Here is a 72089-nt window from a genome sequence, read left to right on the forward strand (position 1 = left end):
AATGAGATGGACGAGGGCGAGAAATGGCCGAGAACCACACCATGGAAGGAGGGGGGGAGGAAGGTGCAATGTGGGTTGTGTGACCAAGAGGGGCATAACCGAAGAACATGCCCTAAGCGGAACGAGGTACCGTCGAGTGGTGGTCTCGTGGACTAGGTATGCTAAGTTTGAACCATGGCATCCTTTTAAATGTAAAATTTTTCCCTTTTTTTTAATATTGATCATAGAAGTTCTGACTTCTGACTTGTTCTAAACATTGCTATAATATGATTGGTTTTTAAATCTTAATTTATTGTTGTTTGTATGGAAGGAAACTTATGCATTAATTGTTAAAAAAAGTGTTCTAAGCTTTTGAGTGTGGTTGCTTATAAGTGATTATGGTATTTTCTTTATAGACTCTTAACAATCTCCTTTCAATTCTTTATTTTTCTTTCACAATTCATCATCGAAGTTGCGGTAGATATGCTAAATCTGCCACATATTTACTTTTCATTCATACATGCAGTAGGTGTAATGCAGAAATGCGTAGGGGTTTCTTTTGTTGTGTATTAGTTGTATAGCAATAGTACGTTTCCTGGTAATTCTTGATAGAGTTACTGTGTAGCTGTACAATACGTAAGCTAGTCTTGATGGCATATGCTACTTTAAGTTAAGTTAAGCATTCAAAATATCAACTGTCCATTATTTTAATATCAATTGTCATCGTTTTATCTTTGTAAGTAGAGGAATTCGCTGAAGTTTTATCCAAGCCTATTAGATCTCTTCCATATGATACACCTGGACAGACCTTCGTGGTGTTTGAGAAGCCAGAGGGAGTCCTAACTGTGGGCAAATTTTCAAATATGTTAAAATTCATTGTTAAAGAGGAATAAGTACTCCGATTGCTCATGAAGATGCTTGGCGTCTCTCTCTCCTCTCTTGGTGCTTTAAAAAATATTATTGCTGCCTCTAAAATTAAGTTTGATATTTATTATCTAGTCATATTAGGTGTTTTTTTTTTTTAAAAAAAAAAGATTCAAGATTAATCTTTGTTTATTATTGTTAGTGAATATTTATTATTATTATTATTATTTAGTAATATGATAATGTGGTTTTATTCGTTAATTTTTAGGGTCTGATTTTGGCATTTCAAGCTCTGATCTCAGAAAAATGTTCAGTTTTTCTCGTAGAAATTGAAGCATACAAGTTCAGCTTATCTTTATTTACCTCTTTATTTATGAATTTGTTGTCCATTTACTTTTTATTTTATTATATAGAAATGTTGTTTAATTTTTGTTTTAGTTAGTGGAGAAATTTGAGTTTGAAGCATATCGATTATTCATATATATAAAAAAGGAAAATAAAATAAAAGACTATTGAAGTTTTTGAAACATAAATGCATTAGCATTATCAATATCAAATCTCCAAAGTTAGTGCCATTTAGCTCATTATATAATTTTTTTGATAAACACCAACATTGTAGTTAATTCATATAATGTTATTCTATTGATTGACAAAAACAAATGTTCTAAAGTTTAGAATCATGTTGAAAAAACAGAAAGATGGTATAATATGCATTTGTTGATACTAATTTTGAAATGTGGGGAGGTGCATCAGATTGAAACTCCATCTACCAGACACTGCTCAGAGAACTCGAAGTCCCATAAGACACACAAAGAAGACTAGTGGATAAAAAGTATGGATTTTGATTTTAATTCTGAATTTTTTTTTTCAAGTGGGTTTGCATTAATGAGTATTTGTGTGAAGTAGTGTTGTCTGTGACTGTGTAAATGTAGTGGTGAGAATGCTGGATCATTTGCCACCACATTGCACAATAGCTGAGTAGTTGTGGACTTATGTTTTTGTGTTGGTTGGAGTTAAATGGGTGATGATGACTACTGGGTTCAGAAGTTGCTTCAACATTGGAGGAGGAGACCTAAGTCTTTTAGACAGAGTATGGAATGTAGTATTAGAGTCTCATGTAGACGTGTGGAGAATATGGAAGGAAAGGATTAGGAGGACTTCTGAGGGGGAAGGAACTTAGTTGAGAGAATGCATCTTTAGATGAGTGTGGACCTTCTAGTCTTGTAGTTTCTTTGTGCTTTTTATATGCATGAGTTACTTAGAGGAGAGAGTTGAGCACATAACTTGTATACATGAAGTTTTTCCTATATTATTAAAATGAAGTAAGCTAGTCAATAATGTAACCCATTGAATCCTTCATTACCTTGACTAACTATAGATTAATTGAATCTCAACTCTAAGATTGAAAGGCAGGGTACTGACACCTAAAGCACTGAGTCAGATATCACCGAAGGATGAGTTGCTTCAAGATTTGTAAACAATTAGAGTTGCTTATTCTGGCATATTTGTAAACATTCAAAATATCAACTGTCCATTATTTTAATATCAACTGTCATCGTTTTATCTTCGGAACCAGAGGAATTCGCTAAAGTTTTATCCACACCTATTAGATCTCTTCCATATGATACACTTGGATAGACCTTCATGGCGTTTGAGAAGCTAGAGGGAGTCCCAGCTGTGGGCAAATTTTCAAATATGTTAAAATTCATTGTTAAAGAGGTATAAGTACTCCGATTGCTCATGAAGATTCTTGGCGTCTCTCTCTCCTCTCTTGGTGCTTTAAAAAATATTATTGTTGCCTCAAAAATTAAGTCTGATATTTATTATCTAGTCATATTGGTTTTAATTTTTTTCCTTGTAGAATTTATGGGCTTTATGTGCTAATTTCATTTACGCAAAAACATAGAAAATGATCTCATAAGTTTTGCTTTGTGAAGACTCAAGAATCTTATTTTCTAGTGGTTGTTGATAGCTGTAGATCTTTTAGTCTCCATATCCTACTTTGTTTGGTTAAAACAAAAACTTGTGCAGTATCTGAGGTTGTTTCCATGCATAGATTCTTTACATTATCATGATCAAAATGAAGGATGGGATATGGAAAATTTATGTCAATCATGAACATATCATAGTTGTTTTATTAACTAATGCATTTGGCGATACTATTAGGCTGATCCAACCACTGGTGAGACAGAGGATCATGGTGTTGAAGATGAATACCAGCTAAGGACCTAGAGGTTGTAGCAGCTGATTACATGTTGAAAGTGGGGGTCTCCAATTTCAGAAAGGCATGGGAAAGCATGGGTGATGACTGCTTCCCATGCATTATACTATTACTAGCAGGGGAGATTTTCTCTCTTTTTATTTATTTATTTTTTTTTTGGGGATGGGGGTGAATCTTAGTATGTAACGTACCAAATCTTAACTTCTTTCCCTACCAAACTAATGTACTTAGAACATGTCAACAGAGCAACAACTTGCAAATTGCAATGAACTATGCATTACTGGACAGTTTAACAAGTTCATAAAATTTTCTATTTGGCTTGGAGGGATGTTAAGATCTAAAACAAATAGAACTGTTTTGAAAAAAATAATTATACAGATTAACACTAGGATTAAGTGAAAATGCCCAAATAATACCACCTCTGAGTTCTCAAGGTTACCATATAAGTTGTGCTGAATGAGTTATGATGCTAGTGATTTTATAAACAGCCTTTCCATATACCACCCATTTGATCACATGTAAGTACTAAAAAACCTCAGGCATGTCATAATATAATATAATATAATGCAGGGATGGGGGTGTGGGGGGAAGAAAATCAACCAATTGGGACAATATATATATATATATTCAATATTGTGAATTTCTTTAAAAAGCAAAAGAAGAAGATGAAATCAACTGATTAAAGAAACCATTGGGGCCATTGTATTCTGTTTCTAATGATTTGAGTTAGATGGCTAACCAAAACCAAAGAAAAAAAACATATTGGGGACTTTTCTTTCTTTTTTTTCTTTTTTTTTTTTTGAGAGAGAGAGAGAAAGAGAGCTAGCCAAGTGGACCTTCCAGTGAATTTAGTTAGATGGGCAGCCACAACCCCAGAACTAGATGGACATAAAGGTTTGTGTATTCTCCAGAAATTGGAATACAGATTGATACTCGAGTTCCCTGGACTCGAGTATCTATGGGCATGTACAATGGCTCGCCCAATACAGATTGATACTCGAGATTGGTGGACTCGGGTACTGAACAAAGTACTTGAGTTTCATGTGCTCGAGTACCAATCTGTATTGGCTGACTTGCATGATTGCTGAAGCAATTTGGGCCTATAGATTGATACCCGAGTTTACCAAACTCGAGTATCACACTAATACAGTACTCGGGCTCAGGAAGCTTGAGTACTGTGTGGCATTTTTAAATCCCAAATGCCATGTCATCGTGCCATGGTGGAAGCATAAAATAGGGTACTCGAGTTCACCAAACTCGAGTACTTGAAAAAGTGGTAGATTCCTGTTTATTTCCAAAACAGTGTTTTTTTGCCAAATATTTCGAAAATTAATGGTAAAAGGCCATTTTGACTGTGTTTTTGGTTAGGGATAAAAAATGAGGAGGGGCAAATGTGGGAGGATTTTTAGTGAGGGGGTTGTTTGTTTAGGAAGTGAAAAAGGGAGAGAAAATGGTGATTCCTATATGTTTTCTTCTCAAACCCACCATTTTCTTCTCTCTTCAAATTGGGGATAAAATGGGGGAGGGAGAGGGGTTAGATGAGAATTTACCAATTTGTCCCTCTCCTCCCTCTAGGCATTATGTGGGTTTTTTTTTTTTTTTTCCTTCAAAACATTAGTTTTTTTCTCTTATAAAATATTAATTTATTTTTATGTAATAGGAGCATCAAAATAAATTTGTACAAATTATATTTTCTCATTTTTCTTCTCACTTAAACAAAAGAGTTTTCAAACTCTTCACTTTGTCATAACTAAATCCTTTCTATCCCCCCTACTTTTCCATCCCCAACCAAACCCTAAATCTGTCCCATGCCTCCTTTATTCAGTCATTTTTTGTTTTTTTTTTTTTTTTTAAAACTCAAACTTCACTTAACAAAATTAAAGGCCCTCATCTTTTTTTCCTCTTTAGCTTTGGTCGAACCAGCCCTCCCTCATTCTTGTTTTCATATTTTCTTTTTCCATTATCATTTATTTTATTTGTCATTAAATCATCCTTTCAATAACTCTTTCATCATTTATTAAAAACATCTTTTTCATACACATGTCCTCATGAAAATTCTCTCATCCATCCACTCAAAAATTCTCCATTCACAATCATCCCATCTTTCCCACCATCTCACAAAGATAAAACTTTTTTGGGATAATTGTTAGCCACCTATGGTTAGGCCCATTTTAATAGTGTCACTTAACCCACCTAAAGTGGCCTTCATTAGACAACTGTAACCAACTTCATCACTTTCACCATTAAAAAATAAATAAATGCGAAAATTGTATTTTCAATAATTTTTTATGTCTTGCTCCTCCATACCTTACTTTGGATCCAGAACTCCAAGAAAACCCAACTATCCTAAAAACCCCCAAGATCAAAATTCACAAATCTCATAGCACATCCCCAATGAAAGAAATAGAGAAACATGTCAACAATGATAGATTACTAATGTTAGGTTCTAAAGATTTAGGATTAAATGTTTAGAATTTTAACATGAATGTGTTGGCAAACCGAGAACAAAAATATGTCTAGGATAGATGTTAGACATTGGTCTAAGCTGTACAGGTCAAAACTCAAGAATGTACAAGCTGTAGGAAAAATGATTAATTTTCTGTGAAGCTCGACCGATTGAAGGATGAGGCTTAACTGATCAAGAATCGCAAAAAAATAATTTCTGCAAAATTTTTGAACAAGCCCAAGGCCGCGAAAACGTTTAGGGTTTTAGTCCAACACTCCTACGTATAAAAGGAAAACTCTAGCCATGTTTTGAAGACTTTTGGAAGACTTGTGAGTTACTTCTGTGAGATCTGAGAGGTTCTGTACCTTCTAACTCTATAAACATCTACAAGAATAAGATATACAATCAAGTGTTGGTGGAATCTAGTTGCTGCATAGATTAACAAGTCGTGATCTGAAACCTTTGAGTGGGATCTCAAAGTCACAAGCGTGGGTGCTTGTGTGCTGCAAATCCAAGAGAGAAGGAGTCTGGATTTGGAGCTTGTACATGGTCGTGTCAGTAAGTTACTACTGGAGGTAGCAATTGATTTAGGATTAAATCTAGATTTGTGGGTTCGAATTTTCTAGATTGGTTAGAATTTCCCTTTGGCTTGATGGTTTTTAGATTTTCCTTGATAAGGTTGGGATTTGCTTTGATGTGGTCGAAATCTTGTAATTGATGGGGAAGTTGCTAAAGCCGCTACTAAACTAGAAATAGAACAAGCTTAACCTAAAAAATTTGAGTCAACCCAGAAATTGGTTCTTATTTCTCTCTTTCTACCATTGGGTTATTCAAACATGAATGCACCTGTTAGATATGAGATTGGCCACCCAAAGTATATCTTCTTGCTTGCATTCAGTAGAGGGAACTGATTCTTATGTTGATCGAACAATATTCTAGTCACAATATGTGATTTAGGTTTAAAGATTTGATTTCTAAGTTAGTGAGAGAAGGAATTTGATAATATGTTACTTAGATTAGGTATTTATTGTGTCATATATACTAAAGTTTTATTTTTTTTTCCTAATTGCAAAGGGAGAGGTGGGTTATTGTTGTCTAACGGAACCAACCTCAAGTGAGTTAAGTGATATTTTTCAAATTATGGGCAAACATTATTAAAATGGGCCTAATCAAAAGTAGGTAAACTGCAATTAGCCCAGCTTTGTTTTACTACTTCCTTTACATTTTTTTTCATGTCGAGTGTGTGCATATGTGTTTATTTTGATTTTTTGTGGTTGATTTCCTCTTGAGTTTGTTGTTGGTTGGGTTAGGGTTTAGATGTTTGCCTCATGGCTATGTGTGAACCCATTTCCAAGACCAAAAATTGATGTCATCTTTGATCTGTGGTTTGGGTCTCGTGTGGGGTTAGGCCCATTTTGTCACACAAACCTGAGGATCTACCAAATGGTATGTAGGGATATTTTGAATTTTGTTATTTTTATCTCATCAATGTACACATTTATATAAAAACAAACAAACAAACAAACACACACAAGTATTTTTGATTTCATCAACGAACACGTTTATGTGTCTCAATTCCGTTGATCTATAAATTTATATATCGTGGGTCCCAGCTAACTCAACTGGTAAAATCTTTGATGGTTGAATAAAAGATCTGGGGTTCAATCCCCGCCTACACCAAAAATTGATTGGTGTCTTGGTCTGATGATAAAGAGCTATCATCAGAAGCGGATGTCATAGGTTGAAACTCTCTCTCAAAAATAAATTTATATATCTTTGCTTGCATTAAAATACTTATACCTATGTGTTTACAGATTTTTGTTGGATGTTTATGTTTCCATCAATATGTATGTTGTTGAGTGTTTATATATGGATATGTATATTTATGTGTTTATATTCTAGCCAATATAATTGTTTGTATGTTCATGTTTCTTCGATATTTGTTTATGTACTTATTTACTTGTTGTCATTTCTTTATGCAAAAATGGATATGCAAACACACGCACTCAAATATAGATATATCACATATGTATATGCAATATAAATGTTGTTGGGTGTTTATATTTCCATCTATATGTATGTTGTTGAGTGTTTATATATGGATATGAATGTTTATGTGTATGTATGTGTATATATATGAATAGGTGTAAATGCACTTTTAGTTCCTACATTTTGCATCTTTTCCATTTTGGTTCCTACATTTTCATTTCACCACTTTTAGTCCCTGAATCAATTAACGCATTCCATTTTGGTCCTTACCATTACTCACTTAACAGAAATTGCTGATGTGGCAAACGGAGTGCACTGTTGGCACATTAAATGCTAACATGGCCAATAAAATAATATTAAAAAAATTATTTGGCATTTCAAAATGCCACATCATCATTTAAAAAAAAATTGAGAGCATCATTTTAATTTTTTTTAAAAAGTCATCTCACATAATGTTTGAACAAAAATAAATAAATAAATAAACTAAAAACAAACATTAAAATCTAATAATTAAATAAATAAAAAAATCATTAGCTTTCATTATTTTTCGGGAAGAACACTTCTATTCTTTCTTCCCCAAATCCAGAACATGAAAAGTCAAAGGTACCTCTCTCTCATTTTCAAAGAGAGCGATTGGAGATCTGAATGGACAGGGGAGATAAAGTGAGATTGGGTCACTATTGTGAATTCTCTTGGGTTTTGGCCTTGAGGGTTCGAACCATTGAGAACATCAGCTTGGGGTTTCAATCTAAGAGGATGGGTTAGAGAGAAAAAGGTGTGGAGAGATGGCGAAAGACCAGGTCGGTTCAAAGAGAAGTCATCGCCGAGTGGTGGTTGTGAGCAGCAGAGTGCTAGTTTTCTTCTCCAAAGACACAGATCTGGGAATAGAGGTGGAGTGTAGGTTCAATCTCTTTCTTTCACTCAACTCGAAATGACCGAGACCCATGAACCCAACCATCAACAACAGGGTGGCACACACCAACACCACCACCAATGGTGGCTGTCGTTATCACTCTCCCTTTCTCTTTTGTTTTCTTTTCTATTTCTCTATTTATTTTAATTTCATTTGTCTTTTTTGTTTTGGGTATGGCCAAGGCTCTTTTTTTTTTTTTTTTTTTTGGTTTGTTTGTTAATTAGGTTTGGTTGCAAGAAGCTGATGAATGTGTGAAATTCGAATTGCTTTCAAAATGGGTGAAAATTCGAATGAATGTGTGTACTGTGGAAGTGTTTGTGTTTTGAATTTTGAATTGTAAATATATAGGCTTTGATGTGTGTGGATATGCATGTTTGGGTTTACATGTTCTATGTGTTTCCTTGCTGGATTTATAGATTTGATTTGCCAAGGTTTCAGGTTTGCGTGTGTTCTTATGTTATGGAGATTATTGTATTTGTGATCTTGTATTCTAGTTGTGTTAAAATTTTCTGGGTTGTTTCATGTTTAAGATGTAATTAGATTTGAATTCATGTTGGGGTCATCCCCGACGGGATCAGTCCAACGAGAGCATTGCTAGAGAAATCTAGGGAAATGAGATAAGGCAACCAATTACAGATTTGAGATGGGAAATTTATGTTTTTGTCAGTAAATTTATTTTTTCTGGGTTTGTGTTATGTGATTGAATATTTTGGTTTTGTGTTCTTTCTTGTTCATGTTAAGATGAGACCAGATCTGAATTCATGTGTATTTTAGGTTCTAATTTTTTTTTTTTTTGGTTAAAATATATAAATTAATTTTCAAAATCAAAAGTTGATGTGAATGCTTATGTGTCTTTTTTAATCATTATTTTATGCTGACGTTGCATTTTTAATATTATTTTATTGGCCATGTCAGCATTTAATGTACCAACAGTGCACTCTATTTGCCATATCAGCAATTTCTGTTAAATGAGTAATGGTAAGGACCAAAATCAAATGCGTTAATTGATTTAAGGACTAAAAGTGGTGAAATGAAAATGTAAAGACCAAAATGAAAAAGATGCAAAATGTAGGGACTAAAAGTGCATTTACTATGTTTATGTGTTTATATTCTAGCCAATATAATTGTTTGTATATTCGACTCATTTCGTCGATATGGATCCAAAGGTCCACCCTATGCTACATCAGTGTCATTTCTTTATGCAAAAATAGACATGCACACACATGCACTCACATACAGATATATGTATATGCATGATGTAATAGATTTATATATTTTACATATGAAAACGGAAAACCTAAGAAGATAAATGAACCTCATTTAGACTTATTTCGGGTTGTTGTCGGGTTTCGACTCATTTTGTCATATGGATCCAAGGGTCCACCCTATGCTTCATCAGTTTTGTTATTTTATCATATGTCCATATGACTCATGGGTTAAAATGTGTTAAATAATTTCCTAGATTTAACTCAACTCTTTATATATTTTTTGCACATTTGCTGAGAAATAATCTGCGTGAATATTCATCACTAATGATTCCACCGGAATTCTGGTATAAGTTAGCCTCATTAACCCTTTTAAATTCATGTCTTTAAATTATGTATGTCAACTATATGTTTTTTATTCGAGTAAATGTGTATGTTATGTTTTCCTATGTATGCGCTATTTTGAGTTGATGGCAATTATGCATTAGAATGATGGATATCACTATTCAGTACAAGGTAGATCCTATGTTGGATATGGATACTGAATCACTAGGGTTTGAGCATAGGACCAAGGCAGAAAATCTGTAAGTCCATGTACATCTCCTAGGTGTATATTTAGCATAATTAACTCATGTGTTTAAATTCGAGTATATGCAGGTTTTGATATCTCCTATTAATGTTATAAGCTGAGTCAATGTTAAGCATGCTTTAGAATAATGGATGTCACTATTCAGTATGAAGTAGATCCTACATTGGTTGGGGATACCAGATCTCTAAGGTCTGTGCAGAGTCCCAAGGTAGAAAAGTTGTCAGTAAATGTGTGTGTACATACTTAGCACAATTGACCTCATGTGTGAGTGCCTTGATCTATGTTAACCTCAATGCAAAATGCTGTAGGGTTTCTGCCTTGTAAATAGTACGTCAAAGCTCAACTGAATTTTCACCTTGGGAATGGGATAGAAATTCCTATTTATCGAAGAAACACGAATAGAGGCCACACATGTCCTCTTTTCAAACAAAATCACCTAAAGTCCATTCTTATCACCAATGGACGGGCCACATTACTTCGGTTTTATTGTGGGGTAATGTGGTCTCGATGATGTCTTAGGGCATAGGATCCATGTTAATTATGTTAGGATTCTTAGTAAATCTTGAAAATAACCAACATGAATCTCATCATTTTCAAAAATCTGTTGTCAAAAGCTTGCACACAAAGCAATAAAACCATCATGGCCATCTACTTACATCACCCTTGATGCGGGCAGGCAAGATGGAACATTTTACCCCAAATATCCAATGTTAGTTGAACCACATTCTTTTAAATAAAGCACCATTAGTAAGTTGACCAAAAACACTATCGGTGAAAATCAAGGAAGTCAATTCCGTACCGTATAGGCCGGTACGGCCGGTATATATCGTACTGGTTAGTGCACCGGTACCGATAACCCTCTTGTTTCGTACCAGAAAAAATACCGGCCGCATACCGGCTGTACCGGCGAAATCCGGTTGTTTCGGCCGGTAAATGGATACTGGGCCGAAACACGAAAAGTCTCATTTGTAAGGAAAGAAAACAGAGAAGAAGGAGAAAAGGAAGAAGACAACAACGAAGCAGGGGTGGCACCGTGAAGCAACTGCTTCTTCTTCTTCTTCTTCTTCTTTCCTTTTTTTTTTTCTTCTTCTTCTCTGTCTGTCTGTTTGTCTCCCTCTCTCTTTTTTTTTTGCTGAACCTTTTTTTCTTCTTCTTCTCTATCGGTCTGTCTGTCTCCCTCTCTTTTTTTTTTTTTTTTTTGCTGAACTTTGGTATGTATGTGGTCTGGTTTCTCACTTTCTCTTTCTTTGTTTTGTATTTGTTTTTTAAGTTCCCTAAGCTCTCCATGTGACTACAGTACACTGCCAAGCATTGGAAATATTGAAAGCTTTTAATTTTTGGATAAAAGATGAGCTCTCTACGTGAAAGGCTGAAAGCTCTCCATCACTTCTTTTCAGCTTTGGCCTTTGAGCCCAAATGATGTGACATAATGTACATGTATTGCCCTATTGTCACGGTATTGCAACAAATTTATATTTAGAACAATGTTAATATTACAACATTTTAAACAATTTTTGTCATAATTTGTCGTATGAGGAGTTGTAAGTGATAAAAATGTGAACCCACATACACTCACAATTTTTTTCACCCCTCACAACTTATCATATAAGGAGTTGTGGTAAAAGTTAATAACTCCATAAAAAATATATATATATAAAAAGTTGCCAATGTGATATATTGAGTTATTAGAAATATAATTTTGTATATTGTATAAAATAGTAAAAAATAGTGGTAAATCCAAAACGGTACACCGGTATTGACCGGTATCCGAAATATATCGTACTGCTGGCCAAACCGGTACAACCTCCAGTACGGTATTGATTTCCTTGGCAAAAATGGGAGTCATGGGTGCCTAACACCTTCCCCATGCATAACCAAACAACCAAACTTGCAATTCTGTTTCAAGGCCTAGTTTTAATCCTTAATCTAAATAGATAAATCTATATATATCTTAATCAATTTAGAATTAAAATCAACATAGGCATAGGTGACTAATTACACCTCATAATCCCAATGGTTAGTAGTGACTCCATTTTTCTACATAAAATCCCCATTTTACCAAACCCACTTCCTCAAACATGTGCAATACATGTGAAAGGATCACACTTGTACTTTTTCACTAAAGTACCCATTTTCACTTTACATATCCATAATAAACTTATTTTTTTTCATGTCATCATTACTGGTGGTATGAATGCACGCGCACATCAACGCCTTTCTCTCTCGAGGGACCGAACAAGGTATGTCAACAATAGGTAACCTAAAGGAATTACCACTATGATAACTCAAAGGAATCATGATGAAGGGTTGCTCTATGTTTTTTATTTTGTTGCGAGGAACCTAGAAGAATTTTAACTCAAATAATCTAAAGAATCATGATGAAGGAATTTTATGCCTTTTTGTAAATTAATTAAGTTATGACTCTATGTAAGTCCATAGATTAAGGGGTACAATATCAACAATTGAATCTCCACCTTGAGATTCGCTACTAGAGGATTCCTTTTCGTTACCCATTAAATATAATAATCTAAAATCTCCTTGGGTTGTGGTAAAAAAGAGAAGAAAAGAGAAATGTCCAAAAAATTAGGATTCAAGTTGTGATGTCCTAGATTTTATTAAATGTGTGTTGTGTGGGTGTGTGATGGGTCCTAGATCTGGAATATACTGAGCTAATCTAGGCTTTATAAATAATCACAAGGAGTATTTTGGGGTATGAGCGTAGATGTGACTAGTACTTTTTCTTAGGTCATAACAAATGATATCAGAGTCGGCCTGGTTTTAACTCCTTATTATTATTATTATTATTATTATTATTATTATTATTATTATTATTGTTAGGTTCTAAAGATTTAGAAATTTATGTATTTAGAACTCTAATGTGTAATGTTGGCAAACCATAATCAAAACAGGTTGTTTAGTCTTGTTTAGACTTGCTCAAAGTTGTGTCTTTTATGTAAAGTTGGAATCGAGATGATGCAGAAGTTACTGTGCATCTCGGCTTGGCTCAATCGACCGAAGCTTAGGCTTGATCAATCGAATCTCAGACAGAATATTTTTTTTGTAGAATTTCCAACTCAGCCCAATCCCATTAAGGATTATGGTTTTGGATCTAATTCTCCTAGTATTATTAAAAATAAATAAATAAATAAAAACCCTAGCCACGTTTTTGAGAGTAGCTCTAGTTGCTCATATTGCTGTTTGTGTGAATCTTTCGTGAGATCTGTGAGGAGTTTTCCTTCACACAAGCTTAGGATTATCAAGAAGGAGATTCGTTCAATAACTTAATGATCATTCAGTTGCTGCCATAAGAGCTTAAAGATACGCAAGTAGGAGTGCTTGTACTTGCTGGAGAATCCAAGAAAGAAGAAGTCTGTGGTCTCGGAGCTTGCACGTGGTCATGTCAGTAAGTTCTACTAGTGGGTAGCAATAAGAAGTCGAGCGTGTGGGCTTATAAGTCTTATTGTATGAACTTCGATTCTTTCAAGATAGTGGATTCAAGTTTACCTTAAGGATAGCTAGGTTAAATCATCCCCTAGTTTTTTACCGGTTTGGTTTTCCTATGTGATCATATCTTTGTGTTTTTTAAATTTCTGCTGCTATTTACTTGACATGATTGTTTGATTGTGATAACCTAGATTTGCATAATTTGACTAAGTTAATCGCTTGGCTAATTAACTAGGTTAATTCGATTATGTTAATGGGTCTAAAAACTGTTCAAGTGGTATCAGAGCGGGTAGTTCTTTTGTTTTAGATCTTTTGATCTAAAAGCTGATCCTTAACCCCTGTTATCATGGATAATTTGAAGTGTCTTTCTGCTCATGTTTGTGAAGATTTGAATAAAAAGGACACTGTTGTTTCTGTTGATTTTATTGATGTCTGCGAAACTCTTCATAAGGAATTATCTAAATCTTTGAAAATTTCTAAGAAATTTAAAGAAGAGTTAAAATTGGATAATCTTGAAAAAGAGGAATTGATTGTTAGATTAGATGAATCTAATAAAAATAATGAATTTTTTAGAAATCAACTTTCCTCTTAAGATGAAAAGATGAAAAGCTTGGAACAAGAGTTAGTTGAATCTAAAGCTAAAATTGAAAATTTGACTAGTACCAAGCCTGCTGTTGATAGCAGAAGTGTTTCTGTTCTCTTAAGCCTAAAACTGAGAAAGTTTATATCCCTCCTTTCAAAAGGAATAATAAAGAAAATGCTTATTTTGCTAAGTTAGACAAAGGTAAAAGTTCTGATGCTGACGCTGAAATTTCTAAACCTAAGTCTAAACCTACTGTTGGAGAGCATAATAAATTTGTTTTTGTGCCTACTTGTCACCTTTGTGATGTTGTTGGTCATATTAGACCAAATTGTTCTTTGTTGAGGTAAAAACTAAAATCTGATACTAGATTTGCTGTTAGGAATGCTGATGTTCCTAAATTTGTTCATATTTGTCACTTTTGTGGTGTCTCCGGTCACATTCGTCCTAATTTTCATAATTTGAAATTTAAGCATTCTATGTTTCAATCTAGCATATGTGATGATATTTCTTCTGCCATAAGTTCAAATAAATTGTTTCATATGTTTTTGAAAAATTTAAGCTTGTTGGCTTGTGAAAGGAATTTGCAGGATTTTAGTCTTTCTCAGAAGATTCGTGTAAACCCTGAAATACACTCTGTTTCTCATAGATTTTCATCTACAAAGCCGAAGACTTGTGCTATATAGGTGAGAAAAGATTCTCTAAGGTGAGTATTGCTGACTTGTCCTTGATTTAATTCTTTCAATTGTTTGTGGACATGTTTTGTTTTTGTTTTTGGTTGTTTTATTTTTTAGGTTGTTTTTTATTTTTTTTTTTTAAAAACCCCCAAAAACTTTGAAAATTTTTCAAAAAGACAAAAATATTTTATTTTGTGTCTTGTTTTATTTGTTTTGAGGATTACATGAGTTATAATATCTCTCTCTTGATTTAGATCATGCTTGACATTGTAGAGAAACTTGAATAGCATGTGTTATATAACTGCTAAGCTTTTTCTGATTTTGTGTGAGTATGTACTAGTTTGTACATTTACTCATGGGTTAATTAAGAAATTGATATTTCTTATTTGTGTACTCTCTATAGCTTGTTAAGCATTGTTATGCACTGCATTGGTATTATTCTTTTAGCATAATGTGTGCTTTTTGTTCTTGGTCATACATTTTTTTAAACCAAAAAGATTTTTGTACTATAGATCTTGGATTTGAAATCAAGGTTGGCCACATTATCTTTACATAACAGGTTTATGTACCTTGTTTATCTTGGATGAGCTTATTTTATTGCACTCTACTAGTTTGAACTTTGTAGTGTATGTTGTGTAGAAAAATGTTTATAGTTTTTAATCACTTTGTCTGGATCCTGAAATCACATGCCTTTGATTGTCGGACTTGATCCTTTTGAGAAATGTATGAATAACTATCTCACTACTGTTCACTAGCCAATTATGAACACCTTAGTGCATATCGTAAAATTATGTGCTCGAGAAAGTGTAGCACATGCACAAAAAGAATATAAGTTGTAGCCTTGGTTTAAATGCTTAAAACTAGTGTGTACATTATTGGACTTAAAGCTAAATCAAATAATTAAAATTGGTGTGTACAATATGAGTCAAAATCAAGAAACTTACATAATTGCAAACTTATGATCTAAGAGATGTGGGAGTTATATGATGTAACTCTTTAGGTGATAGTCTCTTTCAAATTCTATGTGATGAATTTTGTAGATTTTGTGTTTGATTTCTATTCACATATGCTATTTGGTAGAAACTGTATGTGTGTTGTGTGATGATCAATTGGTCAATTTGTTTTACAAACAAACAAGTGGTTTTTTCAAATTTTGGGATTTTTGATAGAAACTCTTTGCTCAAGCCAAATTTTGTGAATTTGAACTTATATTGAACTTAGTTTCACTACATTAGAGCATGCATCATGACATATTTTTTCATGCATCATGTATGTTTAGGATTTACATGCATTGCAATGTTTTATGTATCTATCTTGCAATTTTGCAGTCATATCTCTCATTGTTTTCACACATGCATACACTTTACTAAATTGGGTACTCAACTTGATTTAAAAATTGATTAATTAATTTTTGAGTCCTTTGTACATTTTAGCATATGCTATTTTTATATGTGAACTGCAAAAAATATTTTTCTTAAGAGATATGATGGATAATCAATGTGCAAATATTTTCTCTACTCATGCAACTGTTTATGGGTCACATAGTGTCAAGTTTGCATTTATTAAAAAAGAGAATATTTTTCTTCATGTATATCCTCACCTTAGTTTTATCTTTGGTTTGTGGTCCCCCTCCCCCACCCCCCCCCCCCCCCCTTTTTCTCTTTAGTTTGAGTTCTCTTTGTCAATTTGTGACAAAAAGGAGAAGATTTAGATGAAGTGTGGAATATACAAGAATGTTCTGTTTAGAGGGAGTTAAACTTTCTTTTTTATGTATCTAACTTAGGGGGAGAGTTAGTTTGCATATTTGTTGATTTACTGTTTTTCTATCACACATGCGTTTATGCGTTTTATTTAGTGTTTCAAGAAATATACAGGTTGATTCAATTTTGCTGCTGTCTACACTTGCAACTGATAGATAGTAGTTAGGATTGGATTTGTTATAATGAGCATTTTTTTTAAAGGACTTTTATTTGTAAACTTTGAGTTTTTAAGTTGTGTTTTGTCACGGATTGCCAAAGGGAGAGTTTGTTAGGTTCTAAAGATTTAGGAATTTATGTATTTAGAATTCTAATGTGTAATGCTGGCAAACCATGATCAAAACAGGTTGTTTAGTCTTGTTTAGGCTTGCTCAAAGTTGTGTCTTTTATGTAAAGTTAGAATCGAGCTAATGCAGAAGTTATTGTGCATCTCGGCCTGGCTCAATCAATCGAATCTCGAGCAAAATGTTTTTTCTGCAGAATTTCCAACTCAGCCCAATCCCATTAAGGATTAGGGTTTCAAATCTAATTCTACTAGTAAAAAAAAAAAAAAAAAAATCTAGCCACGTTTTTTAAAGTAGCTCTAGTTACTCATATTCCTATTTGTGTGAATCTCTTGTGAGATCTGTAAGGAGCTTTCCTTTACACAAGTTTAGGATTATCAAAAAGGAGATTCGTTCAAGAACTTGATGATCATTCAGTTGCTGCCATAAGAGCTTAAAGATATGCAAGCGAGAGTGCTTGTACTTACTGGAGAATCTACGAAAAAAGGAGTCTGTGGTCTCGGAGCTTGCCCGTAGTCGTGTCAGTAAGTTCTACTAATGAGTAGCAATAAGAAGTCGAGCGTGGGGGCTTGTAAGTCTTATTGTATGAATTTCGATTCTTTCAAGATAGTGGATTCAAATTTACCTTGAGGATAGCTAGGTTAAATCCTCCCCAGGTATTTTACCAGTTTGGTTTTCCTAGGTGATCATATCTTTGTATTATTTAAATTTCTGCTACTATATACATGATATGACTATTTGATTGTTTTAACCTAGATTTGCATAATTTGACTAAGTTAATCACTTGGCTAATTAACTAGGTTAATCCGGTTGTGTTAAGAGGTCTAAAAACTATTCAATTATTATTATTATTATTATTATTATTATTATTATTATTATTGAAAAGTTAATATGAATTCTTATTGAAAATAATGTCCTAATTTTTACTAGAAGTTGCAAACAATTCTTTTTTGAAAAGCTAGAAAATGCCCTAATATCTTTTGGAGATTGAACAAAAAAAAAGTGCCTTAGATTTTAAAAAAAAAAAATTTTAACTTTTTCAATTGTTTGATTGAAAAGTGGGTTGATAGAAAACTGATGAAGTAAAAGTTGCTGAAAGATAACATTTTCCTATGTTGGCCACATTGTTATTCTGGTGATATAAAATGAATAAATAAAGAAAGAAGTTAAAATTTATAATAATCGTGAATTGTCATTTTTTTTAATGTGCCAATTTAACTAATTAAGCTAATGACTACATTTATATATATATATATATATAAAATAGATGGGTAAATAAAAATAAATAATATAATAAGTGTAATGTATTCACTTTTTATAAGATGTCATCTTTCTCAATTTAATTGATCATATTATTTTTCGTATAATAATGAAAAAATTACTTCTTATATACTACTAAAATACTAATCCTATATAGTAAAGGCATAATATGTGTCAAAATTTATTGGAAAATTGGAAGATCAATCCAATTTCTTTTAAGATGCATGCTATTAATTTTCTAAAAAATTTGTGCCATAAGAAAACTCTTGAAAATGGTTTTATTTATTTTTTTATAAAAAAATTGAAAACGATAAATTTTACCTCCAAATCAATTTGGATTAAAATTCTTTTAACCTACACTGTGGTAAATCAAATGATCATACACTTACTTTGGTCACTTGATCTATTTAATAAATCATGTACCTTATTTAAATAATTTAATGAGTCATTTGATTTAATACACATGGATTGTTTTTTAATCATCATATAATGAATTTGTGGAGATTCATCTAAATCGGTTTGGAGGGGACTTTATTAATTTGAAAATATCTAGGATTTAGATCTCAGATAGTATGGTCAATATCAAGGCCGATTTGATATAATTTGACACCTTAGGTCACAAGTTTGGATATAAGTTTTCTTTTATATATATATATATATATATTGTAAGGACACAAAAATCAAATAGCCCAAGCCCACTTAGAATAGTGAGGTTCGTGCAGCTCAACTAGGCTGAAATCAATAGATATTTGTAAGAGACTGGGTTAAACAAAAAAAGGGGGGGGGGGGGGGGCTTAGCCCGAGGACAAAAATAGGTGAAGAGTGACTACGAATCAAGAATATATAGAAGGCTTATTACAAGCTTGCCCGAGGAGGCAGTTCTTACAAAGAATGATCCACTATTCACTTTCTCCTCTCAAGGCTCTTGTTCTAATTTCTATATTTCCACTGTTTTTGTCTGGATCCCTTTTACCTGGAAGTTCCCTCCATCTCCACCTACCCAGGCCCTCACCATGACACTTGTCTCCTTAAACTTCTGTTGAAGGTGGTAAAAGGAGTTACTTAGCTATAAATTCCACTGTTTAGGTCACTTCCTTATCAATGCTGCCAATAAAACTGTTGCCAGTCATTTAATGCAAAGGCAGTAGGATAATTCTCACTTAAGACTTCCCCCACCTTCCATGATTCTCTCTCTACACCTCATCCTTCTCGTCCGAACTTCCCAGAAGTCCCTTGTCTCTTCTCCTCCCATCATCGGGTGGATCCCCTCTTTGGGCTTATGATACTTTAACAATGATAACAACAGCTAATCAAACCCTTCCTCGATTCTCGGGCCCCATATATATATATATATATATTAATGTATGTATGTATGTATGTATGTCTGTGTGTGTATCTATATTATATTTTTTTTTTTTTAAATATTTTTATCACTATTAGAGGTCGAGTTACAAAATGCCACTATAAGTCATGAAAACGTCACTATAGGTTCCTTAAAAACGCTGCTATAGGGCCTAACTCGATTTATCACAAATCGAGATTCAAAAGAGGGGGATTTCCCTAATTAGTTTGGAAAATATGGCAAAAAACTACTACTTTTGCCCGAAAAGGGCATTTGACAATTTTTTCCATGTTAAGAGTGTAATGAAGAAGGAGAAGCAAAACCCTTCTCGAGTTTTAAACCTAATGGACTTGTTTAATATAGGATAAACTTGTTGAGATGAAATTTTTTTATTGACGTAATATTATTTTTACAAAATTGTTGACTTTGTTTTTATTATTAACCAGTCCTAACCTATCACATCAACTGCGGTGAGAAAAAGCATGTAATTTATTGAGTCATTCAACCCATTGTGTGTGAATGCAGTTTTATTTATTATTTATTTATTTATTTCATTTCTAAAGATTTGGATTTATGAATGTTTGCCACTCATTGTGCCCTTGTCTCCTCTCACATGCAAAATTATTCTTAAATAGACAAAATTACTAGGTACTCTTAGAATATAGTGACATGGTACTCCCTTCGCTTACATAAATAGTGAATTTCACCATAAATTCAATTAATGTAACTTATTATTATATGAAATGAAAGAGTACCAAGTCATTATACTCCAAAAATAATGAGATAATAAAGTCACATGCACTAATATATGTTAGTTTTGTATTTGATGAAAGATAGGATCTGCTATGGTATTCATTGCTGTGTGTGTATATATATATTTCATTTTAAACTCTTTTTTTTTTTTTTTTTTTTTGGGGTAGAATGTCATAAAGAATTATAGTAACTCTAGTCACAGCACATAACTACTTGATTGGATTTTTAAAATTCATAAAGGCAATAAAAACTGAAATATTCAAGAAAATTGATGCCCCTCGAGGGAAAAAAAAAAAAGGAAATGCAGGTGGTCAGATTTTGATATAATGCTGTATTTGGGGTTGGTTAAATGGGCATCAAATACCAAAATCATGATCATTTAAACGATGAGGACTTCCAAAACTGTAAACTACACCAAAAATAAACTTTTGAGTACTTTTTATAAGGGGAAAAAGTGTTGTAAATTGCAATTGGTAAGACATTGGATTTCCTTTTGATAAAAAAATTTTTAAAAAAATATCCAAAAAAAAAAAAAAAAAGAGAGCTTAACAAGACAAAGCCGAAGCGTGGGGTTGGGTGTATTTCAATATTTTTGACCAAGATAAGAAAAATTCAAACGTGTGAAAGCCCAGCTTGTTTGGTAAGTGTTTTCAAAATGTTTTTTGAGCAGTTAAACGTTAAAGCATATGAGACCCCAAAAGACGTTGTGCTATTCATAGTTCTCTACACGCTGCTATTGTTGGTAAACCTTCTGTGTGAACGGTGATATAGGCTCTCTTGCGATGGTGGCACGAGACAATCCCTTGAGGAAGATGTCAGATTCAATTCAGGCGCTTGCAGATACTGTAAACTCGGCAAATCCACACATCAAGGTCAGTGATGTGGTTCAGCTTTGCCGTCTCAATTATACTTCCCTTTCCTACCTTGGCATCGCTATTAAGTTTACGGACCTGGAGCTCCAATCAAAGGTGTGAACCATAGAATAAAATATCTACTTCAACAATGTTTCTTGGTCTGTATTCCTTTTATCTTCATTATTTTTCTTTTACGCACTACTGTAAGTTTGCTCACTGTCTACCTATAATCAAAGGTGGATAATCTTGTGGAAACCTCAAAGAAATACGACACAATAAAGACTTTAGTGGAGACTGAAATTAAAAATGGTTTTGCGAAGGATAACAGTAGTCATTGCAGAAACCTGGTACGATTAAAGCGAGTAATCAACTTGGTGAGGGAAGCGATGGAGCGACTTCTTGAGCATGGCTGGTACGTCAAACCATGGACGAAGTTTATATATATATATATATAATAAAAAAAATATTTTTTTTTTTTTACACGCTCTTTTATTTTATTTTTATATGGGAAAAAACCTTTGTTTTTAATTTAACTAGTTTGCATTGTTGGGTAATCAATTACCCAAGTTGATTAATTAGTCCAGTTACATGCAAGATTCAATTAAAACCACCAAATCACTAATCTAGAGTTAAGCGCAATGAAAGATAAATTTGACACATCAATGTCGTTACGATAAGAAAAACTCTAACAAGTGATTATGTAGGTTACCACTCCTGAATAATCCACTATAAAAGATTGAGGTTACACGTACAAGATATCTTACCATATCTTGAAGTACCGACACACGATAAAACCTACTGATCTATATAACAGCTTAGATCTGATCCCAATTGGACTACTCTTTCTAGCTAGTAGACTTCTTTATTACACGAATCTCCTATCCATAACTGACTCCTACCACAATACTTGATTGATGCAGATTAGTGTAAAGTCCTTCACAACAACACACTTCAAGGAATTGGTAGTAGCTAGGTACAAAACTCTAGTCACACAGATGTTGTAGCGGTTTCACAGTAGCATGTCTCTTTGAAGTTATGATCATAACTGAAAAATATTGCTTTTATATATACATTTGAGAATCCTAGCGCACAAATCCTAAGATGGGTCAAGTCATCATAGGTTGGAACAGATAAAACTGTTTTGAAATCCCGTAACTTTATAGATTAATAGGTATTGAGTTAGGTATCGAGTTTAATAAATCTCGATAAATTGATAGGGATCAAAGGACCTGTTACATTAGCTGATTTTCTTGTAGTTTCTTAAGTAGTTTTTTGTGTCTTCATTTATACCACTTGAATACAAACAGACACACTTAAACAGAGACTCAAATACATAAACAGTGACTCAGATATGCCAACACATAAAAATATGACCCTAACAATCTCCCCATTCGGTAATTTGTAACAAAACCCAAAAGTACATTAATGTCCTAGAATACATTTTACTCAAGTTACATAAAAAATAGCCTAATCTAAAAACTTTAAATCTGGAGGAACTTTGTAGGAACGGAGATCTAGTCCTGATCTGGCTTACAATCTTGTCTTTCATTGAAATGCACTAAACAATACACATCAAGGCAGCATGTGGAAAATAAGACAAAGTAAAAACAATAAATAATGCTCAAAGTAAATCAACACCTGCACGATATAGTAATCAGTTAAGACCAAGCATGTGGATAGCCAATACACAATATCAATATATATTAATAAAACGTAAGTGTATCACGGTAAATGTATCAAACACCATTGTGGTGTTACCAGTCATAAAAACCAGAAGTACATCTCCCTTTCACTACAAAAAGATAAACACTTCATGCTCATACTTTCTAAACTCTCCTAATAAGTAGCCTAACTACTCCCTCTTTTTGTCACGATGGACAAAAAACACAACCAATCACCGTCAGAACCAGAAGCAACAGGCTTGTCATCAACAGAGAAGTCATCTCCAGCATCCTCATCATCATTAGCCTCATTTACAATAGGCTCAGGAGAGGAAGAAAGGTACTCACGAGAACGAATCTACCAGTTGGCAATGCAACAACACAAGTGTCCTGTTGGTACATATCCTCCGTGAATGTAACCAACCTCTGCTCATGTGCAGTCTATAGATCCATAACCTGACAAATGTCACCTCGCATGAGACGTATCTCATCCAAAATAGTAGTTGGTGTCACCTAAACGTCGGAAACGGAAGCTAGAGCCTAAGAAGATGGATGACCAACATAGGTGGCATCCTTAGCGGTATGGATGACATCATCCTCCTCATATTCATCTAAGTGAAGGGAGCACCAAAGGACCGTTAGCGGTTGGTCCTAGAAGCAGACAATTGTGCAGAACTCCTGGAGATAGTATCCTTCCCAAGGGCACCATGAGGAATGAAATAAGGATTGTGAGGAAATGCAACATGGTGGTGTAGAAGAACATGAACGATGGCAGAAGGAAAGATCAAATTTTCTCGATGAATTGGATCTTTGAAGTTCTCGATGAATGAGAGGACCATGTGACGAAAATTCAATGGAGTGACCCTATCATGCCCCAACTCTTCATTTGCAAGATATTGTCCTCTTTTGGAGTGACACAACCTCTCCCTCAAGCCTTTAAAAAGGCCCTCCATATAAGGCTTAGGACCTCCCCCTACTTAGGCAATGTGATATTGGATTTATAAAGCCTTGACTTAAAATTTAGCAAAGTACTCACAAGAAAGAGAGGAATGAAAATTTTATTAGATTACTTCAAAACTCACAAACAATAAGATTAGGCTACTGCCTTGAGAGCTCACTACAACTTTTTCTCTCACACACTTTCACATCATACATCTATCCCCTTTTATAGGATGAAGTTACAAGAGCTGTCATTATTGCCATGACTCTTTGTTTCATAACAAAAAATTCTAAAATGTGGAAGACTCGAAGACACAAACGTTATGGAATGACAATACACAAACAATTATGGAAAAACAAAAGACACAAATAGTTATGGAAAAACAAAAGACACAAACTGTTATGAAATATCAAGAGGCAACTTTTGGTTTACCACTTCCAACACTCCCCCTTAAACCAAAAGCATCTCCACACCAAGCATTGTCCTCAATCTTCTGAATCTATCAACGGGTAAGGCTTTGGTAATAATGTCTGCTACTTGCTCTTCTGTATTGCAATACTGGAGCTTCACAACTTTCTATTTCACATAATCTCTCAAAAAATGATACTTCATGTCAATATGTTTGCTCCTTCCATGTTGAACTGGATTTTTAGAAAGTTCTATGGCAGACTTGTTATCCACATAAATAATTATGGATTCTTCTTGTGGATGATCAAATTGTTCTAATAAATTCTTCAACCATATTGCTTCACAAACAGAAGAGGATGTTGCCACATATTCAACTTCACATGTTGACAAGGCTACAATACTTTGCTTTTTGGACATCCAAGTGAAAGTTGTTGATCCAAGATTATGTCCAAATGAAAGTTGTTGATCCAAGATTGAAAACATATCCAGTAGTACTTTTCCTTTCATCTTGATCACCTCCCCAATCATTATCTGAATATTCATATAATGTGGCATCATTATTATATGAATTTAAAAGACCAAAATCCATGGTACTTTTTATATATTTTAGGATTCTCTTTGCTGCAAGCCAGTTAGATTCCTTTGGTTTCTCCATATATTTGCTCAAAAGACCAACTCCATAAACAATGTCTGGCCTTGTGATTGAGAGGTACCTTAAACTTCCAATCAAACTCCAAAATAGAATTGGATCTATAATTTTCCCTTTTCCTTCTCGTCAATTTTAGATCCATTGCAACAGGTGTATTGACAGCATTGCAATTTTTCATATTAAATTTGTCAAGCAATTCCTTTGCATATTTTTTCTGACATATGAAAATGCCATCTGGTTGCTGTCGTACCTCAATCCGAAGGAAAAATGACATAAGTCCAGAGTCGGTCATCTCGAACTCCTTAAACATAGCTTGTTTAAACTCATGGAACATTTGCTGACTGTTTCTTGTAAATAACAAATCATCAATATAAAGGCAAGCCATAAGAATTTCACCATGGGTATTCCTCTTGATGTAGACTGCATGCTTATAAGGATACTTGACAAAACCACTTCCTTGAAAATAGCTGTCAATACGAGAATTCCAAGCTCAAGGAGCTTGCTTTAGCCCATATAAAGCTTTCTTCAAACATACACCTTGTCTTCTTCTCCTTCAACCACAAAACCTTCAGGCTGCTCTACAGACACCTCTTCCTCAAGTATGCCATTTAAGAATGCCGATTTGACATCTAGTTGGTATATTTTCCAACTATGATGTGCTACAAGAGAAATCAACATCCTCACCGTGTCAATTCTTGCTACTGGAGCAAAGACTTCTTCATAATCTACCTCATACTTTTGCTTGTAACCTTTAGCTACAAGTCTCGCCTTATAGCTCTCAATTATCCCATCAACTGTGTGCTTAATCTTATACACCCATTTCACACCAATGGTTCTTTGACTTGGAGGAAGTGTAGTCAATTCCCATGTGTTGTTTTTCTTAATGGCATAAATTTCTTCTTGCATGGCATTCCTCCAACAATTCTCTTTCACAACTTCTTTAGAAGTAAAAGGCTCACGGTCCACATACAAAAAAAAAGAGATTTGTCTCTTCAGTTTGTGCATAGATATCTTCTAGGCCTCTTATTTTGATTGGTATTGGAGATGGAGAAATGCTACCTAGGCTTCGGATTAATGAAGTGCCTGTTGATAATGCATAGTGGTGGGGTGTTGAGGAAGGTCTCTCTGAAGCTTCATAATTCACATCTTCTTCTTGCCTTTCTAACTCAAGTGGCTTCTCTTTACTTATGATGTCATCATTCCATCCCCATGACTCTTCTTCATTGAAAATGACATCTCTACTCACCACTACTTTGTTGGTAAGTGGATTGTAGAGTTTGTAAGCTTTCGACTCCTCACTATACCCAATGAAGATGCACTTCTCCCCACGATCATCCAACTTCTTTCTCTTAGTCTCAGGCACTTGAGCATATGCAATAAACCTAAAAATTCTTAAGTGTGACACACTTGGTTTTGTTGTCATATTCTCGACACTTTTCGAAGGGCATCGAGTGAGTAAATAGGTTGTACATGCCACTGCTTCTACCCAGAAATTCTTTGGCAAACATTTTTCTTTAAGCATGGTCCTTGTCATATCAAGGATCGTTCGATTTTTCCTCTTTGCAATGCCATTTTGCTGTGGTGTATATGCAGTTGTAAACTGTTGCTTGATGCCATTTTTCCTGCAATAATCTCAAAATTCATTTGAGATGTACTTAGCACCTTTGTCAAATCTAAGTATTTTGATCTTACAACCACTTTCCACTTCAACATGTGCCTTGAAACTTTTGAATATAGTGAAAGCTGCAGATTTTTCTTTGATAAGATAAACCCATAATTTTCTACTAAAATCATCAATAAAGGAGATGAAATATTTATTACCTCCAACAGAAATTGGATCAAATGGACTGCAAATATCCGTGTGCACCAACTCTAATGGGTTAGGTGCTCTCCATGATCTCCCACTTAGAAAAGGACTTCTTTGTTGCTTGCCAAGAGTGCATATCTCACATACATATTTTGGCTTTTCAATACTAGGCAATCCATGCACCATGCTTGATGTGGATAATAGTTTAAGCCCACTGAAATTGAGATGCCCAATGCGAAGATGCCACACAATCTTCCCCTCTAAGGGCCACACATCCCTATGTGGAACCTACCCACCACTCTGTCTTGTAGGATCCACTCTAATACCATTTTGTTACTTATCAACTCTTCATTGGCAAGATATCATTTTCTTTAGGAGTAACATACAGCGTCTTCCTTAAAGTTTTAAGAAGTCTCTTACCAATTAGTGTGCAAGGCCTTCCATATAAGGCTTAGGACCTCACCTTATTTAGGCAATGTGGGACTTGGTCAAGATTCACTTCTCCCTCATCCCACCCCACTTAAAAGGTCTTTTAGTATTTTGGGTCTCCACAATCTACCCCTTTTAAGGGCCACACGTTCCTGGGTAGGATCTACCCATCATTCCGTTGTATAAGGGTCCTGTCTGATACCACTTCAACTCTTCTCTAGCAAGATATTGTTATCTTTGGGAGTGATACAAAGCCTCTCCCTTAAGGTTTTAAAATACCGCTCACTAATTAGAGTTCAAGGATCTCCATATAAGGTTTTTGATCTACCCCTACTTTGGCATGTGAGACATAGTCAAGATTTGGTTATCCCTCACTTTACCACACTTAAATTTTTTTTTTTTTTTTTTTTTTCTTTTGGGTCTCCACAATTTACCCCCCTTAAAGGACATATGTCCCCTTATGGGACCTACCCACCATCCCGTCATGTAAGGGTTGGCACTAATACCATTTTGTCACGCCCCAATTCTTTGGCAAGATATTTTCCTCTTTGGGAGTGACAATAAGTCTTTCCCACAAGGTTTTAAAAGGCCTTTTACCAATTAGAGTTCAGGGCCCTTCATATAAGGCTTTAGACCTTACTCTACTTAGGAAATGTGAGACTTAATCAAGATTGGATTCTCCCTAAACTTGCTTCACTTAAAAGGTCTTTTGGCCTTTTAGGTCTCCATAATCTACCCCCCTCGAAGGGCCACGCTTCCCCGTGTGGAACATGCCCACCATTCCTTCTTATAAGGTCTAACTTTTCATTGGCGAGATATTGTTTTCTTTGGGAGTTACATAAAACCTCTCTTAAGGTTTTAAAAGGCCTCTTACCAATTAGAGTCCAAGGCCTTCGATATAAGTATTAGGACCTCCCCATACTTAGGCAATGTGGGACTTAGTTAAGATTTGATTTTCCCTCACCACACCCCACTTAAGAGGTCTTTTGGCCTTTTGGGTCTCCATAATCTACCCCCTTAAAGTGCCACATGTCCCCGTGTGAGACCTACCCACCATTCCGTTGTATAGGGATCCACTCTGATACCAACTTATCATGCCAGAACTCTTCATTGGCAAGATATCATCCTCTTTGGGGGTGACACAAACCCTCTTTCTAAAGGTTTTAAAAGGCCTCTTACCAATTAGAGTTCAACGCCCTCCATATAAGACTTAGGACCTCCCCCTACTTAGGCAATGTGGGGCCTAGTTAGGATGTGGTTCTCCCTCCCCTCACCTCACTTTAGAGGTCTTTGTGTTTTTTGGGTCTCCATAGACACCTCCCCCCACCCCAGAAAAGAATACTAAATAGAAAATGAGTACGAGTGTCAATGATGGTGTTATAATAAGTCACCGGAGTCAGAACACAAGTCATGATCATGTTAAGAAAACGAGGATTCCTAAAAATATTTTGTGTAATTATGTCATTTAGAATACCACAAAGGTAATACAGCCTCAAAACTATGTACCAAGATCATCACAAGGTGGACCAATGTCGTCTAATTAAGAAGGATAGTCATGTTGTCTAATTAAGAAGGATAGTCAAGGTTCTCAACCTTAGGAGCATGAAACAACTCATGGAAGAAGTTTGGTGTCATAGAGATCCTAATGCCTCTAACACGAGTGTTAAACATAGGAACATAAGTATCCATTGTGGAGATGTTAGAGTAAAACTCATGAACAAGAAAAGTGGGGCAAATGATGGGGGCACACTGAGATTCTCAACCACGAGAGCAGAAAGTCTCAGGTACACACAAGTGCAAGTGAGATCACCCAAGAGTATCTGACACTCATTGTGAGGTTGGCATTTAAAACATTTCTTATTGAAGCCTTGGTGGTAGTTAAAATTAGGGAACCTACGCTCTATAGGCTCAGAAGAGGTGGCATTGGAGGAACAAGAGATAGGATTACGGCGAGGAGTGTCTTTCTTGGGACCTATAGGAATAGATACTTTTCAAGAGAAAAAAGAACCAAGAAAAGAAACATAATAAGAACATGAAATGATTAAAAGCTTGAATGATGCATGCTCATGTTAGATTATGTGTCCCAAACTCAAAAATCATAATCCAATCCAAACCAACACTACAGCATGCAAGACATAATCATGCACACAAACCTAGAAATGCACCTCATACAAACCAACGTTCAAAATGCCCGAACAATCTAACCAAAAGAGACAACCCCCTCTCCCTACAGAAATTTGAACATAAACCACCCAATTTCAAAAATCCATGAAACTTCAAACCCTAGATCTAAAATGCAATGCACGACATAAATGCATAATTAGAGAGGGATTACCACAAATTTGAGAGAGAGAGAGAGAGAGAGAAGCTTGAATTGGTGGGTCAAAAGGTGTCACAGAAAATCTAAAGAGAGTTTAAAATGAATGGTGAAGTGCCTTAGGTATTTATAATACCAGCAGCTCGATAATGCGAAGAGGTATTGAGAGACAGTTCTCGATAGATTGAGACAGGTATCAACCAGGTATTGAAGACACAGTAGATGGGGTATAATGGCTCGATGAATTGAACAAGTATCAAGATAGCTCAATTGATCAAAGAAGGTATTGAGAACATATCATAGAAATAATAAGGGGCCTAAATCTGCTCAATGGATCGATATGGAGTTGAATAGGTATCGAGGAGGGCTAAATAGGTTGCAGAGGTATTGAGGAGGTATCAAGGCATGTAGTTTTATGCAATAGTCAATATGACACACATGCAACACTTCTATACTCAATACCACAAAACTAACCTCAACAAATAGAGTTTAAAATATGCATGATGAACTCAATTAAAGACTCCAACTCATTTCAAACATCATGGAAACAACATTGACTCTAAGCAATTTCTTCCAAACACAAATCAAGCATATACAACTAAACCATCTATTCAATGTTATCGTGAAATCAAGCCCAAACTGTTTAGCATGCTTTACAAGCACATGCATCACTTTACACGGCCAACCACATTGACTTAGTCACGTAACAAAATTAGCAAAGACTATGTATGGATATTTGAAAACATTTGCAAGTGAGTATATGTCATAAAAGAGGTGAAGTGAACTAGTGAGAGAGACATACACACTTACATCTTAGTTATAACAGTTTGATGGAAATTATCACCTTTGAGGTATATCCTATAATTCTCACATCTCCTAAACTATTTGAAATTTTAACTAGTGCATATGTAGTATTCAATGCTATCTAGCTCAAAGCACAATCATATTTAACTACATGAGCATAAAGAACATAGAAAAGAAACAATCCATTATTATGTTTTATTGCAATATACACCATTTTCTTGCTATGAAATGCTTCACCTTTTACTTAGCTTGACTTTTATCATTTGCACACAAGTGTTTATTTAGATTTACAAATTTTCCTAGTGAGATGACTATTTATGTCTTTCTCTTAAAATTTTCTATTCCTTCTCATTAAAATGAGTGACACAGATTTAGAGTATTCATGTCAGTCTCCTAGTCTATGGTCATATAAAGAAACAACACAAACATGAATCAATGTTCATTGGCTAACCAAATGTACATAAAAACATGTATTTCTTGAAAGAATGCACAAAAACCCATAATAAGAAGACATGCACGGATGAGGTCCAAGAAAAGATAGGAAGAATTGAACCACGGACAAGCATCGAAGGGTTAAGCAGTAGCAATCTTCTCCACCAACTCAGTCTTAGGAGTAGACTATGTAATGGAAGAGGTCTTCTTCTTCTGAGATTGAGTTAGAAAAAGTCTAGGAGGATTCAAATTCCCTCAAAATTGAGTTAAAAGGATCTACGCCTTAATCAGCTCACCAAGCAAATGCACCAAGTCTTGTGTCTTATTTTAACCTCTATTATTCGGCACACCATTCTTCTTTTAGCTAGCAAGCCATTTGAAGCAATTTGGATAGGTGTGTCCAACTGCAACATAGTGGTGGCAAAGTGAGATCTCTTCGACTAAGAGTTTCTCTTGGGAGTAGAACAATGATTTTTCTTGTGAGGACTTCCAAGAACAAATTTGCCTTTATTGACCTTAGGTTTTTCACCTTCAAGTTTAGACTTCTCAGATTGCGGTACTAAGCCAACACGAGGGCCATTTAGCTTAGATGTAATAGGAATAGAAGAGTTAGATCCATCATATCCTAAACTAGCTTTATCAAAACTGTATTTCTGAACACTTAACATCTCATCAAACTTAGAACTAGACATTCTTTCTAATTGGGAATGGGCTTTACTAAGTTCAATGTCTAGAGTCTTCACATTTTTCACAAAGGTGGTGTTCTCAAATCTAAAGGTTCCTATGGCTTGATTACCCTCATCTATCTTGGTTGACAAATTCTCCGTCTTAAGATCAACCTCACTAATCTTCTTCAAGGCTAGACAATAAAGTTTTTCATATTTCAAAGAATTCTTGTTCTAATAATTTCTTAGGCAACCTGAATATCATCCTGATCATCAGGCTTCTCAAATAGATTCTCCTTATTGGATTCACCCTGAACCTCCATTTCAACCTCAACCTTCTCTTCTTCCTCTTAACAATAGCAATAAAAGCCATATATTTTGCCTCTTGATCACTATCATAATCACTCTCTAGTTAGATGAAACTTAAGGTGGCAGCTAAGGCTTTACTCTTCCCTGTAGACTTGAGGTAAGTAGGACACTCTTGTTTCATATGACCATAACCTTGACATCCAAAGCACTTTTGTCCTACGGGTTGACTTGAGGACTGATCAACTTCCTTATACTCCTTCTAAGGTCAATCATTGGTGTCATTATTGGAGTTCGACTTTTTAGGGGCTCTATCCTTACCCTTAACTTTGGCATTTTTCAGAAACTTCTTAAGCTGTCTAGTGAAAAGACCCTTTGCTCTTGATAGCTCATCATCAAAAAAATCATATTCCTCATCTATGATCTCAAGGGCCATAGTCTTGTTCTTACCTGGCTTACCTAGTCCCATCTCATAAGTTTGAAGGTTTCCTACAATTTCAGAAACAAGAATTTTATATATGTCCTTAGCTTCCTCTATAACTGTAGTCTTAGCATGAAACTGCTTAGGGAGAAACCTAAGGATTTTTCTAAAAATCTTAGGTTCTTATATGGTTCCTCTTAAGTTGTAGGCAGAGTTTATTATATCCTTGAGTTAGCAAAGAACTCATCAGAATTCTCATCCTCACCCATCCTAATTCCCTCAAAACTAGTTGTGAGCATCTACAGTTTAGAGGCATTCACGACCTTGGTTCCCTCATAAGTGGTCTCTAAATTGGTCCATACTTTCTTGGCCACAATTGAGGTAGAGATTTTCTTACATTCCTCAAGGGAAATGCCACTGAAAATCGCACTTAGGGCTCTACCATTGCAGTTGGCTACTTTGTTCTTCTCATCATCCCATTTAGCCTATTCTTCCTTAGAATTTTTCCATCTTAGATCTAGATCTATAGACAACCAAAATTTTTCTTTCAAAGATTTCAAAAAGGCTTTAATGTGAACTTTCCAATAAGCATAATTAGTTCCATCAAAATATGGTGGAATCAGAGATTCAAAAGTAATTGTCCAGATTGTCCATAACCCATGATGAACAAGGGTCATGGATCACACAGTAAAGATTAAACCTAATAAGAGTGTGCCCACTTTGATACTATTTGTTAGATTAAAATTTAACCTCGGTTAAATTAATCAATTACATAAGTTAATTATTTAGTCTACTTACATGCAAGATTCAATTAAGGCACAACCGAATCGCCAATTTAGAGTTAAGTACAACAGAAAATAAATTTGACATGACAATATGGTTATAATGAGGAAAACCTTCACAAGAAAACCCTAACTGGTGATTTTATATAGGTCAACACTACTTAAGAATCCACTATAAAAGAATGAGCTTACAAATATAAGGAATCTTACCCTATCTTGAAGTATCTACCCATAGCACAAGCTATTGACCTATATAATAGCTAGTCTCTAATCCCAATTGGATACTCTTTCTAGCAGACTTCTTCTCTGCACAAATCTCCTATCCATGATTGACTCCTACAAAATTGCTTGACTGGTGCAGATTGATTAATTAAAGATTGCTTTTGAAATGTAAATTATTTAAAGTATGGAATGAATTTAATTTTTAAACACATTTGTAAGAACAATGTTAACTCTAGGAATTTCAACTTTTGTATGTTTAAATTTTAAAGTGGTAAATTTCTAGATTTAAATTTCCTAAGGATTAGACGGACTCTCTATGTATCTTGTCTCTTTGTTGAATATAATTATATACAACATAATAAAATGGAGGAAATTACATATTACTACCCTAAATAATGCTCTTGATTACACTTTGTACCCTAAACTTTTCGAATGCACGTTTTATACCCTAAACTATGATCATTGTTACACTTTACACCCCGACATCAAGTTTACTGTTAACTTGAATACAAAAATATAGCACCATCTTAATTGCCCATCTTCTCAATGCTTTAAAAACAAAAAATAAATTATATTTTGTCACCCTAAACTTTGAATTTTTATCCAAGTTAACAGCAAACTTAATGTCGGAGTGCAAAGTATAATAAAGGTCATAGTTTAGAATATAAAATGCATATTCGAAAAGTTTAGGGTATAAAGTATAATATGGGATATAGTTTAAGATGGTAAAATGTAATTTTCCTTAATAAAATGATATTAATATTCAAAGTTGAACGCGACTTCTCCTAAAAGGACAAAAGATATCAAATCCATTTTATCCATATAACGAAGTAAAATACATTTTTATCATATAATAAGTCAATTGGATTTGTATGCATACTATTCTTTCATAGATGCTTTTATTTAAACATATATAATGACTTCCAACGTGACAGGAGAAAATCACTCGCTGAGATATTTTCTGTAGCTTATGAGCAAGTTTTTGCTCCATACCATGGATGGACTTCTAGTGACGGATTTATTTTGTCTATTGGTCTGTCGAAAAAAGCCGTGATTGCTGCATTGGAAAGACTTCCTTCTAACGACCTCATATTGCAGTTGTTAAATGAAGATGGTAAGTATTCCATGTTACATTGCCAGTTTCTTACATTTGTAATCTTGATAGCGTATGCTTGAAATGAGGAGTTGATACACTTGCCTCAAGCATTGATTGTAGACACAAATTAATCATTTGTTGCACTAAAAGCATAACCCAATAGCATAGGCTCAAACCCAATCCTACTTTATGTGCAAGATAAGTTTTCTACTTGTACTAAAAGTCTGTTAACTCTAGCGTTTAACTTACTATATATGTGTGTATATATATATATATATATATTTTAGAAAGTTTCAACCTATGGCATAGACGGAAGTTTAACCCCAGACCTCTTAGACATGGCAAACGGGTGGGTCGGGTTGGCCCGTATTTTTCACATGATTTTTTTTTTTTTTTTTATAAAGAAAACATGTATTTGTCATTCGAAAAGTTATGCAACAAATTACTTGATGTAAAATACATTACTTTAAATTCACCACTTATATCTAGAATGAACTCAGTTAAACTTATTAATACTTATTCAATAATTTTAAAATTATACAAATCCTAACATTGCTACCTAAAACAAAATAACACAAAGATAAGTAAAACAAATACACATTTTATTTGTATACAATATCAACATTCCAAAATATAAAAAAAAAAATTACAAATGACTTATTAGATAACTCATTTGACAAAGAATAAAAATATATAAGAAATTTAAAATCTTGAAAATTAATTTTATAAATCTATTATCAATTATGGTTGGCACTCTATTTCAATTTGAGAATACATTAAAATTTGATTATTTACTTATTTATACATGGATTCTTTTATGAATATCATAGCATTGTTAAGAAAAACACACTCTAGAAAATATCATAATTTATTTGGAAAAATCATTTATTTTGGACATATATTGTAAAAAAATAAGTATAAACATTCATAATTTATGCTAATTTGATACTTTGGCTTCACTATCTTTACACTTATGAATGTTTCTCACACATGTCTACAATTTTAAATCTATATTTATAACTCTACTGTAACCAGATTATCTTGGTATATACTTTGTTATTTAATATCTAAAAATCTTTACTCATTACAAAATACTCAACCATTCATCTTTTAATTATTTGCATGCAGTTATGTAAATGTCTCAATTATTTCATTAAAGCTCACAACAAACAATTAAACCAATATTGCCTTAATTTTATTAATTTTTTTACTAAAAAAAGAAAAGTTTTAAAAAATGGTTCGAGTTGCAGGTCAGGTCGGTTCAGAAAATTCTGATCTGTTTTGCCATATCTACTTTTATTCAACCATTAGAGACTTTACTAGTTGAGTTAACTGGAACCCACAATATATATACTCATGTTAGTGTTTATTGTAACACAGGAATTGTGTTACACTCTCATATAATAAAGATACAGTCCTTAAGGTTTCCTTCATGGACGTATACTGTCAAGCTGTACCACTTAACTTTCGTATTTTTTTATTCTTTATTTTATGATTCCGCTTCCACATCTATTCTAGCATATTTAACATAGTATATTATAGCTAATATTCAACAATCACATATAGTTTTATAAGTTATAAGATATCAAAGTTTACACCCCTAAACCAACAACAAATAATACAAACAATCATCTTTTAACTAAAGTTTCATACATTTGCTTGATTTCACAACACTAACAACACACTAGCTCCCAAATTTCTCCATTCCACTCACTTAGGAGAACCTAATGGAGCTTCATCCAGTAAAGGTTCATTATTCATTATAATTTTCCAAATACTAAGTGTGCGTTTGGCTCTAGCTTAAAAAGTCAACTTATTTTACTATTCAGCTTATTTTACTATTTAGCTAACTTTTACTTTTATCTATAGTACTTTCAGCAAAAAGTTTTCAGTTTCAGCAAAATAAACGGATCCCAAACAGACCTTAAAAATGCTAAATAATTTTTTAGATAAAGCTCCTAATAAAGGTTATACTACTAAAACTCTAAAACTAAAGCATTACTTCATATTGCTAGAGTATTTTAATGAGATGATTATAATTGGAGATGAAATTCGTGGTATCCAAAAGCTCAAAAAGTTTCTTAGCAATTTAAGATTAAAGACCACAACTCCATCAGCTACTTTTTTATTCTCGAGGTTTCCTTCTACAGTGGGTATTAGGATAATTGCTAGAGCACGCACTCTAGTGTACACACTACGTACAAGTCACATGATTTTCTTATAAATTGTGACTTGTGTGTATTATGTGTACACTAGAGTGTGTGTAATAGACACCACTCATGGGTATTATATAACAGAGGCAAAATATGCCTCTTGTCTCTTCTCTCAGCTAGTCGTATTTAGAACAAGACGTGACACACCAAGAACGCCTAACACTTGACTTAATATTGATGATAGAGAGTTGTTTTGTGGTGTCCCGCTTCCGCATCTATCCCAAACATATAGGTTGAGTACTACTTATAAGCTCCTTTGTTTGCATTGGCTCTTACAAGATATGTTTGTTCTTCTCTTTTCTATCACCCCTCTGCTCACAATAATGTGTTTCACAAGTACAACAAACATATTCAATTTGATTATCATTTCATTCATTATCATCTCCTTTAAGGTAATTTACAGCTCCACCCCAATGCCTCTGATGGTCAATTAGCTAATATTTTTCACACAATTGTTGGATAAAATTCAGTTTGCATCACATACAAAACAAAAATAGCAAAAAAAAAGAGGATCGACTTCTACAATACAAGATAATACATGAACTTTGAATCCTAGATTGATGGTTTGAAACACATACCTTGCTTTAGATCTTCACCTCAATTCCACAGTAGCCTTAGAGAGTGGACTCTAATTCTCAAAAACCTTGAAGAAGAATGTCCCTTCTTCCTTTGTACATCTTGTGTGACAAAGAATGAATAGAAGAGAACAAATCTCATTTTAATTTTCAATGTACGTTAGAAAAATTGCTACTGCAATAGTAAGTTTTTCTTTATTAAATAACCATTGCTAACTAATAATTGAATTAGCTTTTGGGCCAGTCCAATTAGGCTTTAGTTTGTGACTTTAGTTTATGACTTGAGATGGGACAAAAAGATGTAATAAAACTCTAGCTTCAATGTGTTATTGGCTCTTGTCAACTTTTGACAAATTTAAAATTATTATTAATTATATTTAACACCACTAAGAAAATATAATTGCACTATAAACTTTATTAATTAAATTATATTACAAGATTTTATTATATTACCATTTGACCCCTCTATGAAACCATCCATAGTGATACAAAGTCATAAAATAATTGTCACTTCATAAATCATTATTTTATTCCATGAGTCTCTAGTTTAATCTTTCAGTTAGTCTTATATTTTACGACATTTAAATTCATTAATTATAAAATTTAGTAATTTTTTACTAAAATGGTTGGGCGCAACATTTTGAATAATCAATTCCTATCAAATTTTTTTTAAAGGGATGTGTCGTGTCTCTTATCAAGATTAATGATTCTGTCTTGAGAATATGTGTTCTCTCAACACTATATAAATTGCCCTACATATTGAAGTTTTGACAATTAATTTGAGATCTCAGTCCTAATACATCAAAGCAACTTACATTTAATGATCGGGTTCACCGCCCTCCCAGAATTGAAAGTCCATGAAAATAGAGGTTGTGAGATTTATTATTTCGTTGACAATTGTTAATAAAACAATCTGACCTTGGTCCTTTTCTATGTGTCTTAAAAACTTAAAACATACCAACAAATCTACTATAAGTCTCTACATCCATGACTAAGATAAATTATCTTAGTTAATATGTTATAATCTTGCAAATGGAATGCCTAATTTTATCAAGGGTTTTAAGTTTGCAAAAAACTTGTGATTTTGATCTTCTACATGAAAATCATATCCCCATGACCAAAGCACATACTATGTATCTCATGCATAGTTGTCAAAACGTGAATAGTATCATGAATCGATTTTTGATTTTTCATGAATTACACTCAAACTAGAAATCGGAGTTGCAACTAGTGACTATCAATTCCTCACTTTGGCGGACAAGCATACAATCTCATGTTTTCCTAAGATACTAGAGTATATGCTTTATTGCTTACCATACTCACTGCATAATAGATATATAGCCTGGTATATAAGATAGCATACCTGAGACTTCCTATTAACGAAGATAAGGAATCGTCTTCATATGCTCTTCCTTTTTATGTTTGAAGATATCAATCCTTCATAGAGGAACTCCATATACTAAATGAAGCAATTTTTTCTTTAAGTATCACATGCTATAGTTGGTCAAAATCCAATATATTTAAGTAGTTTGGGATAGTCCCAACATCCTAATTTGTGAATCTTGCTAGAGCTTGATCCTTAGAATGTGACTAGCCTTACCCAAGTACTTCATATCAAACTAATTTTGACAACAAATATTATGTTGATGATAATATCTCTACATTGTTGTCAATAATTATAATGTCATCAACATACAACACTAATGAATTTATTACTCCATCCATCTTGATAGCTCTTGCACACAAATGGCCTATCAAGACTTTAATCAAAATCAATCAACTTGATTGCCTGATCAAATCTAATAGTCCATGATTTAGATGCTTGCTTTAGTCTATAAATGGACGTTTGCATTTTGCATACTATATGCAATTAGTTATTTCATATAAATTATTTTGGCCACATCATGAAGATGTCTTCCTCAAGATTTTTATTAAGAAAAGTTTTCTTGATGTTCATTTCCATATTTCATCCAAATGAAATATAATGGTTAAGTGAATTTAGATAGAATTAAGCAAGGCTACAGGCCAAAAAATCATTTCCATATTAGATCCACCTTTCTAAATATATGCTTGACATCCTGAAATGTGTAACTATCATGTGCTGGGCTTTCCCTCAATCCACCACTCAACAAGTGTCTTGGGAACAAACTTTTGGAACCAACTTTAGAAAGTGTATGGTAGTGACTAGGGCTTATCTCCTAGAAGAAATAAGTAGAATAAATCTTCATGTACTTTACCATTTCTAAAAGATTCCTACTTCTCTTTGAATGCACCGACTTCAACGAGTCATTGGCATAATGTTCATTTACAATAAAGGAGATATTGATCAAATTACTCTCCAAACTTTCACCATTTTTTGAATTCCTTTTGAATTAATAATTTCTAGACTTAAGTGCCAAAACATACAATACTAGAGGATGAAAACTTTCTCTAAAATATGTAAGTTTCCTTCTAGATCACAATCTTGGAAAATTCTTATTACTGTGCTTAGCCTCACCACAATGTAAACATTTTCTTTTTAGTCTTAATTTTCAGTCTAATTTCATTGTTGGCAACTTCTAAGGCAACTAATTTGTTTAGGGACAAAACTTATGTATAGTATCTTAAGTGCTATTCCTTACATTTTCCTATTAAAATTCAGTCATGTGACTATTTAACTAAAAAATACACTTTCATACTATGAGACAAAAACCACAAGGTAGAATTTTAAGAGGAGAACCTAAAGAATAGCACCTACCTACTGTACCTAAGTACTTCCCTTTGTCTAGCAGTTTGGTATTATCCTTCTTCTTCTCACCACCCTTACCTTTCGATTAAGGCTTAGAAGTAGAAGCCTACTCCATATTGACCATAGTCTCGACTTTTGGAATGTCTTCTATCGCATAGAATCCACTCATCAGTTTTGACAATATAAAAATGATTTTATTTATTTTGGAAAAAATATAAATTGATCAAATGATTATAGTAGGGAATAGTGAATCATATCCACATTAACAATTAATATCTACATCTTAGTACTCCAATTCATTCAAGGGTTAGATCATTTTCAAAAAATGACATAAAACTAGAATTCCTATGTCTTTCTTAGCATTCAATAGGCTTTATATCGTGACTTGCCCAACAACGCAATAATACAAACCAAACAACTCATTCAGACTTAAAATAAAATATAAAACTAGTGCTTACTCTTCCATATCATGTTATAGCACAATTGAAAAGAAAGTTAATGAAACATATTAGCATTTCAACGAATGTACAATCAAATCATTAACTATCCTCCACAGATGCATCATACATAGGAAAAATATATTACAATGCTGAATAGAAACAAATTTGTGTCCTTCAACCCTTTTGAGCACAATGTCCAAAATTATTTCCTAGTCAATATAATTTAAATAAGAGTAGTAGCTAGAGTACTAAAATTTATGACAACTTTTAGTTTGAGACTATGAACATTATTACAAGAACATTATAATTTTGCATCTTGACCATATAATATGGAACCTATAAACTATATCATATTAGGTACAACAACAACCCATTCCCGCAATCAATATCCCTTAGCTTAGAGTGAATACTATGAGCAAGCAAGAACTATTCTCATCATTAATGCTATCATGGTATGTTCTTACCCAAAAAAAAAAAAAATTAGCCACTCTTCCTTTAGCCTCTAAGTAATAATACCAAGAACTCAATATAGAGGATACTATCAAACTTAGTCTAGTGTACTCCATGACTCTGTGTAGCCACATTTCATCAACCACTACAAGCTTTAATCTTGTAGTACATTGATAGCATCCAAGGTTTGAGGTCAAGAGGTGTTTTTCCACACCACTATAAACCAGGAAGTTCAATCTTGTAGTACCATGAAATAAACACCCTTTACATGAAACGTAAGGCTCGAGGCTGAGATGACATGTTTACCCCACGTCACTATGAACCAACAATGGAGGCTGTGAGATTCAACCCCATCCCTCTCCCACTAGAAATTTTAAACAAGTGCATTGTCTTAGAATCGTTGTGATCTTATCACAAATTTGACCCTTCACATCAAATTGTGTTTAATTGTTTAGAATCGGTGAGATGTGACTAAGTCACATCATGGCAACGTGAATATTATAAAATCAAGGCAACCAAGAAAAGTAAGAAATCAAGATCTTAAACACTTTAAGAAAAAGGTTTCTTTCAAGATTTCAAATGGGCATTGTAAAATATGATTCAATAATTGATCTTACATCAAAAAGACCTTTGAAAACAATCAATTACTAAATCAAAGATCATCAAGCACGCTCTTCAAAACCAAATTTGAATCAACAACATCAAGAACATGTTCATCATCAAGCTCACGAAACAACAACTAACATACATATTTTATGCTTGATTCTTATACAAAACATATAGAAACATGTTATACTATCAATCAATAAATAGATCATCAAAACTCAACATGTATCTATATCAAATAAAACGATCAAAATCATAATTATGTAGAAAAGTTTCTGCAAAAAATTAAACTTCAAGAAAACAACTTGAATCTTAAGTAAAACAAATAGAAACATGTTATACTATCAATCTATCAAAAAGATTAACAAAACCCAACATGTATCCATATCAAACATCATGTTCAATATCATATTTATGCAGAAAATTAAACTTCACGGAAACAACTTTTCTTTAGATCTAAAACTCAAATAACATATTATTCAAGTATGAAATAGGAGTAGGCTCTACTTCCAATTATTGGATAACATCCGGTTTGCATCACATACAAAACTAAAACAGAGGAACACAATAGGATCTATTTCCACAATACAAGATAACCCATGAACTTTGAATCTTAGATTGATGGGTTGAAACGCCTACCTTTCTTCAGATCTTCATCACATTTCCACAGTAACCCTTGAGAGTGGGCTCCAATTGTCAAAAGGCTCCCCTCCCGTTCAAATCTCTCCCATTTCCTCCTGTTTTATCTGGATGCAAGACACGTGTCAGAAAAAATATCCAAACCACCTAAAAATACCCAATTTATTATTCTCTTCGCAACCAACCTCTCTTGTCAAACCCACCGGACTGCTGGCCTCTTCCCATAGCAGAGCCGCCACCGCCATGGCCATACACCAACACCATCACAGCGCTGCCAAGACTGCAAACATTTCGTAAATAAACTGGGTTTCAATAATTTTACGGTGGACAAACCCTTAAACACACCCAGCATACAAACCCATTATTTTGTGTCTCTTGCCATTATCGTTTTCATTCATTAGTTTTTATCTTTTTTTCCAATTTCCATAAATTTCATAACTACAACCTAATTTCATCCCATATTCTTTCTAGTTTCTAGTCTGTTCGTACTAATTTAGTACAAACCCAAAAATAAAGCAATTGAAGGTAAAGACAACGTGAGTTACAAAGGCAAACCAAGTGAACCCAACAAAATGATTTTAAAGTTGAAGAAAACACAATTAAAATTTACGAAATGGGAAAAGAAAAGGAGTAATAATTTAGTACAAACCCAAAAATAAAGCAATTGAAGGTAAAGACAACGTGAGTTACAAAGGCAAACCAAGTGAACCCAACAAAATGATTTTAAAGTTGAAGAAAACACAATTAAAATTTACGAAATGGGAAAAGAAAAGGAGTAAATTATCTGAGGAAGCAAATCTTGAGAAATCTGAGGTCTTTTCGGTAATGGGGATTGTCCTTTGGCAGTAGACGGCAACGGTCTTGGCGTATTTCCGGCCGTGGGTCTGCCACTAGAAGTTGGTGGGGGTCCGGTGGGTTTGCTAAAGAGAAGTTGGCTGCTGAACGGTTTCAATATGAAAGAAATAATTTAGTTTTTTGGGTGGCTTGTTTTGGGACGGCAACCTTGAAGAATTTTCTTTCTCTTTTGTAATTTTTTTCTTGTGTGAAAAAAAATGCATAGAAGAGAACAATTCTCATCTAAATTTTTAACATACGTTAGAAAACTGCTGTGATAACGTTTATTAAATAATTGTTACTAACTTTTCTCAAAAAAAATAATAATAATTGTTACTAACTAATATTTGGGTTAATTTTTGGGCCCGCCTAATTGGGCTTTTGTTTGTAGTTAGAGATGAGACCAAAAGATTAAATAAAGTTTATCTTCAATGAGTTTCGGGCGCTCCTATCAACTCTTGATAGATCTATAGTATCACTCACCAATTCAAGTGAACCTCGTCCATTCAATCAAACACCTAAAGGCCACTAAGTGAAATCAACCAATCTTTAATAAGGGAAAATATGGTGCTCTCGGGCTCTTAAGGCACATAGAAGCAATGAGGTTCTTGCTCCTTGCAAGAAGTGGTGTGACCTCCACTGAGTGAGGTCGTGCTAGGGTCCTACCTTTTTCCTTCAATAGCATAGGGGTTGGAGGTAGGGATATTGGTAATATGGGGGCGTGAAGGAAGGGGTGACTGAAGTGGTGGGCTATGGCAGAAGAACTAGAAGAACTCTAGAGGAAGCTGTCCTTCACAGAGGAGGAGGATGAGGGCATTGCTTTAGGATATAGCAGTACTAAAGCGGCTAGGGAACGGGGAAGGTTATGTGCAGTCCTAAAAATACTTTCCCACAGAAGTATTAGTGTGGAAGCTCTAAGGAAAAATCTAAGAATGCTACGGAAGCCGAGTAAAGGGGTTAACTTAAGTGAGCTTAAAGGCGACCTGTTCCTTGTGGAGTTTGGGGACGAAAGAGACAAGAAGAGAGTGATGGATATGTCACCATGGAGCTATGAGAAACAACTCATGCTTATCCAAGAGTTTGAGAGGGAGTTAACACCGAGAGAGATGGAACTGAAATGGTCCCCGTTTTGGGTCCAGACTTTTAACCTGCTTTTGAAGTGCAAAACCAAAGAAACAGCGTGGGCAATTGGGTCTAAACTGGGATCTATGATGGAGGTGGACGTTGCCGATACAGGTGTCCAATGAGGTAAATACCTTCAGGTTAGGGTTAGAATTGATATCACCAAAAACCTTGTGCGTGGGAAGAAGGTCACCATAGAAGGCAGGGAAAGTAGATGGATACAATTCAAATATGAAAGACTCCCCAATTTTTGCTACAGGTGTGGTTTACTTAGTCACACAATAAGGGACTGTTTTGAGCCAATGGATACAAACTACCAGGATGATAAGGAACAGCTGAAGTATGGGGCCTAGTTGAGAGGTGAGCCAAGTCGAATGGGTGGAATGGAGTGGGAAAAATAGAGTATAGGCAATGGTCTAAAGAAAAGGAAGGAAGCAATTTGTGGCAAATCGGAAAAGAGAGCGACAACAACTAAGAGCCTTGAACTTCATGCGATAGTAGTAGGGCTTATGTCTTAGTGTTGGCAACTCAGGAAGATGTAACAAAAGCATTAAGCATTGGAGAAGTCAAACCATGAGCTATCCTATCAACCTGGGAATGTTTTGCACGAAAAAGGAAAGGGCAACGAGGGGAGTGGAAAGTAGGTTGATAAGAAAGCCCAAACGAGTGCAAGTACCTCAAACTTACCCACTAACGAGGGAGACCAGACGTCACGCATGAAATGGGAGCAGTCACTCACACCAGATAAAGAGGCCGTTTTTAAATTTACTTTGGCGCCAACTTTAAAAAATGGCGAGGAGAGCCCAACAAGTCAGGAATCTGATATGGGCCCGATGGCTATGTGTTACAATCTAACTAATGGTTGGGTCACTTCCAAACTGGGCCTAATGAGTGGGCACTAGAAAAGGAAGGCCAGAGAAGTGAAACCGAATATGCCCAAGGGAGAGGAAAGCCAAAAAAACCAAAAACGGGAGGGCCCAACTCCCTTAGAAGAATTAGACCCATTCATATCTGACCTGAAACGAAGAAAGAGCAAGAAACAGAGTGTTGGAATCCTAGGGTGCGAGGAACAAAATAGAGAGGTAGATCACAGGGATGGCGGTATTGCGGCGGCTGCAGAGCAGCCCTGCCGAGCCTTATGAGCATCCTTGTTTAGAACTGTCGGGGTCTCAGGTCCTCCCCAGCAATTCAAAATCTCACCAATGCGGTGAAGGAGAAGGATCCGCTACTGGTTTTCCTATCGGAAACAAATGCCGGCGCAAGTAGAATAAAGGGGATCTAACACAAAATTAATTTCACACAAGGGATTATAGTTTCAAGTGACGGAAGAAGTAGAGGTCTTACTTTGATTTGAAGGGAAGACACCGAGGTAAGTTTTAAGAGTTGTTCACATTTGCACATCGACGTGGTGATCCGAGATGGGTCGATGCAAACTCCATGGAGGGCCATAAGTTTTTATGGACATTTTGACATGAGCAAGAGGCATACCTCATGGCAGCTTCTAGAGGCTCTAAAAGATCAATGCACAATGTTATGGGTTGTCTTTAGCGATTTCAACGAGATCATGCATCAACATGAGAAACTTGGGTGGATGGAAAGGGAGATGAAACAGATGGAGGGTTTTAGGGAATGCCTGAGTAGGTGCGGCCTCGTCGACTTCGGTTTTGTTGGGCAACACTTTACATGGTGCAATGGGCAGTTTGGGGAACAAAGGACTTTGCTCAGACTAGACCGAATGGTAGCAAATTCAAGCTGGTTGGAGCTCTTTCCAGATGCCAAAGTGTATCACAGGTCCATGTCTAGCTCTGATCATTGTTTACTTACACTAATTATGAAGAATGGACAACCAAGATAAACGGTAAGGAAACGTTTTCTCTTAGAGGCAATGTGGGTGAGGGAGGATGGTTGCAAGGATGTGGGGGAAGAGGTATGGGACCCATACCGTAGAGGATCGGGGTGCAACATCATGGACAGGTTGAAGAGATGCCAAGTGAGTCTACAGAGGTGGAATTGGAAGGTTTTCAGGAATGTGAATCGGTCCATCAAACAAAAACAGGACAGACTTCAACAACTTGAAGCTCTTAATAGTTTGCACAATAAGCAGAGGAAATTCATGAGCTAAAAAAAGATATTAACGAAACGCTGACTAGAGAGGAGATTATATGGAATCAGAGTCCAGAGCATCATGGATTAAATGGGAGGATCGCAATACCAAGTTCTTCCACGCCACAGCTAGCCGGAGACGGCGGAGAAATAGAATAGGTGGCTTACTAAATGCAGAGGGAGTTTGGCAGGAAAATCAGGAAGATATTGAAAGCACCATCTTAGAATACTTTGAGATGATCTTCAAGTCAGATCACCCATCTAATTTTGATGCAAGTTTATGCATCATTAATCAAAGGGTATCTCAAGAGATGAATGTGAAGCTGTTAGTAGAGTTCAAGGCTGAGGAGGTAAGGTGAGCTCTCAAACAGATGCACCCCACAAAGGCCTCGGGGCCAAACGGTATGTCCCCTATCTTTTGCCAACAATATTGGGATATTGTAGGCCCTGAAATGTTAACATGTGTTCTAGATACGCTCAATTCTAGTGTGATGCCCTGTGGAATTAATGAAACATATATCTGCCTCATCCCTAAGGTGAAATCCCCCAAAAAATTACAGAGTATCATCCCATTAGCCTATGCAATATTACTTACAAGTTAATTTCTAAAGTACTTGCTAATAGGCTCAAAGGTATATTGGCAAAGGTTATTGATGAGTCCCAAAGTGCTTTCATACCGGATAGGCTTATCTCGGAAAATGTATTGGTGGTGCTTGAAACGATGTATAGTCTAGACCAAAGGAGGAAGGGGAAAGAAGCCCTTATGGCGGTGTAGCTCAATATGAGCAAAGCCTATGATAGGGTTGAATGGGCGTATTTGGAGGCTATGATGAGGAAGATGGGCTTTAATAAAAGGTGGATCTCTCTCATTATGATGTGTGTGGGTACTGTGGAGTATTCGATTTTAATCAATGGTGAAGCAAAAGGAAAAATCACCCCGACTAGAGGGCTGAGACAAGGGGACCCTATTTCCCCTTATCTTTTCTTGCTATGTGCCGAGGGGTTGTCTGCCATGCTAAGAAGGAAGAGAGGGAAGGCCACTTGAAGGGGGTTGCCGTGAGTAGAGGAGCTCCACGAATTTCCCACTTGCTTTTTGCGAATGATGGCATAGTGTTTTGTAAAGCCTCCATGGAGGAATGTGATTAGGTAATAAAAGTGTTGAAAAATCAGTACTCCCTAGTCCATAGAGTCTTCAGGGCTAAATATTTTGCAAAGTGCTCTTTTTTGGAAGCCAAATTGGGTAAAAGGCCCTCCTATGCTTAGAAGAGCATTATGGCAACAATGATGATTGTCAAGAAAGGATCAAGGTGGGTTATTGGCAATGGAGAGCAAGTGAGTATTTGGAAAGATCGATGGCTTCCAACCCTGAATTCATTCAGAGTAGTAAGCCCGAAACCCCCTCAAGCTGAATCTAAATTAGTGACAAACCTCATTGATAAGGAGCGGGGTACCTGGGGATGTTGCCAAATTAAGGAGTATCTTTCTACCACATCAAGCCCAAGTTATCCTAGGCCTCCCCACAAGTCCTCAGCTACCTAGGAACTTTTTTATTTGGGCATGGACACCAATGGGTAAATTTACTGTCAACAGCGCCTATAAGGTGGCTCAAACTCTACTGAGAGAAGCTCATCACAAATCGGAATGGGGGGAATGCTCAAACACTGGTGGCATGCGAAGTCTATGGAAACTAATATAGAGTTTGAACTGCCCAAACAAGGTGAAAATGTTTATGTCGAGAGCATGTTCGAATATATTCCCAACTAAGTACCAACTACGGGCTAGAGGTATAGGGAGGTATGACAAATATGACCTGTGCGAGGTTGTGAAAGTCTAGAANGTTTGGCGCTGAGCTCCATCCTTATGGTAATTGAAGGATCAAGAATGAGCCTGTGTGGGTTTGATTCATGGGAAGTCAACCACATCAACAGAGCCAAAAATTTTGCAGCACACCTCATGGCAAAATATGCCAAGTTTGTCTCTGATTATAATGTTTGGGTGGAAGACACCCCTCCTGCTATTGAGAAGCAAATTTTGTATGATGTATCCTGTATGAACGATTTTTTAGTTTGATGAAAGTTTGATTATCTGGTTTATAAAAAAAAAAGATAGATCCACAGTTATAATTAATTATACTTAAGCACCATTATGAAAATACTAGTCTTATCACATGCGCTTTGCGCGTGCAATGAGGTTTTTTTTTTTTTTTTTTTTGAGTTTAATATAATTTTTCAATTTGAATTTATCTATTGTCAGTGAGATTACACTAGAAAGAATTTTTATAAAACTAAAATTTAGGATTTAAAATGGAGTAAACTACTGAGTTTAGTGTGTGCTAGTTTTTAGGGAAAAAAAATGCAGCAAACGTATATGTGCTAGTTTTTAGATAGAAAGTGTGCTAATTTTTAGGAAAAAAGTTTCTCTATTAGTTTTTTTTTTTTTTTAATTTTGTTAAATTACAATTTTAACCCTATATTTTATTTTTTTAAGAATAAAAATTATCTAATTAAATTAGGGGTATTTTTGACATTTTTTAAAGTCATAACTAATTTTCTGAATCCTCTTAATATATAGAGATAATTGTACTCTAGATTTCATTAATTAAATTATATCCCAAGATTATATTATATTATCATTTGACCCCTCCATAAAACAATCTAAAGTTATACAAAGTCATAAAATAAATTTCACTTTGTAAATCACTATTTTATTCCAAGAGTTCTTAGTTTAATCTTTCGATTATTCTTTATATTTTATGAAACCTGATTTTGTCAAATATGAATTTTAGTAACTCTGAACCTGACCATTTCAATAACCAATTCCCATTAAACTTATGTCAAGGGCATGTTTCATCATGTTTGGCTGAAATTGGCCGTGCTATTCTTCTATTTATTTGTATATTTGTACTAACCTTAACCAGGTTAAGGGCCTAGGTAAAGGAAATTCCTATACCGCTATTGACACACAATAATAATAGTTTATTTTCGATATCTGAGTTCTGATCTTGCTATTGTTTGATATCTGATAATCGCTGTTAATGATAACAACATATTCAAAATCTTTGAAAATTAATTAGATGGTTTTGATTTTGTTCTTCTCAATTTTCTTTACTTTTATTAGAAGAGTCAGTGAAGGAGCCTATTCAGAAGTACGTTACTGCGGCTAAAGCTGTTCTACAGTACGTTGACAACCTCTTCCTTTCAAGTGAGACAGGAGCTGAGCTGCTTAGGTTGATCTAGTTTAAACTCCATTCTGACACTTGCTCATGAAGAAAAATCTCAATCATGGTTTGTAAAACATTGGCATTGCAAAACTAGTTTGATTTCATTAAAAAACTTGTACGCTGCTCTACTGGTTTCAACTTAATTTGTAAATTATGTTATCATAACGGTATGTAAGGTGAAAGGTGAAAGGGTTTGGCAAGAAGCAACAGCTTTCTATTATAGTTGCAAGGGTTCCAAACCTTTCGGTGTAAACTAGAGTTGTTGTTTATCAAAAAAAAAAAAAAAACTAGAGTTGTTATTTTGCTAGGCAGAGTTGTTGTTTATCATAACTCAGTTTTCATCACCCAAAACTCAAAAATTGTGAGGTCCGCTGAAACACATGTTGTTTGGATAAATTTTTTAGTTAAGTTTCCGCTGAAACTCATGATTTGTATTTAGTTAATGGTTGAGGATTTAAACCCTTTTAGCGTTGAGCAAAGGGTAATGTGCAATTGGCTTTTGTTTATGTACAACAAAGACTTTGCTTTTAGTACAAATGGGGAAAAAGCTTGTTAATTTTGATTGGGTGCTTTTTTCCCAGCCACCTTAGCTTCTTGGGAAGCTGCTCTTTGTGGCAGCTAGAAGCCCAAGCTGGCTAAGATGGCCAGTCATGCTCTAGGGTAGGGGTCGCAATTCGTGTTCGTGTGTCGGGTTCGTGTCGTGTCAAATCATGAGTATTTGACTATATGGGTCAACCCTAACTCGATATGTTTATTAAACGGGTCAAGATTCCTCAACCCTAACACAACTCATTTATTAAACGGGTCAGTCGTGTCAACACGTTTATCAGATTTTATCAAAACGAAAATAATAATAATAATTTTAGTATTAAACAAATTGATATGAATTATGAAAACCCAAACAAATAAATATTTTTATATAAAAATTAGAACTAATAAGTAACTGTATTACAAATAATAATTCAAAATTAAAGCATATCTCAATATCACATATAATCAATCATAATATGTCAAAGAAAATAAATCACAATAATTAAGAAGTTTATATACCTAGGGTTTAAAGGGTATATTGGTAAAATGTTATTTAATTAAACGGGTCAAACAGATCAAATGAGTTTTATGTGATAGACACTAACCCAACCCATTTATTAAACGGGTCAGTCGTGTCAACCCGAATATGACACGAACCCATTAAGTCTCAACCCATAGCCTACTAATCTCGTATCGTGTCGTGTCAAGTTCGAGGGTAGTGTCCAATTTTGCCACCCCTACTCTAGGGTCTAAGAATGGGTTGGTCAAATCACTTAGCTACATATAGTAGAAAAAGAGAAACCTCTGTTTTGGTGAAAGTTTTGGGTACATACCAAACCTTTTCCATAGGCCCTAGGTGATGCCAGCTGCTCCAACCCTCTTGGTGCACGCACGGATTGAGCTCATGCAAAAGGTCCAAATGAGAGCCTACTTATACCCATTGAACCACACTCACTCAATTCCCCTTTATATCACTTGGATTTGGATAATGCTTAAAAAATTAAAATAAATTATAATATATGAATTGAGTCTACAAGGAAGTCAAGCTTGGTAGAATTGGGCTTATAGGAAATCAGTCACGAAAACAACCATCAATACCGTGTCCACACGCTTGACCATTATTTTCTCTATAATGATTAAATGATTTTCCATGCGCTTCAGGGAATGGTGTAAAACTAGTCAAGTGAGACGGGTGCTTTTTCATCAAAAGTTCATTAGTTTTATTATAAATTAGTTTTAGAATACTTTTTGAACTTAAACTCTCAATTTTGTTATTGCAAGAGCACATTTGAAGCATGGTATATGTGTCTTCTATCACATAATTTTAATTTTGAGCTAATTTTAGAATGGTGCATAATTGTACTCACTTAGAGCATTCGTACTAGAATGTGTATAATAGAAAAAGTTGTCAAATTTACACATTTAATCCTAAAAATTACTCACATTAATTAAACTAAAATTGAGTAAATATCCAATTTTACTATAGTAACTGTATATATTTATACGGTTACAATTCACTTGTAATTTATACTATATTCTTTTCCCTCTCCTCTTAGATCTGCGCTATTTCTCTCTCTCTCTTCCCCTCACTCTCTTTTCTCTCTACCTCATCTCTCCAAACATGTAAATAGTTTTTTAATAAAATATATTGTAAAATAGATAATCAAATATAGTGTATTTCAAAAAGTGGTGGTGTAAAATATAAAAATGATAGGTTTTTATAATAAAATAAACAGAAAATTTTGCACCAATTGATGCCAAAGCTGTAATACTTCTAAATAATTGCAATTCATTTGCAGTTTCAAATTCTTGCAACTTCAGCGCGTGAAAAGTAAAAACTAGCAAAATAGGACGCGTCTTCTTCCCCATTCCTCTGATAAACAGGTCGTGAAACCCGAATTATAAAAACTTAACATTTTGTCAAATAAAATCACTATATCATTATGGATTTAACTGTTCTAAGTTATAACGTTAGTTTCATGGATTGAGAAAGAAATAGGCCCATCTAACATTAACTACAAAAATTTAGAGCAAAAACTCAATCAAATAAAGATCCACATTTCAAAATAGCAACAGGATCTGTAATACTCCCTTAGAATCACTAGTACATATTCAATGAAAGAACCAAAATGAGTAGATAAATAGACATACCTGATTATATGATAGAAAGAATCTTCTATGAGAGTAAGAAAAGAAGCCAGAAATTCAGGAATAGCCGAGTGTGTAAGGAAGGTGTCTATTAGCTTCTTGCTGATAAACGTGTTCATATAAAATAAAGGAGATAGTAATAAAGAAAAACTAAAGAACAGAATGTATATAAATTTCGGTCAAGTGGTCAACCTCACAAATTATTTTATTTTATTTTATTTTTTTAAGAAATAGGTAAGGACCACACAATTTATTAATCAGATGATATATCTAGAGTTCCTGTAAATAATATGTTTGATATATATACAATATCTCTCACCGCGCTCAATTGCAAGTTAGGGTAGTATATATAGCAATAAGGGGCGGCTTCGATCCTTGCCATATGCTAAAGTAATTAGGGCATAGTTAATTGCAGATGTGTACATATTTTTCCCAAGTAATAATAGGTGGGAAATACTGTCGGTAGAAAGCCGCAAAGAAGTTACAACAAAAGTAGCCGACATATTTGACAAGAAGAAAAAAGGCTAGGTAGTGGGTCTATGATTTCGGCTAGCACTGGCCCAAGCCAGCCACATTTCCAACAATATGTAATTTCTCGGGAAAACAAAATCCCCTTACACTAGCCAATTTTCTGACATGTTGACTTCTTACAACATTAGCATTGAGTGTAAAATCTCCAAGTTGCTATTCTACACCCCACACACTAAAAACATGCTTTACCCGAGTGCGTAGACCCAAAATCTTTTACAACCTAGCTAGAGTGAGTTCTTCTTATAAATAAGAACTTAAAGCATTCGCATCCAATTTTTACAAATTATCTCATTTTACTATTTCAAAAGTTATTTTTTTATTATTATATTATTTCATTTTACAATACACTCAACGTCTCATTTTTTATTTATCTCAATATTAATTTCATCACCTCTTTCTCTCTCTTTTCTTAATCAATTCTCTCTGTCTCTTTTCCTCTTCATTTCTGTGTCTAAAATACACCATAAAAAAATATTTTTAAAAACCCAGCCACCACCACTGCCACTCACATTCGAGTAAACCCACCACCAATTCGAGCAAACCCAAAACTCAGACCACCAAACCCACCACCAACCACAGCCACAACCATAAGAAACAACCACCACAGAGAAAAATAAAACACAAAGAAGCCTCCAAAAACCACCAACAACAACCATATCCACAAGAAACAGCCATCACATAATCACCACGAGAAAAACACACACACACATGCACGCACGCACACACACGCACGCACGCACGCACGCACACACACACATGCACGCACGCACACACGCACGCACGCACGCACGCACACACGCACGCACGCACGCACGCACGCACACACACACACACACACACAGAAACTGTCGATCTCGCTGATAACAACCACAACGCCGAAAGCCACCACAACGCCGAAAGCCAGAAACCCACCACCACCACTGATCTCACCAATCTAGAAACCCACCATCGCCGATCTTGAAACCTACCATGCCGATCTCCACCTCACCATTCCACCATGCCGATTAGCAAACCCATTACCCATGACAGCAAACCCAATACTAAAATCCACCAACCCACGACCAAAACTGACCTATGACAACAAACCCACCCACAGCAGTAACTAGAGAGAGACAACGATAAAGAAGAGAGGAAAACCACCCTAACACCATCGACCTAGACCCACACTGCCACACAACCTGCGCTGCCACCATCGACACATCAACGAAACTTCTATGCCACGCCTACCTCTGTCGCTACCACCACCACACGGGGTTTTGGGTTTAAGAAAATGTAGTTTCTGGTTTGAGGAGTAGAGAGGGTAGAACAAGAACAAGGGAGAGAGAAGAGATGGAAGACAGAGAGAAATAAAAGAAAGAGAGAGAAAGTATAAATTTATACCATACTATAGCGGAGGGAATAAAATATATTAAAAATTATAGAAGGGAGCTACAGTACCGTCATATATGTAAGATGGCACTGTAGTAAGATTGTAAAATTTTTTTAGAATTGGAAGATTGGGTAATGGTGCTTTTTTGTGCTTTGAGGCTAAATTAGACCAGCATATACCATTTAGAAGACTAGGTGCGAATGCTCTTACTACAGCTAGGTTGTAAAAAAATTTTATTCTCAAATATTGTCTCTCTCCTCTCTCTTTTGTCAAATCCCTTTTCCCTTTTTTTCTTTTCTGAAATACTCTCTCACCTCTCACACTTCCTTTCGTTTCTCAGATTTTTTTTTCTAAATAACAATAAATATTAAAAAATTTAGTTAGTTGTCACGTCGGAAAAGAATGTTGAAAACTAGTATCTCGAGTGTCTAAAACTCAAGTTCCAAGATAAAAATCAACTTTTTAAGTCTTGATTTGTAAACAAAATCCACGTGAAAATTGAGTTTTAAAGACTCGAGTTCTGAAAACGCCGCTATAGGGCTTAAAAATGGATTTATAAAAAAATTTAGCAGAAAAAAGCCGCTATAGGGCTTTAAACGTCAATATAGGGCTTAAAAACGCCACTATAGGACTCCCTGAACCTGGAATTGAACACTTATGAAAAAATTTTGCCGGAAAACGCCGCTATAGGGTTTAAAATGTCACTTAGAAACGCCACTATAGGGGCGATAAAACTAATTTTTTTTTTTGCATGGAACTCGAGTTTTTAAAACTTGAGATCTATGTGGCATTTTCAAATATGGATCTCGAGTTTCTAAAACTCGAGATGTCTACTTTCCCTTATAGTTTCAAGCGTTGCCTAACTAACTGTATACAAATCCTTTGCACAGCTATTCTGCACATTCCCTCCATTTCTCATCTCTCACTCTCTCTAATCCCACTCTCTCTCTCTTTTAGACATCACCACCACAAAGGACATCTCTCTTTAGCCCTTTTCTCTCTTATATACCTTGCCACCATGGAGGCCATCTCTCTCAGACCTCACCACCGCATCTTCCATGGTGTAGATCGGCGGTTGTGGTGGTGGTTGTTTGTTGTTTGGGTCGATGATTTTGGATTTGGGTTAGGCAAATTTGTTCTAATGGACTTGGGTCTGCGATTTTGAAATGGATTTAGGTTCGGTGGTTGTGATCTGTTCCGATGGGTTTGTGGTGGATGGTGGATGGTGGATGGGTCACGATAAAAGCCAATTGCTCTATAGAGAAGAACAGAGGTCAGTGAATCGGACCGACGGTGAGTTTGATTTTGGATTGGACAAAATCGAACATTGACTTAGTGAACTACGAGAAATCGCCTTAGTCCATCTAATCTAATTTTGTCGAGGACTGGTAAGGAGCGATGAGGCGAATGTAAGGGAGGGCATTGACGCTGAAAAGAGCGAAGCTTTGCTAAGATTCTTTGAACTCGATGTTGCAGAAGAAGAGATTAAGGTTAGGGTTGTTGGAGATAGAGGATTGGGCAAGGAGAGAGAATTCGAAGCGAAGGGTTTTGGGCTAGAGCTCTGACTTGTCATGGAGTTGAGTGGCATCAAAGAAAATGAGAAGGTAATTTGGTCTAGGGGTTTTGTAGAGGTGAGGTAGCGATAGACGAAGTGGTCATCGAGGTAGATTATGCTAGATTTGGATTGGGATTAGAGGGATTGGAGCTTTGAGACTCGGTCCGAGTCGGTTGAGTTGGTTGAGGTTGAGATGAGAAGAAGAGAAATGATAGTGAGGATGATAAGGAGAGATTGGGTAGGAAGACATGTTTGTGGGTTCTTGGGGTTATAGAGAGAGTGGGGGGAGTTTGGTTTGTTTTTGTTTGGAGAGGATGGAGTTTTTTGAGAAGGGGACTTTGACATTGACCTTAACTTCTGGACTTTTTTTTGGAAAGGATGGAGTTTTTCAATGGTTGGTTTTGCTTCGATGGTGGGTGTTAGTTTGGTGGTAGGTGTTGGTTTGGTTATAGGTGTTGGGTCGGTTGTGGGGATTGGTTCAGTGGTGGATTTGTGGTTCAATGGTGGTAGTGGGTGGTTCGGTGGTGGCTAGTGTTTTTGGTTGCTGTGGAGAGAGACATAGAGGGAAGAGGGAAGAGAGAGAAGAGTAGTTTTTTATACTATTTATTTTTCTAGTTTATATTATTTTATTGCGTTGTGTGTAAAAATAAGAACTGAGATGTTGGGTGTATTGATAAATGGTTTGGTAAAATAGATAAAGTAATCTTCTAAGATGTAAAATATGTTTTTTTCCCCCTCCCTAGATGTGAATGCTCTTAACTTTTAATAAAAACCTTATTATTTTATCGGACTTATATTTTTTTGTGAAGAAAATGTATTAACCTATTTATTTGGCATTTTATTTTTCTTTTGAGAGAAAGGTTGTCAATCCATTAGAGATAAGACAAACTGGCCTAAATTACAACATTGAGGTGCAAAGGAACATCCTTTATCCGCATCGAAAGATATTTGACATGATTAGCATGCCTAGAAGGTTATGAGCATCAAAATTGTCTTAGTGGCATACATTGAGATAAACTAATAAAATTATAAGCTTCTGCAAAAATTTTAGCATCAATAATCAAATGAATGACCAAAAGAAGAAAGAGAAAATTCCCCATCTTGAAAAGAGTTCATAATTACCCCTGAATTGTTGGCGCATCGAGTGGTTTAGGGAGTACACCTCGGCCGAGTGGACCGAGGCAAAGAAACAAGGAGTCGCCGCCTAGTTTTATGGTTTAAGAATCATGAATTTAGTGCCCTTACGTGAAAGGACTAATCTTACTACCAGAGTGTGGGTTCAGTGTTTAGGTACGATTTTGGGATGGTATTAGGCACCCAAAATCGCTTGACTCGTGGGTTGGCTTCCACTTATTGTGCCCTACATCTTAATCTCATTAAAGGCATGTTCAAAATTATTATTCTAGAATCTCACACACACGTTAACATTCATCTAGCAATCAATATGGCATTTTTATCCCAAAACCCTAACATATATCTATCATGCATATCAGACCTTCACAACCCTGGCATATTCCTATTGTGGGGATAAGAACGCCGAGTAGGAGTATTGGGTCGTGGGCCATGCCCGAGGATACCAAGGAACCCAAGGACAGCCAAGCCTTAATAAGGGCAATTGGGTTAGTGGGCTGAGGACAAGGGATGATAACAATGAGCAGGTAATGTTTCCCAAGGAGCCAAACTTCCTTGGAATGCGGAGCGGGGGTCTGGAGCTCGACCACCCAGCAAATACAGGGCAAAAGGCAACCATGCTTGGGAGGATAAGTTTTAGATAAAAGAGTCCACAGTGAACCAGGAAATATCTTAAAAGAAGGCTGCTACCACCATATTAAATGTTCTGCACCTAACCAACTGGCTGTATTTGTGTGGAAATGATGCTTGAACAGTGATATTGAACCTTAAAGCTACAAACAAAGGTTCCAGGAGCTCTGATGGGACCAGTATCCAGAAGATCACTTATACAATCAACAGATGAAAGGCTGGGATTGAAAATGAATCAAACTATATAAAGAAAAGACCCTTGTGAGAAATAGATATGTAATCATTGGGAGAGAAAAAGGAGAGGAAGAGAGCATCTTTTACTTAAAGAAACTTAAGAGAATATAAGAACACTTCATCCTTGGACTTGACCGAGGAGTATTATTCCCTTCAAATTGTATTTTCTTATCTTTCAAGTTCGAATCCACTCTCTTGTGGCCCGTACACAATTTGCTAAGTCTTACCTATAAAATCCAATCTTTAACAAAAATTTTGTTTTAGGCTTGTTGGGCCATCGTCCATCTCTAATGGGTTGAGGGTCTAAATCTTGGCCTTACAATTGGCGTCGTTTGTGAGAAATAGGAAAGCACTTCTAAGCTCATTCAGTCATGGTGGGCTCAAGGCCAGATCGCGAAGAATCTGTGGGATCTTAACGTCAGGACCATTTTCTTAACTTAGGATGAAGAATAGATCGTGAAGTTAGTGTGCATACGACTTATACTAGTAGGAGTCATTCCAGGACTGGGAGTCATGTGTCACATGAGGAAGAAACTAGGAATCTCCAATTGGAGATAGACCATTTATGTAGAAAATTGCGTTGCAAACAAAGAATGGCATCTCCTTTAAGGTCCGAATCTGAACCAGGGGAAGATAGTAGTTACAAACTACGATCAAGAACCCCTCCTAGTGAATCTTTTTCCTACAAGGAAGAGCGCTATCATAAGCAGAGCAGTAAAAGTCTGATTCGTAGAAGCTTGGGAAATAACACAATGAGCAAGGCTTTGCGCCAGATTTCAAAATCACCGTTTACGTGGAGGATTGTGATAAGTGTAATTTTTACATGATTTTTATTATCCTCTTATTTATTAAAATTTTTAGTTTTCCTTTATTTCTTTTAATTTGATTTGATTTTTATTTTTATTTATCTATTCATTTGTTCTTTGAAGGAATGAGAAGATTCAGATTAATCTACAAGGGCTTTACATGCAAAGTGGGACTAAGCCAATTAAATCCAAGTCCAATTCAGTATTCAGATTAGGATTCAAGCTTGCACATTAGTTAGTATTTTTGGCATAACTTTTGGCTTAGATATCCAATCGAGATGATTCAAGTTGGGATGGAAAGTTAACTTAAAGGGCTACAACTTTGTTGTCACCAAAAGTCCAAATTCCGATGTTAAATGGGCCAAAATCGTCAGTTAAGTGAAGCTTAAAAAAATGGGATTTTTCCAAACAGGAATAGGATTCCTTCACCTATTTAAAGGCACTTTGGAGTAAAAAGAAAAAGAGAAAAACCTGAGAGGAAAAGGGGGCTGCCGCATAGAAGAATTTGCTTTTGGGAGTCTTTCAAAAGAGGAGTATCTGAGGACAAAGGCGAGAGCTTCATGTTGATCAACCAATTTGGATGAAAGACATAAGTTTTATTTGTTTCCTTTTCAATTTTATTATGAACTAAATTTTATTTTCTAGAGCATTGATGTAGTCTAGCAATGAACACACAATTTATTTTCTGAGTTATTTTATTTTTAATATTTCCATGATTGAGTGTTTAATTCTTATTCTTAATGCTTACTATTTTTTACAAATTATAGTTTGATCAATTGGTTCAGTGGTGGATTTGTGGTTCAATGGTAGTAGTGGGTGGTTTGGTGGTGGCTAGTGTTTTTGGTTGCTGTGGAGAGAGACATAGAGGGAAGAGGGAAGAGAGAGAAGAGTAGTTTTTTATACTATTTATTTTTCTAGTTTATATTATTTTATTGTGTTGTGTGTAAAAATAAGAACTGAGATGTTGGGTGTATTGATAAATGGGTTGGTAAATTAAGAAGTAAAATATGTTTTTTTCCCCTCCCTAGATATGAATGCTCTTAACTTTTAATAAAAACCTTATTATTTTATCGGACTTATATTTTCTTGTGAAGAAAATGTATTAACCTATTTATTTGGCATTTTATTTTTCTTTTGAGAGAAAGGTTGTCAATCCATTAGAGATAAGACAAACTGGCCTAAATTACAACATTGAGGTGCAAAGGAACATCCTTTATCCGCATCGAAAGATATGTGACATGATTAGCATGCCTAGAAGGTTATGAGCATCAAAATTGTCTTAGTGGCATACATTGAGATAAACTAATAAAATTATAGGCTTCTGCAAAAATTTTAGCATCAATAATCAAATGAATGACCAAAAGAAGAAAAAGGAAATTCCCCATCTTGAAAAGAGTTCATAATTACCCCTGAATTGTTGGCGCATCGAGTGGTTTAGGGAGTACACCTTGGCTGAGTGGACCGAGGCAAAGAAACAAGGAGTCGCCGCCTAGTTTTATGGTCTAAGAATCATGAGAGAGAGAGAGAGAGAGAGAGAGAGAGAGAGAGTGTGAGAGAGAGAGAGAAACGGCTGGTAACCATTAAGGAAATGAAGAGGTAGGAAGTGCATCTGATGACTAAACTACATGTAGTATAGGCCCCTACTAAACTATGTGTAGTTTAGCAAAAAAAAAATTATTTTTTCTTTTTAAACATCCCAGTGGACTCCTAGAATAAAAGAAATAGGACAAAAATTCAAAATCATCCTAAGTGGATCATGAAACATTAGAAATTACCAAGACGCCTTGAAATGACAAAAATACCCCTTAGTAGGTTGAAAGGCATGACAATTTGAGAAAACTCCCTCATGAGTTAGGATCACTAAGAAAACTCCCTCGTGAGTTCGAACCGCCAATACAGCTCCCCAATGAGTCATAAGAAGAAAGTTTCCCCAGTGAATCATACATCATCAAAGGCTTCCTCGTAAGTCAAAAGATACCCAGAAAAACTCCCTTGTGAGTCTAGAAACTGAAGAACAACAAGAAAACCCCATGCAGGTTTAGAGAGCTCCTCGAGTAAGTTTTCCACCAAATATCATAGCCACCACCATATTTGTGCACATATCCTTCAAGAATTGAATATGCAGGCGTAGATCTCTAGGATAAATCAGAAAAAAAAAGAATGAAAGTTGAGTACATATCCTTCTTGGAATTGAAAATGTACACCAGAACGAGGCATAAGAATAGAAGAGATTGGGATAGAGGCAAGAGCCATTTTAAGAAATGAAGAGTTTGAGATAGAGATAGAAATCACCCAGAGGCAAGAGCCACTCGAAGAAGTTTAAGCCAAAAGCGCCAGATGAAAACCACAAATATGTATCCTTTAGCTCGTAAAAGTGCCTTATTGTTTTGGTTGATGGTTGAGGCTGTTGGCTATGTTTGTTTTTCTTTTTTAGTGACTCTAGGATAGTGAGTCACCTTTTGCTTGCAATTGGCAAACTAGGTTCTTGGATTGTGAACCTGTCATTGCTTGTTTCTTGAGTAACACCTATGGGATTTCGATTATACGAATCCTACACAAATCTGTGGAGTTGCACCCCGCCCCATGTATGCGTGTTGTTTGTCATGTGCGTGGGTTAGGCCTGAGCCATACAACGAAAAAAATGTTTTGTCTCTTTTTAGCAAAGCTCACAAATCAAAAGTGGGGCAACTGTAGACACCTCATTTTGTACCCCTTACAACTTAGGTCCTCTTTCCCCAATGATGGCAATACTCTGAGGCCAAAGGTTAATGCCCAATCTAGTGAAAATTGACTTAAGGAAATGCTTATGGAAAATATAAAATTATTTTTGGAAGAATAAACCTATTTTTGGAAAAGAAAGGTTGCTAGAAACCCTAAGTGTGCATATGCATACACGCGTATGCACATGTACACTCAAGCCATACATACACATGCTTAGTGTATGCGCACACATACCTCGAGTATGCGTATGCAACTAGGGTTCCAGAATGTTTTGAAAGGAAAGCTTTTTGCATTCAAGATGGTGTGGAACAAATCCCACATCACCTAGGAACCGCCCCACACCCTATTTTACCACTATATAAAGTCATAAAAGGCACTTTTCAAGGGAGGCGAATATATGCGAGATTCGCTAGAAAATAGTGAATCAAAGAGGGAGTTTTTCACAAAACATTCTCAATTCAAATTTTACTTGGTTGTGACCTATTTTTGGTCTTGGCCTTTGAGTTCTAAAGCTTACTAACCTACTAGTTTTGTTGATTAGATTGACTAAGGGGAAGGTCAAATCAAGCTCTAGAGAGTTCTTGTGTTGAGGTAAAGGCTCTAACTTTGAATTTTCACCTTTTATCTTATTTTTTTTGTTTGTTTATATGTTTTTCATACCTTTAAATATTTTTGTTTAGTTTAGGTTTACTTCATGTTTATGTTGGAAGCATGCTAGTTTGTTAGTTTTCTATCTTTCTTTGGTTTTTCTTTTCTAGTTGTTGGGTTTGTGTTTTCAGGTGTGTATACGTGTGCATACAGTTGGGCTATGCACGCATGCCCTATATATGCGCACAAATACTCGTGCCCAAAAACCCTAATCCATTCCTTTTTTTTTTCCTTGCTTTCTTTCACCTGTTTAGCCTCTATTTAAGCTTGTTCTTCATATTCTTAAGTATCTATCTGCATTTTTTTTTTTAATGTTGTCTTTTATGTTTGATTAGGATTTTGTTTGTTTGAATATCATGAACATGCATTGATGTATAGGTGTTGTGATGCATTGAGGTAAGTAAGTTAAGTCATGCATAAATCACATGAACATGCATTTGAATGTTGAGTTATAAGTTGCTTAGTATGCTTGGTTGAGTGCCATGATCTTGATATCTTTTGTTTGAATACCATGATGTATGTTTGATCTGCCTTATGATGTCGTTGCTTGTATATGCTTTAATGCCATGATGGATAAATGTTAGGTTTGAGAGACGATACATCATGTTGCTTTATGTAGATGCATGTTAGAGTTTATGTGAGTTAGATTAACATATTAAAAAACCCTTTAATGAGATTAAGACTTGGAATACAATAAGTGGAGGTCAACCTTCAAGTCGGGTGGGGTTGGGTGCCTAACTCCTTCCCAAACCCATACCTAAACTCCGGACATGTGCTCTGGTAAAGATCAGTCATTCCAAAAAGGCGCTATATTTGTGGTTCCTAAACCTAATCTAGGTAGCGACTCCATTTACACCCTCTGCCATGGTCCACCCTAGGCCAAGGCATACTTCCCATAGATCTTTGGGAGAAACTTCGAAAATAACACGTCTCAAGCGCTTGTGCCCACACCAATAAAGCAGAAGGACAATATTATCCCTACGGCTTAGGTGAAAGGTACCTAACTCTACGAACTGTTACAATAGAGCCTCAACCAACACATGCCTTATAGAACAAGGCGTAATACTGATGAATGTCCCAAATCTCTAGTCGACGAAGAAGGTGTGATAGCATATATGGGTCTCCTCGTCAAACAAATGCTTGCAAAATGTGGACCACGCCCCCCTATCCATGGTACTTATTGGGTCCCTACTTTTAGAAGCAAAGAGAAGCTATTCCTTAGCGCGCGCACACACACACACACATATATGAATGGGCAAATAGGAAAAGAAAGATAAGCATACCTGAGCTCTCCGAGCCTTAGTAGATGGATGTGTCTTCAACCCATCCTGTAGATGAGTATCTCTAATAGTCTCATCTATCTCTCCAGTGCGGGCCTCTGCCCGAACTTGACTTGGTAGGTATCTCGACTAGTAGGTGCTACACTTAGGAATGTGAGGGGCTGACCCAGCCATATCATCAACCTCTAAATCTGCCTCTATGTCAAACATGATCTCGTCCTCAAGATCATCATCCTCTGGAACTCTCTTGTCCTCAAGACAAGTGACTAGTGAAGGGCCAACACTAGAAGCAATATAAGATAACCAAGAGGCACTAGCTGTCTCAACTGAACATCAGCTTCAAGTGCATGATGCAATACCGATGCCCCCTCTGGGTGTGATGTCATCTCCGCCAATGTCATAGTGACTCTAAAGAGCTTAGGCTACTCACCCGCTAGCCGAAACTCTGTCCTTGTCACTAATGGATGAGTCTCCTCTAGATGAAACAAAGGCAGGAGTCTTCTTGTGATCCCTGCTAGATCTCGGTCCTCGAGGCATAATCTGTAAAACAAATTTTTGATTAGCAAGTCCAGATTCAATGGCGATGCAAACAGATGGGTAAGTATGTTAACCCTACTACCTAATGCATATCATGCATGATCATACCTAGTATATCCTCTGCTAAAGTTTTTCTTCTCTCCTAGCATACCCTTTGCTAGTATTTCTCTCGTAGGGTTTGATTTGACAGCACTCGTTTAATCCTGGTTTTTATCAAAATATCATGTTTTCATCAAAATTTCTCTTTCGAGGTTTGATTCGACCATGCTCGTTTAATCTTATGAGGGTTTAATTTGATCGTGCTCGTTTAATCCGAAGTTTGAGTATTCTGCACTTTATGCGTCGTGCTTGCCTTCCATGAATTATTTGATAGAGGTCCATAATTTTTCATAGGACTTCATTCTGCCATGCTCGTTTAGTTTTGTTCTTGAAAACCACTCGATGCCGATCATTGATTTTCATCTTTCAAGGTTTGATTCAACCGTGCTTGTTTAATCTCATGAGGGTTTGATTTGACCGTTCTCGTTTAATCTGAGATTTGAGTATTTTGTGCTTTGTGTGTCATGCTTGCCTTCCAAGAATTATCTGACGACAGTCCATAATTCTTTCTAGGATTTGATTCGACCATGCTTGTTTAATCCAATCTATCTTTCGAGGTTTGATTCAACCATGCTTGTTTAATCTCATGAAGGTTTGATTCGATCGTGCTCATTTAATCCAAGGTTTAAGTATTTTGCCCCTTGTGTGTCATGCTTGCCATTTTTGGAGTTACTGGATGGCAATCCCTAACTCCCCTCCAAAATTTGATTCGGCCATGCTCGTTTAGTTCTATTCTCAAAAATCACTCGATGACAATTGCTGATTTTCATCTTTCTGGGGTTTGATTCGACTGTGCTTGTTTAATCCTATTCCAAAATACTCTCGGCTGATGTTCGTCTAATCCAATTCCAGCATACTCTTTGCTGATGTTTGATCCAATCCTATTCCAGCATACTTTTTGCTAATGCTCGTTTAGTCCTATTCTAGCATACTCTCTGCTGATGTTTGATACTATCTTGTTCCAGCATACTCTTTGCTGATGCTTGTTTAATCCTATCTTTATACAAAAAAAATTTCCTATCTCACTAAGGTTTGATTCAGCCATGTTTACTTAGTCCTATCTCTATCAAGATTTCTCTCGAGGGGTTTGATTTGGTAGTGCTCATTTAATCCCACATTTTCAAAACTACTCTCATTTTAAAGCTTCTCCTTTAAATAAAAATTGTTTTAATCATCATGTTTTCTAGATGTTTCATTTTATCATGCATAGCATTAATTATGTTTTACCTAGCATTTCCCATAGTTTTCACAGTTTTTACCGTGTTTTCCTAGCATCCTGCATTTACATATTTATCTATGTTGCCTAAAAATTAAAAATTTCCCGCGAGTATGAGTGTGCATGAACTCAAGTATACAAGTATGCAATTTGCATGTATATATATGAATGTACATCTTTGTGCATGCATGTATGCACATGTGAAAGAATGCAAGTATGTTTATGTTTGCAAATCTACTTATGCATATGAACAAAAATATTTCCCAACATCATCATAGCAAAAATAATAAAAACAAAAATAAATAAATATATAAACACCAAAAATAAAATAAATTCTAGCATGTTCCTAGTGGCATTGCTACTAACATATTTGTAAAAAGAAGAAAATAGACATTCACCTCAAATAAAGAATAGAAGTTTGAAGCAGAAGGTTGAAGTCGGGAACTAGACCCACAAGACCAAGACACTCCTTGAGGAAGAGGTTTATTGGTGAGAAATGGGTTTGGGAACCCATTTATAGCTGTCTGTATGGATGGGCTGCCCAACGCGCCTTCAAGGGCCGCCGGGCAGCGTTAATTGGGTCAACGTTGACCAGTTGATCAGCTATAGACACCTTATTTTGTACCAAGTTAATAAACTTTAGACCCTAGTCCCAATGATGAGCTTGACATGTCTACAGAAGGTAATTGAAGTTATTTTGACAGTTTGGAAGTAATCACAACTCAAAAGTGCTTAAATTGCTTTGAAAATGATGTTGAAAAATGACCTTTGCTAACTCTTTTGACTATAACTTTTGATCCACAAATAAGTTTTGAGTGAGATTTGTTTCATTGGAAAGTAGACATCCTAAGCTCAAATTTGAACATATATTTTGCCTAATTTGGACTTATATTGAATGAGCCATGGCCATTTGAAGTTGAGACATCAAAGCTGTCAGGAATTAGGGTTTTTAAGGAGTATGCATACGCATAAATCAAGTGTGCGTACGCACACTTGAAAGATGCTTATGCAAGCCAATTTTCTAGGTTCCAAAACTTCAGTTTTAAGGGTACAAAACATCATTCTTTGATGTGGGCTAGCCCCTAGACCATTGGGAACGTCCAAAGATGTCTAAAACGCCCTAAAAACCCTAGTCTTAACATATAAATAGAACATTATGCCTCCAAACTAAAACCCTAGCTAGAGAGAGACTCTTTTTCAATAGAACTCTTCCAAAAACTCTTTCTTTCTCTAAACTTTCTGCACATCAAGCATAAAGCACGTTTTTTGGTTCCTCACAAACTCTCTCCACTACTCATTAGGGTAGAAACTACTTTCCAATCTAAATCAAAAACCTTTTTTAAACAATTTTTTCAAGAACATATTTTTATTTTGAGCTGTGATTACTTGTGAAATGTTGAATCCTTTGATTCCCTTGATATCTCATTGCTTATTGTTGTGTAGGCACTGAGGGGCTGGTTAAATATCAACCAAGTTATGTTCCATAAGCAAGGTGAGTCTCTCTTTATGGCTCTTCCTTAATTTGGATCTTTTATAAATTGTGTTTTTGTTGTTCTTGATTGATTTATATGTTATGCATGCTTTGAAATATGATTTGATTTGTTTAGTTTTGATTTGTTGTGTCTCACCAAGTTTGAGTGAAGAATTGAATTAATATATTAGAAGCATGCTAGGTTTTGTTTGATTTTTGTTTATTGCTTGCTTTCAAATTGTGTTTTTGGGCATGTATGCGTGAGCATGCTTTATGTATGCGTACCCATACTCGTGCCTAGAAATGCAAATTTAGGGTTCTTGCTATTTTGTTTGTTTTAATTTGTTTTAATCACATGTTTAGGTCTCATTGAGTCTAGTTTTCGCATGTCTAGCATTAGGGTTACTAGAATAACATGTTTCACATGCTTGGATCGATAAATTAATAATTAGGGTTTTTGTTTTGGTTGAATCACGTGAACATTCAAGAGAACTTGAACATACATTGATGCATAAGTGCTGATATGTTATGGTGTAGCAAGGTAAGTCATGCATAATTACATGAACATGCATTTGATTTGGAGGCCAACCTACGGGTCGAGTGGGGTTGGGTGCCTAACACCTTCTCATCCCCATACCTAAACTCTAGACACATGCTCTAGTAAAGATCAGTCCTTTTACAAGGGCACTACAATTATGATTCCTAGATCTAATCTATAGATGGCGACTTCATTTACACCCTCCGCCATGGTCCACCCTAGGCCAAGGCGTACTTCCACGAATTTGGGGAAACTCATACTTGTCGCGGGCACTTGAGCCCACACCAGCCAAAAAAAAAAAAAAAAAAAAAAAAAAAAAAAACAAAGAAAGGAGTTTTTGCTCAATGCCAAGGTGCCAGATCCAAGAAAAAGATTTTCAGACCCTCTACAATAGCTTAACCTCATCAAGGTAAGATCGGTTTTGACCTATAAATGGTGCAACCTTTTGCACGTAACTTAGTGGCAACAAAATGTGGAATTACATTCTTTATCCAACACCTCCCATTGTAATCGAGATGTTAAATAAAGAAAGGGCAGCTATAGATACTGTATTTTGTCCACTCTCGATTTGCGTGCTGGACCCTGAAAATTCAAAAAATATTAATTTTTCACCTTGGGACCATGGGAACATGTAGATTGACATGGTACAGCCTGTTTGGGCATTGGAGCACTCAAAGTGCCTTTTTAGGTCAAATTAACCAAAATGCCCCTGGTTAACCCTGGGTTGATCAAAAGTCAAAGTTGGTCAAAACCACCCCAAAACAACATTTTTCATGTTTTTACATCAAACCCGAGCTTATCGGAGAGTTTTGTCAACTTTTGACCAAATTTAACCCGAGGTTGACTCTTGGGAGTGTCCAACGACTGCTCATGGGTCAAAATCGGAGTTAAAATAGTTGAGATATCATCGAAATAATGCCAAGCACATTAGCTTGCTTCCTGAGGCCATAATTTTTGATCCGATTGTTGGAATTTAAAAATGTCAAGTGTTATGGAAACTAGACATTCATATCTTTCCAATGCCACTAGAATCAACTTAATCGAAGTTTGGAAAAGCCTTCAAATGAGCGACCAAATTTGGAATTAAAAAGCTAGAAAAAGACAAAATAGCTAACATAATGATGGCATCAGCTAAGCGGCCCTTAAAGGTGCACTGTAGACATCACATTTTGTACCCCTTACAACTCGGGCCTCCGTTTCCCAATGATAGTAAATTCTAAAGCCCAAGGTTGGTTTAGGGCCCAATTAGATTGAAATAGACTTGAGGAAAGTATTTATGGAAAATATAAATCTTTTATGAACAAAGTAAAGCTATTTTTGGGGAAAAAAAAAAAGCCACAAAAACCCTAAGGCATGCGTACGCATACACGTGTATGCACACGCGTGCTTCAGACCTGCGTACGAATGCTTTATGCTTGCCTACATATACATAGGCATGCATACACATGTTACGATTCTAGAAACTCTAAAAGACAAGTTTTTTGAGCTAAAGCTGAGGTTTGGAATAAATCCCACATCATCTGAGAGCCGTTCCAAACCTCCATTTTCTCAATATAAAATCCATACGTGGTACCTTTTCAAGACACAGAAAATCCTAAGGGAAAATACAAGATTCACTAGAATTAGTGGATCAAAGAGGGAGTTTTTCACAAAACATCCTCAAGTGAATATGTTTCTAATTTAGGCATTTTCTGACCTTGATCTTTGAGTTTAAAGATTACTAATCACTTTTGTATTTGATTATGAATAGATTTGACTGAGGAGAACGGTCAAAATCAAGCTTGGAAAGCTTTGCTTTTAAGGTATTAAGTTCTAAACTTTCCCTTCTCTTTTCTCTATTTTAATTCTGCTTTTTATTTGTTTTGTTTGTGTTTTAATATGTTTTGTAGCTTAGGGTTTAGTAGCTTTCTATTCTAAAGCATGTTAGGTTGGTAGATTTACTTTTCTATGTTATTGTGTTTCTATTTCTGGGTTAGGGTTTTTTAGGGCGTGTATGCATATGCATACAACTAGGCTGCATATGCAGGCCTTGTGTATGCTTGTGCATACAACTAGGCTACATATGCAGGCCTTGTGTATGCACAAGCATACTCAAGCCCAAAAACCCTAATTCAACATTTTTTGCTTCTATTTCTTTATTTCTTTTGTTTAATATGCCTTTATTCTAGCTTGTTCCTAGATGTATATGTCTCTGTTTCTCTGTTTGTTTGTTTGTTTGTCCTTGACATGTTAGATTAGGGTTTCTTTTCAATTAAACCTTCAATATGCCATGAACGTGCACATGATATGATCATGCATTGATGTATGTGTGTTGTGATATAGTGAGGTAAGTCATACACTCACATGAACATGCATTTCCTTTTGTTAATGAACATACTTGGTTGAATGATGTGTTCTTGATGTTGAAATGCCTATAACACATTTGATTGTTACATGTTTATTTTTCTACCTTGAGGATGACATTAGCTTATTTGCTTATTGCCTTGGACGTGGTATGAAATGAATTGCCATGATAGATGTATGCTAGAGTTTTCGGATGAAATGCCACGTTGTTTGCTTTGATGTATGCTAGAGTGTGTGTGAGTATAGAATGCTATATTGAACATGGCTTTAATAGAATTAAGATGTAAGATACAATGAGTAGAAGCCAACCCTCGGGTTGGGCGATATTGGGTGCCTAACACCTTCCCAAGCCGTACCTAAACTCCAAACCCATACTTTGATAGTAAGATCAGTCCTTCCATGTAAGAGCATCCACAGCAGTGGTGCTATATAGGTATAATGCTATTTTTTTAGCTCTCAACCACAAAAAACACCACGCAGCAGTGGAGCTAAATCTAAAAAATTTAGCTCCTCAGCTACAGTGCACATCTATCTTTAGATGTGCATTGTAGCTCACATCTAAAAAAAAAAAAAAAATTTAATTACACTCTCTCTCTTCTCTCATTAAATATATATTTCCCATTCTTTTTCTCTCTCCGGCTTCTCTTCTTTCTTCTTTCTTCCTCCACTTTCCTCATCTTCTCTCTTCTTCCTCCACCACCAGCCCGGTCTCACAGCCCAGCCGCCAGCCTAGCTTCAACCCATCACCGGCGCCAACTCATCTCTTCGATCTCCCCACCCTTTCCGCCAAAAAACCCATCTCGCCGATCAGACCCAAGCTCTAGATTTCATGGGTTTCATTCGTCGATCCAAGCTCTGGGTTTCATCATTGAAGCCGCCGCTTTCTTCCTCCGCCCAATGCTTTGGTTTTCCGTCGATCCAAGCTTTGGGGTTATTTTTTTTTTTTTTTTTTTTGGGATTGCTTGAATTTGATTGCCGTGGTGTGGGTGTTGCCTGGTGGGTCGGGTGGGTGTGGCTTGGTTGATTTTTTTTTCTTTGTTATGGGCGTGTGGTGGTGGTGGTGGTGGTTGTGGGTGTGGCTGATGGTAGAGTGGATTTGTTTTGTGGTGCTGTGTTGGCAGTGGTTGTGCCGTGCTTTGTGGTGCTGTGGGTTTTTTTTTTTTTTTTTTTTCTCTGCTGTGGACTGGTGGTGGTGGTGGTGGTGGTGGTGGTGGTGGCTGAAGGTAGAGTGGTTGTGGTTTTGGCTTTGGTTGTTATTTTTGGGTAGTAGGATATATTATTTTATTGTAGTAATTATATTATTTTATTGTGATGTGTATATTATTTTATTGTGTTAAAAACTAAAATAGATCCACTGCTGCAGCATGAGTGTAGGTAAAATAGATAAAGTGACTTTTTGTGTAGCTAAATAGCTAAAATTTTGCCTCCACTGCTGTGAATGCTCTAAGGGCGCTATATATATGGTTCCTAGACCTAATCTAGGTAGCGACTCCATTCTTTTTCTCTGCCTCAATCCACTTGGCTGAGACATACTCCCCTCCTATGGCGCCCACATGCACTAGGCACGTTTTTGCCTGTAAAATGCTCAAAACATCCTCTTCCATATCATATTTTGATAGGGATGAATTTTATGGTCATAGGGCATCTTTTCTAGGTAGTTTTCTCTCTCTCTCTCTCTCTCTCTCTCTCTCTCTCTCTCTCTCTCTCTCTCTCTCTCCCAAAACACTTAAAAACCTTTGATTTTCCACTTTTCTACACATCAAGGGTACTGTTATTGCTCTCGTCTCCCTCTCCTTGGTCCATCTACCTAGGATTTAAGGTTTGGGGGTGTAGATGTAACTTTTTAGCCAAAATCTATACCCATTTTATTTTATGTCTCTTTATTGCTTTCTATATTTTTTCCTAGCATGTTTATTGCTTTATCTTGCTTCCTAGCTTGTTTTATTGTTTTCCTAGCACGTCTACTTGCTTTCTCAACATGTTTTTATTACTTTGATGTTGTTGGCCTAGCCTTCTTGGGCTAGGATATGTCTAATTTTCTTGTTTGTGCTTCTTGCCATGTTTATGTGCTTAAAGTTTTGTTTGGATGCTTTGCCTAGTGCTTCTTTTTAGCTTTTGTGCATCTTGTTGGTGCCTTTTTCTTGTGTTTGGCTTTTGGGTAGGGTGTAGATCTAAATCTAGTGGTCTAGGCCTACATCCATACCCCTAAGTTTCAATAAAGGGTTTGTATTAGTTCCTTTTCGCATGTTTGTGCTTTGTTTGCTCATTTCCATGCTTAATCCTTTAGATCCATGCTTGTATGCTTAGATCTAGGTCTTTCCCATGTTCTTGCTTGTATTCCCTTTGTGGTTTGTTTGCTTGCACCTTTGGTGCCTCTTTGTTTGTTTAGTTGCATCCTTTCTCCTTTTGTGGCTTATTTGGATGTAACCATGTGTGAGAGTACATCTTCGTGATGTTTGCTTGCTTGTGGCTTGCCTTTCTCTCATTTTGTTTAGCTTTACATGCTAGGGTTTCTCATGTTAGCCTTGTTTGTGCTTTTTAACACGTTTAGCTCTCCCCTCTTTGTGATAACATGCTCTACTCCCTTTATGCTTGCTTTGCTTGGTTTGTACCATCTTGTTTGGCTTTCCTTGTTTTTTTTGCATCTTTGCATATTTATTTACTTGTTCATGCATGTGTCTTTGTGTGCTTGTTTGTGTCATCAAGCTTAGTTCCTACCTATAATCTCATGCAAGTTCACACCCATCTTTGTACATGAGATCCTGAGCTCCTTTTAGGAGCTTTGCATTATGGCACAGGTATCGTTCGTACCCCAATATAATGGAACTACGGACATCAAATCCAAACCTACATTTGTCCTTCTAGGACACCTTCTCTTGCTTGTTTGTTTGATAACATGCTTGTTTGCCCCTTTGAGTGCTTTCTTTCCTTGTTTGCTTGTCTTGTGTGCATGCCTAGTGCTTTCTTTGTTTCTTTGTTATCTCTTTGGCTTGTTTGCTGGCTTTGTATTTTCTTTGTTTGTTGCATTTACACACTTGGAGCAAGGGCACAACTTCTAAAACGCAAGCTAAAAAGGGTAAAATGCAAGCAAAAGGAGCAAGCCCAAAAAGGGCAATGTTCAGTAGATTAGGAGGCTTAGCCTCTCCATGTGCTTATCTCTCTCTCTCTCTCTTAGCCTTTTCTTTAGAACCATGTTTCTAGACTAGGGCTTTCCTTCCTTGTATCTTGCTTGGGTTGCATTCTTAGGGTATGGCAATATCTGATTTAATTTTCGT

The 72089-nt window shown here is 35.7% G+C and overlaps 2 long non-coding RNA genes across 7 annotated transcripts; one reads left to right on the forward strand and one right to left on the reverse strand.

Moving 5' to 3' along the window:
- The first annotated feature begins 20844 nt into the window (after positions 1–20844).
- Positions 20845–21570, forward strand: LOC136064591 (uncharacterized). The gene is made up of 2 exons (XR_010626221.1): positions 20845–21271; positions 21394–21570. It is a non-coding gene; the product is annotated as an uncharacterized LOC136064591 (long non-coding RNA).
- A 724-nt stretch (positions 21571–22294) lies between these two features.
- Positions 22295–52028, reverse strand: LOC136062749 (uncharacterized). Of its 6 annotated transcripts, none has more exons than XR_010624485.1 (5): positions 51709–52028; positions 41933–42027; positions 41748–41854; positions 36888–36986; positions 22295–22795 (listed from the first exon to the last, which is right to left on the reverse strand). It is a non-coding gene; the product is annotated as an uncharacterized LOC136062749 (long non-coding RNA). The 6 variants fall into 6 exon arrangements; XR_010624494.1 differs by lacking the exon at positions 51709–52028 and adding an exon at positions 38248–38343 and having other exon boundaries at positions 41933–42375; XR_010624490.1 differs by lacking the exon at positions 51709–52028 and having other exon boundaries at positions 22295–22715; positions 41933–42375.
- Between the last annotated feature and the right edge of the window lie 20061 nt (positions 52029–72089).

This window comes from Quercus suber, unplaced genomic scaffold (genome assembly GCF_002906115.3).
Source record: "Quercus suber isolate HL8 unplaced genomic scaffold, Cork oak 2.0 scaffold_2, whole genome shotgun sequence".
NCBI classification, from domain to species: Eukaryota; Viridiplantae; Streptophyta; class Magnoliopsida; order Fagales; family Fagaceae; genus Quercus; species Quercus suber.